The sequence below is a fragment of the Dermacentor albipictus genome, chromosome 1, assembly GCF_038994185.2.
Source record: "Dermacentor albipictus isolate Rhodes 1998 colony chromosome 1, USDA_Dalb.pri_finalv2, whole genome shotgun sequence".
In the NCBI taxonomy this organism is placed as follows: Eukaryota; Metazoa; Arthropoda; class Arachnida; order Ixodida; family Ixodidae; genus Dermacentor; species Dermacentor albipictus.
Genome location: NC_091821.1, coordinates 216,770,023 through 216,842,111, shown reverse-complemented (window position 1 = coordinate 216,842,111; position 72,089 = coordinate 216,770,023). Strand labels below are relative to the sequence as shown.

The following is a 72,089-nucleotide window of genomic DNA, read 5'->3' as shown; positions in this document are numbered from 1 at the left end:
CAGATAGAGGGAAAGCGAAAGAAAAAAGGAGGGAGGGAGGGCCGGAGAAGCAGAAAGTCCATAAAACGCGAGCGAGCAAGCATTGCACGCCTGCACGCAAAATCACAGGAAAAAAACATTAAGAAGAAAAAAAAAGGCTGATGCATTTTCCCCGCGGGTTTGGCTTTGAACAAAATCTTCCTGTTCATATTTGAACTAGCTTCGTTGGTGTTGTCATAGGCACCCTTCTTTAGTTTTATAACGCTGGAGTTTTGCACGGATGGCTTCGTCAGCGCAAGTAAATGGCGTGAACTATGGGACTTTATATGAGCCACAATCGTAGTATCTAAGGAAAAACTCGAAGACTTGTCATATGTTCGTTCGTTATTCGTTAGGTCTGAAAACACACACACACACACACAGCTCATAAATGGCACAGTTTGTGACCACTACCGAGGGATCATTTAACTTTCCTACGTCGCTCGCTTATAGAGAGAGAGAGAAAAGGATGCATAGAAAGGAAGGGAGGTTAACCAGATATATATATCAAAACGTTTATTTAAAAGAAAAAAAAATGCAGAAAGCGAGTGGATGGAGCCCCTAGTCCAGGGCCCCACTGGCTTGAGCGGTCCGCCGTGCTTGGTCGAGAAGCGCTAGTTGCATCTCCCGATCCTCGCTGGCGAGCCAAGTCTCCCACTGCTCCCTTGCGGAAAGTTTGCCGGCTATTTTTGGTGTATTAATTTTGGGTGGCCTGTTCTGGCAGTCCCACGTAATGTGGGCGAGAGTTGGCCGGCCTCCGCACCAAGGACAGCGAGCGCTGTACAGCGTTGGGTGAATGGCATTTTTCAAATAAAGGTTTGGAAATGTGTGCGTCTGTATTCGGCGCCAGTCATAAGAGTCCTGCCTGGATAGGTCAGGGTGTGGTGGACTGTACTTTCTTCGCTCGCGCCGCTGGTGCTCAAGGATTTCTCGTGGTAAAAAGGGGTTTTCGTCAGAGTGGTCGGCCGCTCGGTTGACAAAAGCACGAGCTGCGCCGTCCGCTCTCTCATTGCCCTCGAGTCCTGCGTGACCCGGGCACCAGACGATCATGTGTTTCTGCGTTAGGTTGGATCCTAATAGGTGAGTGGTGCTGTGTGGTAGCCTCCCGGTGAGGAATAGTCTACATGCGACTTGGGAATATGTAAGAGTTATCGACGATTGTCCCAGAGCGTCCTTAGTTTTAATAGCTAGCGCGATGGCTGAAGCTTCTGCGGTATTCGCAGATGCAACTCTAGCCGTGGCACAAGTCACAAGCCCTTGATTTGCAGCCGCTCCTACCACTGCGACGGCGTATTTGTCAGCACCACATCGAGCGACATCTGTGTAGATTGTATCCGGGTTTCCATCGAATTGCTGCATTAACTTTCGAGCTCGAGCATTTCTACGTCCCTGGTGGTATTTTGGACTCATGTTCTTAGAGATTGGGGCTACTACGATCCTTTCACGAAGGACTCTGGTCAGAGATTCGAGTTCTTCTCCCGCATACTGTGGATGAGTAGGGTAACCCACGCGGCAAAGTAATTTTCTGCCAGAGGTGGTTAAGCTAAGCCGCTCCCGTTGAGATATGAGCGTCGCTGCCCGTAGCTCCTCGTAGTTATTGTGAATCCCGAGGGCCAGCAGGCGTTCAGTAGAGGTTCCCTGTGGTAGGCCGAGAGCCGCTTTGTACGACGTTCTAATCAACGCATCTAGGGCCTTTAGTTCTGTTTTCGTGGGGTCCTGGAAAGGGAGGCTATATGTGAGACGACTTAGCACAAAAGCCTGAACGAGCCGGATCGTCTCTGTTTCCTTGAAACCTTTTCGGTGATAAGTTACTCTACGGATCATACGAGAGATCTGTTTCACCGTAGTCCTAAGGGTTTTAATGGTGTGGTCTACTCGTTTGTTGCTTTGCAGCCACAGTCCGAGGATTCGCATTTTCTGGACTTCCTTTATCTAGCTGTCTCCTAGAAAGAGGTTCACCGGCTCGTGAGTTTGACGGCCTCGCCCTCGTATCCTGATAAATTCTGATTTATCGGGAGCGCAGCTCATTCCACTGCTGCGAGCGAAGGTTTCAACAACGGTCGCTGCTTCTTGCAGGATTTCTTCTTTTTGTCCTAACGAGCCGCTGGTTGCCCATAGGGTAATATCGTCTGCATATATCGCGTACCCTAGCCCAGGTATGACGTCGAGCGTTTGCCCGCTCTGATATTTCAGCAATTCTGTGGCGCAGTTTGCGATTAAGTCGCTGTTAACCAGAGGCAGGGGCAGAGGCAGAGGCAGAGGTTAACCAGAGGCAGTTCCGGTTGGCTACCCTGCATGGGGGGAAGGGTGAAGGAGGGATAAAAAGAGAAAAAGAGCGGAAGGGGGAGATGGAAAGAAATAGAGACGAGCACGACTAAACCGCGTACACTACAGAACGGTAGGGGGCGGCGTTCTTACAGTCTATCGTGAAGCCCCGCAGACCGCAGGAACCTTAGCGCGAGTAAGGCCTTTAGCGTGGATGTTCTGTGGGAGTACTGACCTAAAACTTTCTGTTCTGATAATGGACGATTGTCCAACTGGTATAGTACTCTGCGCAGCATTTGTCTCTGATCACTATTTCGCGGGCAGACACAAATAATATGTGCGGGTGTCTCATAGATGTTGCATGTGGCGCATGTGGAGCTGTTGGCCGTTCCAATAAGGAAAGCATACGAGTTCGTAAAGACTACGTTCTACTATATGACTACGCTCGCTCGAGCTCCTCTTGATAATGTCTAGAGCTGAGTGCGAATCTCAGAAAAAAGTACTCAGTTGTGAGCCCGCTCATCCTTCACATGTTACAATGCACCGCGAATGGCTGCCAAATTAGTTGCTTCTCAACATCCCAGGAATCGGCAAAATGTCAACAGTGCTGGTTCCGGCCCTATTACTTTTTTTTTACGCTAGAGCACATAGTGATGCAATGAATTGATTGCCCGAAATTTACACTGATGACTCTGTGGACCACGAATCATCAGCCGATTCAGCATTTAGTGCCGTAAGAGCACTGAACCCTGGTGGCATCGTGGGGCGCAGACAAAGACGGGGAACACATGTTGGGAAACGCCAGGCTCGCCGTGGCTTCTGGGGCCGCGACCGCCCCACCAGACGTATGCGAGCATGCAGTATACTGGGTTAATTTCTTATGAAAAGTAACGTATTCCATATGTCGTCGTCTACTGCAACACTGTCTAGCCATTTGCTTGTCGCTTTTGACATTGCATCGTTTCCACTATGGTTCTTTCACGTGCACCTCAATCTAGGCATGCGAGCGCTTTTGGATTTCGCCCCCATCGAAACGAGGCCGCCGCGGCAGGCATCGAACCCACGCCCTCGAGCTCAGCAACTGCAACACCATAGACACTAAGCTACAGTGGCGGGTCACTACGATAACAAGGATGCACCCTAGACGGCCTTTATGTTGTCCGTCTTCTTCAGATATAACTGGAAACACTGGTTGCGCTTTCTAGACAATCACATGTAAGAAGACAGGACAGGCGCAACCTGTCCTGTCCTGTCTTCTTACTTGTGATTGTCTAGAAAGCGCAACCAATGTTTCCAATTACAATGAACCAACTTGCCCAGCAACGCATCCTGCTCTTCTTCAGATATGTGCTAAAGATTTTGTAATCATCTTTGATATCAGATGCGCGGCGCTCATCATTTATAAGAATTAACTTCGGTGTTGAATTTTGAGGTGCCGTTACATATAGACGAAAAATCCTTTGAGCTTGCCAGTTCGTGCTATCAGCGACATATTACAAACCTAATCTATTTTTGTGCTTAATATTCGTCGATGCTGAAAAGTAATGCCAATATTTTGGCGATAACCGACAATGGGGGTAAAAATACTTAGCGGGGTGCTTGCAGTCATTAAACAACAACAACAACAACAACAACAACAACAACAACAACAACAACAACAACAACAACAACAACAACAACAACAACAACAACAACAACGACAACAACAAGCAATTATTTTGCCCCTTTTTTAGCGTTCCGCTACATATGTACGTTATTACTGGTCAACGGCAGAATAATCGATGATTGTAAAATATTGCATGTTTCGACATAACCGGTTCAAGTCTTTTAAGCGAGGATATCATGGCATATTACTTTCTTCTTGAAGCGCCCGACGAAACTGCGTTAGTGCTAGGCTCATTCCTGTCTCCGCTGAAAATAGAATACGCGCTGTTCGGAACTTAATCGAGGCACAAACGCGAAGTCTGCGACGACTATTAACTAGCCGGCCTTATATGTGCCTGCCTTCTTTCTGTTAGCTTCATTGCTCCCTAGGCCCCAGCCCTAGCGGGGCCTTCAAGATCGGTTTCATTACGACCCGTTCGTGAGGTATCTGATGACTTTTCATTAGCGGCGGGTACTCAGAGTTTTTGTCGCCAAAGAGGAATGCAAAATTCCATCGACGTAGAGTGTAGGAACAATATACCATTCGCCAGCCTTGAGAAAATGAGAAAAAAACATGCATAGAGGTACGTGGAAGGAGCTGGAGACAAGAACGAAGGCGTGCGCGGTTTACGTTGAGTTTGTTTGTTTTCAGCCGGAAATAATGAAGAGCGCTGATATCTTTAGGAGTCGCGCACTCGTCGCGGTACGGAACCGAAGACGAGAGAGCGTATGTACATTTGTCCGAAATGAGCAGCGCCAAAATGAGCAGTCCGTGGGCCTGCTGCGAGCCGCACTTCTTTGGCCGGGGGGATCATTTTGGCGCTTTTGCTTCTTGTTAGTCCCCGCCGGAGACTGCCGGTGTGCGGCACTTCTTGCGCACCGCCTGCAGCAGAGCTCCTCGGCACACCCTGCCGGGTGCGCCGAGGGGCGCGTCTCGTTATTAGGCCGGCTCCTCGCTTGCCAGCGGCGGCCAGAAGCGGTCTCCGGTCACGGTAGCCAAATATTGACGCCCCTTTTCCCTCCCCTTCTTGGTCTTGCCGCTGTAATTCTTCTTTTCTTGTTTCTGTTCCTGAGCGCCACGGTGCTTGGACTTTTGCTCTTGAGTGGAAACCGGATTAGCTGGTCAAAGACACCCCTCGCGGCCAGCTCTTGCCAGCGGAACCCTTTCCGTTCTGTTTATTGACGTCCCCTCGTGTTCTTCGCCGCTTGTTCTTGAGCCCCTTGGCATGGGCGCTTTAAATCTCGCCTCCTCTCGCGCGGCGACTCGTATTTGTTTTACCGCGGCGCGAGCAAGCGAGCGAGCGCGTGTTCGTTCTCTGCTTTGTACGCCCGCGGCCGTTCCTTCCGTCGCCCAGCCTGGCCGATGCGCGCGCGACGATCTCTCGATCTGCGAGTCGGCGCGCGCGGCCTTTGCCGTCTCTGCTGAGCGCCCAGCTCGTGTCTCGAATCAAATTTCCGCCTTGTCTAAACAGAGACGTGCCTCGTCTATTCGTTTCTGTGCTCTTCGCGTACCCCGGCATTTCTTTTAAATTCCACGCTCGGGAACGAGTGCGCGAGCGCTCGAGGCATCTGCTTTTTTTTTTCATGATAATATATACATATATACTTGTCCTTAGCCCGCACCCCGCGCGAGAGCACGCGTTGATTCGACGAGGAATGCGCGGCGTGCGACGCACTTCGCGTGCCGGCTTGGTCGCGTGCCGCCGAGTGTGTTTTACTTGTGTCCCGAAGCGCGCGAGGGAGGGGTTTGAATGCAAATGTGATTAGCGTTCGAAGCACCTCGATGAGTCAGGTGTTGATTTTACTTCGTACCTCTGCTGTCTGAGCTTCAGCGCCGTTTTTCTGCGCTGTTGCTCGTATGAGGAGCGCATTGAAGGGAGACCATTAAGAGGAGAGCTTGAGAGGCGAAAAGAAACATCACAGCTATGGGACGAGGCAAAATAATAAAAAAATTGTCCTGCTTTACAGTACGGTCTTTTTTTAGGTAAGCTCACTTTTATTTGTTGCGTTGAAAAATAAGAAGGAAAATCAATTGCAATCGTCGCAGGCGTATAACGAAAATGTCTGCAATCAAGGTTTATTCCATATGAAGAGAGGCATCAACAGAACACGCTTCGTGCAAATGAAGCCTCTTAGAGAGCTGTTATAAAATGCACAAATTTCCTAACTGCACGTTTGATTCTTTCACAAATAACAGTGAGCATATAGTGTGGTTGGATTCATTATCGTGCGCATGTCATGCACTTTTGAGCAATATTTTTTTTCGCTTATCGCGAGGAATTTGCTCTGCGGGAATGGCCGGAAGGAAACGAAAGGAAAGGTGCGAGAGAAGGAGCCACGCAGAAGACTCTCAAAATAGCAGAAGCTATACATGATGTACTTGTTGCACTGTTATAGCGCACAGGGATTAGGCTCTAACTTATTTGGAAGAGTCATATTTAACTTCCAGATTGAATAGAAGCGTTCTACACTGCTCAATAAGCACAAATAATCGAACACTAGGACTTAGCACTGCACTCAACGACTCATATTACTGTCTTAGCGACTACATCCTCGCAAAGGCTAGAAACATGAACATAAGTGTATTGCGCATCAAAGTGATTCCAAGGTCACTCGTGCATGGTGTGCCTAAACTAAAATTCCACGTTTCATTTGTGCGAAGTACATAATGGTATTACATATTAGGCTCAATTCCTAGAGTCCGATGCCGCCTATGCAAGATGCCCCCTTACTTCTTCACAGTATCTTGCGAGTGGTTCTTTAAGGAACAGTTACAGGAAGTAATGATAGATATGATAACGAAATCGCGCATTATTATAGTTTCAAGTGCTTAAAGTTGACCACGTGAGGCGTTGACCACGGGATGCTGAGCTTGATGTAGAATTCCGACAATATTATGGGCGATGGTGGGGTGTTGTAGCTACAGGTGGGTTTAGCCTGGTGATCGAGGCCGGCAATTGGTCCGCCTGAGCTTCTCTTGCAGTCTCACTTGCGCATTTTCTACATGGAGAACGTATCGCTGTCCCTTAGAAATGTGAGAAAAAGGCGTAAATATTCCTTGTGGGCTATAGCGGATCCTGCTGGAATCACAAGGAGGAGGAGGAGGAGGAGGAGGACTATATTTTTATGAAGAGAAAGGAGGCGAGGTTGGCCTGGAGAGCGTGTCTCTAGCCTCCTACTCCTCCCTGGGTGTTGCAGGATCGTATGTGGATGGCCTTTGTTCTGTAGTTTCTCACGAAAAGTGCCCTTTTGTCTACGGTAGCTTGGGCACCACCACAGAAAGTGTTCGATGTCTCCTGTCTTACTGCACGAAGTACAGAGCGGAGAAAAACTATGCAGATATACATGAAGATCCTGTTTTTATTCGGTGCAAGAGATGTGCTTCCTTTCGTCGAAACCACATGCTTACGTAGGGTACATGTGGCGGAATACAAAGCGACGGAAAATGAACCCAGTTGCCTGATTTCGTGACCTAATTACATTATGGGACTTTGACTTTAGCGGAATGTGAGAGTGATACTTATTCAATAAAATGCACCAGCTTTATTTTCAACAATTTCACTGTGAGAGGAGGTCCTCCGAAACTTCAGTGCGAATTCCTTCGCTGTAGAGGTATTTCGCGAATGATAGTGACTGCGCGGGAACTTGCTGAATTGTGAACCCTGAAAAAGCTGTTGCCATGCAGACTTTGTTCTTGGGAACTCGACCACAAATTCTCTGAACTACTTCTAAGTGTACACAGATGGATCCGTCAAAGCGGACGAAGACCGCCGAACAGCTGCGTCCTATATGCTCTCTTTGAGAGCTACGTGGTCTGGCTGGTCTCGTTAGCGGTTGTCGAGCGTGTGGCATCTGCTGCCGTACAAATGCTAAAGCAAACGACAGTGCAAAATTAGCCTAACATGTTGCACGTCATGTTGGGATTAGGTGTTATGTTATCATACGTTATTGTTGCTACTCTCGTGATTTACAACTTTTGAGAGCAGCAAAGAAGAAAAACAGAAAGGCTTGGAACAAAAGAGTATTTGCAACAGCGTGTGCCCGTTCGTAGCGGGACACACTAGCTGGCAGCCCAAGATATGATTGTGGTTCAGTTTGTTCTATTTAAGTAAAAAAAAAGTGCACTAAAGTGAGTAGAAGCGGTAAAGATGACCACGTTGGTTCACTTGGTCTACAAAATTTAATGACTCAGAGTACCACGCCGATACAATAACCAGGATGCTTATTTTATCCCACATATCTATCAACCCAAGTCGCACGGACAGAGAATTTTCTCTAGTGAACATCTGCTGGGGAAGGCGGCCTTCTTGTTCCGTAAAATGGCCGAAACATTCCCAAGGGTGTCAGCCAAGGAACGCCATGCACCCGATCGCCGCGCCAGTCTGATCACTAGCCGCTATTCAACGACAAGTTGGCCCTTCATGGGAGCGCATCTCTCGGCGTAAAGAAATTGTGCCATTACGGCCGAAGGATATCGAACACGTCCCGCTCTTCAGCTCCACAACCAAGCGGCCCCGAGAGACAGCTTCCCGCTGACGCGCCTGCACTCCATCTGCCGATAATAAAGTCATGCCCGCGATGGCCCCGCACAAACCCGGGTGAAAGAAGAGAAGCAGGTAGAGAAAAAGGTCAGCAGAAAAAAAAGACAAGAAAAAGTGAGGCGATACCCTTTGTATCTGGCGTTCAGGCAGCCGTATATGGTGTAGTGCGTGTTTAGGAGCCAGAAAACGGGATAAATCGTTTCAGGTGGTCGCAGCTCGCTACGCTCGGTAACAAGAGCGCATCGTTCCTTAAAGCACGGGAATCGGTTGCACACGACATTCCACTAAGCAGTACCTAAGCCCGCATGATGTAATGTGTAGTATGTGCTTATGCTATGTTGGCCACAAACATAGGCACACACGCACACACGCGCACACATTGCCACTCTTAAAGTTCACAAATAACGGAACAGTAATATAGAAAGGCGATGGCGCAGTAAAAAATAAGTGCTATCTTATATAGACTTTCCGTCAGACGAACATGTACTAGCGCCTATTGAAATTTACGATAATCGGAATTAGTTGAGCAGCACCAATTAATCCGCGTTAGTGCAGGCAGGAGGTAAAAAATTGCATGGAACCGTTACATCATAAGGTATGCTTTTCCTGTAACTCACTGGGAGGCGAGGGGAAAGGGGGCTTGGGAGGGTAAGCGGAAGGTGGGGAGAAAGATGAAGAGGCTCTCGCCGTTGATTTCCTCTGCTGCCCACACAAAAACACAAGAGTCCACAACAAAAGCTTGTTGGAGTACGTCCAAGTCGCTTGCGACGCACAAATTTCTAAGCTCGATCCCCGACAACTTATGGGCTCTATAGTTGCCCCACTCGCGCGCTCCCTTAAGGTGCCAAATCAGTATTGCACTATGCTTGCGTCAGTGTGGCTCCCGCGCGGGGACTCTTTTTTTTTTTTTTACGGTGCACTTCTCTGTCTGCTGTCCTTGCTTTTCCTTGCCCCGGGTGCGCTAAGGAGGGAAATTCAATGAAGAGTGTTTAATTCATTAAGCTCCTACAAGCCCCGTGGCACGAAGAGAACCTGTCAAGGCTCCTTTGCGCGGTCGCCCCTCGCCTCGAACGGGCGACCGACGGGCAGATGCCAAATGGCCAGCGGCGTTGTATGGCGAGTGGCACGGCGTCTTGCACTGCGGCCATCGTGACTGAGCGCAGTGCAACAGGCACGAAGAATGGAGGACTGGCGTGACCGGAGCTGTGCTTCGAGGCGAGCCTTTGTCCGACGTTCGGCCCGCCTTTCGACGTCGAGGTAGAGGGCGTTGACACGGCCGCGAGCGTGCTTTTGGACGCGGCCCAACCGCTGCACGAATCGGCGGGCCGCACTCACGAACGCTGTTTTTTTTTCTTTTTGCTGATTTGCTTTTGTCGGCGCCGTTGTCGCGAACTTCGAGCGCAACGTCGAGCCGAGTGGAGCAGCGTGCCTGTCGGCGGCCGCGCGCTCCCGGAGCTGGTTCCCGGGAGCCGCCGCAGTTAATTTGCCTTTGTGCAAGACCATCGGCTGTACTCGACACCAGCGTGTGACGGCGCCCTCTGGCGAAAGCTGGTCCCCGCGCGGGCCCCGACAGAAAGAGTGTTGCCGCGGGGGACGCCGCCCCCGCTGACGCTGCGAACCTGTCCTGTCAGAATGACTGCCACCGCTGCCACCTCCTCTTCTCCAAAGGCGAAATAAGAGAGAAAAAGGGAGGGCGAAACAATACGAAGAAAGAGGAAGGTGGCCGGAAAATGTCGATGTCAGCCCTTTATGCACTTCCAGCTGTTGTGCTTTAATTTAAACAATGCGGAAGGTGTCGCGTTGTGTTCAAAGCAGGTCCCTAGAGGACAATTGTTGAGCCGAATAACAGCGGCTGCCTGCGCATAAGCGAAGTAATCGCAAGAATAAAGGAGGAAAAAGTGTTTTTTCTGTCTTTCTAAGCTGAGACGGTATTGAAAGGGCCAGGCAGTGAAAATGACCAGCAGCAGGAAGGAACAGGAAGGAATATATATATATATATATATATATATGTACGATTGACTAGCTGTGACCTCAGTAACAGGAGATGGGTGTACTTGCTTACTTCAGAGAGTAGACGGCACGGTTATCTTCAAAGACCTGAGTAGAGGCGTGTTACAAAAGCTGCTGGCAGCGAGTAGTCTAAATTGTGAAACTGCAGTTATAATCGTCTTGAATAGTAAAATCCTCGCGCGTTCCCTTTTTCGTACACGATCGCCTCTCCGGTGCAGGAACCCAAGTTGTTTCCCGCCGAATGTATCCAAGAATGAAGTTGTGGCATTTTGGCTTTTACACAAGGTATTCTCTTACATAGTCTTTTCAAGCTTCTTCGGCTGTCTGCTACTGAAAAGTCTTTGCCCTTTCAGGCATACTAAATAAAGGATCGTATATCTGTGCTTCTTCACCATAAAACAGCACTCACTTATTTCACAAATTCGTAAAACAAGACATTTTACTTAGACGTGTGCTTGCATGTATTATTTGAAACGCATATCCCTCGCCCCCCCCTCCTCCCATATATTATTACTCACAGTTCAATGATGATCTGCAAAACACAAAAATTTTCGGTTTATTTCGCCCATGCTCTCATGGCTGAAGCGTCACGCAGCAGAGCAGCACATCTGTTTTTCTTTGATGTGATGGTGTCTTAGCCGCCTGCCACTTTTTTGACGTTGGTGTCTTCTTTGGCTGTCACTTCTGTGTTTTAGCGCTGTCAATCAACCATTGCTTGTTCGGAACCACTGCGTGTGATCAAGCACTGTCTTTAAACACACAAGGAAACAGACATTTCTTCCTATTTAAGCACTACAGCAAAGGCCAATAATGCAAAAAAAAAACCGAAATGTTTCTTTTTCTTTCCGCAACACAGCTACCAAAGCCACAGTTTTATTTTTTATTTTTCGATACATCTATGCGGAAAGTGGCTGCTAATCACGCGCCTAATCTAGCCCAGTATTGGCGTTATTTCGCGCCCCTTCGTTCGAGCTACTTTTCCCCCTTTGTTCTTTTCTTTTCTAGACCGAAGTAGTGCGGCTGTGGTCGTAACGCTGCTCGCGTACCTTTTATTCAATGATGCCGCGGTGGGCGAAAGTAATGCGCCGAGCATGATCTCCTCATTTACACAGCGTTATGAGTGCTGCTCCGGCGGACGTAGCTGTTAGCGGGAAGCCCTGCCAAAACTGGTGGGAAAAGCGGCGGGGCGGGGAGCAGCCCCAGGAGCAGGCGAGAACAACTCACTGATTACCCGGCGGCGTTTGGTTCCTGCTCGCCGTGAAGCAGGCCCCGGCTTATAACGAGCTACAAGGCCGGCGCCTGCCCGGTGCTTCGCGCGAGGTGTTCCGTGGTTTAATTTGCCGAGGCCATTAAACCCATAATCACGAGAGCACTTTACCAGAGCTGATTAAAAATTTAAAGGTGGCACAGGTGATCAACATTCAAAAAGGGGCTTGTTTGGATGCTACCTTGCGCTCTTTCGGATATGCTTCAACAGAGGCCACACGCCCTAGAGAGGAAAATATCATGGTTTCATTTGCTTTACTTTTGAAAATAATTTCTTGTTCGTGACGAGTAATGGTTCCGTCTTGTTCTCCTGCACGAAGGCATGTGTGGGGGAACAAACCACATTGTGCTGCTTGGGTGCTTAATCCGAAAACATGTTCCACGCGCGTTATTTACAGGGTAATGATTAGAGATGCAGTGTTTTAAGCTCGTCTCTGCAGAGGCACAGTACGGCTGATGCTGCCATATTTTATGATAAAAAGTAGGGGTTTCACTTCAAGGGCTGACCTTTATTGGCCAGCCACGTTATCTGTGGGGTGCTGGGTCCAACAGAAAGCAGAAAGCCTGCCTTGTTTCATTTTAATAACTGACGCTCTGGCTAAGGTGTGGAATGTAATTAGAGAACCGGCGCACTTGCATAAATTGCAGTTGCCTGTAGAAGCAAAATTACCTCGCGAAACGAATGGTAAGAAAAACACACGTAACCAGGTTTGCTAGCAAGCTTTCCAGCAGTAATCGCTCCTGCGTGCTCTTACTTAAAAGGGGAAAAAAAAAGAAAGAAAAGAAAGAAAGTGCATTGTGTCTTCTGAAACAAATTTATTTTATGAGAAAAATTATTTAAACCGCAACGAGCTTACGAGTAATTGGGCACGGTAATTAAACAGGAGGAAGTTAAAGGCGAGAGTTTTGTATGAGATGGTGGTGGTGGTGGTGGTGATGATGTTGCAGAAGGCTGGGTTAGCCTTGCAACATAGCCGGTAATTGTTCCGCCTGAGCCTCCTATGAGTTGAGATCAGGGGTGTGTCGCCAGTTTTCGATTAGCCCCGTGCCTCGTAGGAAGTCAATCAGCAGTCGTTGCACTCTCTTGATTGCCGCGGGCCCACCGGGGAAGACGACGTCTTCAGAGGTCCTGTGCGTAAGACTACTCTTTTGCAGGCTGTGAATCATCGCTTTTATTTCTGTGTTTTCTGTGTCGAACTGCGGGCATAAGCCAAATGAAATATTCAACGTCACCGATATCACCAGAGAAGGCACAGAGCGTGGAAGCGCAACGTTCAATCTTGAATAACCCAGCCGGGCTGTGTACGCGGAGTCGGTTATGATGTGGTACAACAGCGTAGCTTCCTCGCGAGTAAGTCCGTGAATCCCACAGGCTTGGTGTATGAGAGTGTTCTGGAAGTAGACATCACACTGGGAGTACCACTAATAACTATTTATCGGCTTTAGGTACCAAAGCAACACCTGAGAGGCACCGTAGGGGAGGACTCCGGATTAGTTTGAACGTATTGCGCTGAGCGTGGTCGTGAGTGTGTGTGACAACATGAGAATGTTGCAGCCGAGAAATCCGAGGAATCTAAGAACATGGCCGTTGATTCCAGGCATCTGCAGGCTGTAAACGAGTGGCTGGTTAAAGTGGTGGGGCTAGGACAGTTCCCGGCCACATACAGTTTAACTGCTCAGTCGAGACGACCACCTGAACAATTCCGTAGCAGGATAGAAGCGATTAACGCTCGGTGTTCCTGGTTAGTCTCCCTTCCATGGACTGATCGAGTACTGTGTTGCTTACCTTCAGTGATGCGACGAGGACCGATGTTCATCAAGACGCGGTCGAAGGGCGCTAATGTTGAACCCGTCGATGTTTTGGTGCGAGCAACCTGACCTATTTTGTAGAATCATCCCTGTAAATGTGTGCACGATACTAGCTCGAACTGTTCGAGAAAAATAGAGACATTAAGTTCAGTGCTAGGGAAACTAAGTCAACTCTCTGCACAGTGTGAACAACAGCGGGACGCACGTAGGGTTGTCTAAACGAGACTGTGGGGTGCAGTGCGAAGTGGCACAGGGGACACAGGAGAAAACGAGGACGAAAAAGAGACCTGTAGCGCTTTGCGCTGCACCACATAGTCTCATGAAAAACCAAGCACTTCTAGGTTGTCTAAAATGTCATAAGCGTAACCCTGAAGCAGACAACGGACGCGAAACCGGCATGAAGCCGGGTGGGAGCGAGCCTGTGGGGCATGAGAAGTGGCCATGGCACTGGTAAAGATAGTCTGCTGCGTTCGAGGTGGCAGAGAAGCTAGATGGAAATTAGAGAGCCGAGTAGCGTACCGAATGTGCGCTATGAATGTATACGCAGCTATCTAGCCAGCGGCCGAGAACTTCTGAACGATGAAACGGTTGAAGCTGTTGAAGCTGTCGAAGCCCATCGAAAAAAGCCAGCAAATGTCAGCGAACTCGGGGCTTGTATATTAGATATTCCGCTGAGCATGGTCGTGAGTGTGTGTGACAACGTGAGAATGTTGCAGCGGAAAAATCCGAGAAAGAAGGTTCTGTATAATGGTTACATGGAATGTACTGGTCGCCTCCGTGATTTTCCAGTAGTGATCGATCATGAGCAGGTAGTCAATAAAAGTGAGCTGCTTCCAGAAGAATGAAATTTCAGGAGAATGATACCTTGTGGGCCATATTTTCTTATATAACTTCTCAGAAATGCATATGCTTACGGATATGCTTGCGCAAAAGACAAGATCGTAACGCTAGCAACCAATAAATGGTACGTGGGAAGCAGGCCAGGACATCAAAATATATTTTGCAATGTTCTAAGTACCACCCTGTAAGACCGAGGATCATTCGGTCTATTATTTCACAGGTGCAACTGGAAAGTACGGCGGATCGAGGCGATGTAACATACCCAGGGATTAGGGGACATCAGTTTAGTTCGCCTTCCACCGCCAAGTACCCCTCGAACATTTCCATCGTCTTAATGGTAGTCAGTGCATCATTTCAACGTCTCTTTCGCGAAGGCTGCTTTGTTCATTTCAATATTCCGCTGGAAACTCAACTCACATTTTTAGTTCACTACTGGCTCCCTTACGTTTCTGTCACTGCATTGTACACGTGCTTCACGCTTAGGTATAGTATAGGCTTGTGCTTTAGTCCCTGAGTTTCTAGGCGATTCTTGTTAATTGGCTTCAATAGTAACCTTTATTGGCTCAGTATTTTTTTTTTCATGTAGAGCATAAGGATATAACTCTTCGCGCAATATTTGTAGCGTTTGAATATAAACAGCTCGGTTATTTGCCTATTGATAATCCTAATGACAGTTGTAATTTTATCAGAAATTCAAGGTTTCTTCAGTAGTTTTGCATTTCATAAGAAACATCAACAACAACTCACCATTCAGCACGTACATTTTTTTCATTGTTTCTGAAGAGATTTTTAAGAGACACAAATTATGATCCTGTTGACTATAGTTCTCGAGCTCTGCGTCATTGCGTGCCTTCACTAGCGGCAGCGGAGGCTCCATATTTCCTTCTTTAGCTGAATAATCCCCTTTCAGCGTCCGTTGGGGGGGCGGTTGTTTTCAGGCCAAGGTTTCTTTAGCTCGTCGAAACAGTCTTATCCACGCTTCTACACGCAGCCAGAGGCGAAGTTTTCAAGAAAACAGTTTCTTTACAAACAAAGCATGCGATAGAGCCGCTTTGATGCCCAATTTCTTCAAAAGTTGTTTTCCCCGCAGTGCTTTGGGGTATAGACTGCTTGCCCCTTCTTACCTTCCAGAAAGAGCAGTTCATCTGTTCTTGGGTGACCGACGAATGCATAAAAGGCACATGCCTATGTAACAGTGTGTCGTATAGTGATTACGTTAGTAGAACGACTTGAGCGGATGGATTCGCGTTACACTTACCAACTTTTAAAAAAAATATCAATATACCATGCGTCCCAGCTAGCGTTAGCCAAGCTGTTTCAAGAAAAACAGTTATTTAAAGAACACCGTGGAAGATAGGACTATAACACCTACATTGCTCAGTTGTCCAAGGTGAGACGACCAAACACCGCAGTTCTTATGACTGTATCCTATCATCATCATCATCATCATTATGACTGTTCTTATCACCGTGCATGTTAAATTGTGTATTTCTTTTGGTAGCGTGGCTAACGTCAGCTGGAACACCCCATAGAAATTCATTGGGTACATAAAGGTGACCATATAAACCAGAAGAATTTTCGCAACAGAGGCAGATTTGTAGCTTGGTGAGGAAATGTACTAGTTACCTCACTGAGGCAATTTGAGTAACTTAATCGGCGCTTGCAGGCTATGCACATCAAAAAGAATGGCCGTAATGTCTGCACTGAATAATAATCGGAATGTCATCTCTTGACCTACAACACGTACTTGGCCCAAGAGCTAACTCTGCCTGTGCATTTCGCGCAACGAAGACACTTTTAACCTTCCTTAGAGACACTGGCCTCGATGAGATACTTCAGTTCTCTGAGTGTTGTGTTTTGTTCATGTGACGTGCACTGTGCATATCATTTCATTTTTTCATCATGACCATCAGGAGTAGCATGCTAAGCATGCCGCCAGAAAAACATCTCCAGGATTCATTAAAAAGCCTCCTTCTCTGTTCCTCCCTCTTTCTCTCTTGAGTTCATGAACAAGTATTGCGCAGTAGTCAATTTTTAAGAGGCGTCGGCCGCTGAGTGACACAACTGCTCCGCATCTACCACCGGCAGATGGAGTTTAGTGGTCGACGCTTTATGTTACGCTTTATGTTCTATGTTTTACGCTTTATGTTAAGGTCACACAAAGACGACTGGAGAACAGTTAATTAAGGTTTGATTCATCAAACATGCGTAACGGACAAATGGTGCAACAGAAGGTCCGTGGACTGATGTATGCGGACGTCATAGTACGACTAGCGGACAATAAAATAGATTTAAAGACACTTGCGAATATGTGTGTCAACACAGGGACAAATATAGGCCTTTAATTTAGCACAGACAAATCGGGAATTATGATCTTTAATGAAGAGACGATTAATTACGTGGTGTCAATTCAACAGCAAGTCATACCCATAATTAAGCAATATAAGTGCATCGGAGTACGAATAAAGGAAGGAAAGACTTACTCAAGCACCCACCAATACAACCTGAAAATAAAGGGGAACCGGAATGCAGCAATAATGAATCATGGATCCCTTCGGAGCAAAAATAATTATGAGTTGGTGCGTGGAATCTGGAAAGGAGTAATGGTGCCAGTACTAACGTCCGCAAACGATATTCTGCGCCTAAAATCGAATATCTTGTCGGGGTTGGAAGTTAACCAAAGATCGGTAGGCTGGTAGACTTTGGGAGCCCACGGCAATACCTAAAATGAGGCAGTGCAGGGTGACATGGGTCGGGCCTCGTTTGAAATCAGAGAAGCGCAGAGCACAAGTAATTTTGAAAAAAAAAGACCCAGGAACATGGATCAATATAAATGGGCGGATAAAGTGCACAAGCATCTGTACCTGAAAAGCATGGTCACAGAATGCAGGATGAGGTCAAGAAAGTTGGCAACCAAGTACAGGGTAATTTAAAGTGTAAATAGACAACCAAGAGTCGTCAGAAAGAAAGTGAAAGAAACAGAGGCAGCTAATTAGATGGAAAGAATGGAAACAAAAAAGACCGTGGAGATTCAGAAGAATGGGACGAACGAAATTAGAAGGGAGAATCTGTACAATGACACGAAGGGCAGTGCCTTGCTACTTGAGGCTCGAGCCGGTTGCCTAAGGACAAAAACTTACCGGAGAGAATGCTAGGAACTAGATGAGGCATGTGTATGCTGCAGCGAAAATCCGGAGACCACTCAGCAAATCCTAACGGAATGCGAAGGGCTTCATCCAGTGAGACCCGTAGGTAACGTACAGCTTCCAGAAGCGCTTTAACTTAAAGTGAACGGGAGGCATCAGCCGGTCAGCAGTCGAGATAAGCAAGAGCTATATGGAGTATTGGTAGAAAAAAAAAAAAGCAGGGAAGAGATTGAAACCGCCGGATCCCTTACAGGAACTGATACCGGTACGAGTTAGATAGAGAACTTTCGAGGAAGAGAAATAAAGATTAAACAGATGTATAGAAAAATACTAGAATGAAAAGCACGTAGAGCATCTCAAGCAGGCTAGTTGACCATTTCTTGTCCCCCCGTTTCAAAGGTGATGTCAGTAAGTCATCATCTTCATCATCATCACCACCATCATCATCATCATCAAGCTCCTGGACATCTGTCCGCCGCTAAGTTTCGGGTTTGAGTAGAGGCATCAAACGAGTAGGTTTACAAGTCAACGTGAGTATTTCCGACCTAGATAGCATAGAGCAGCGTACGTCACTCCATGAGGTGTTGATGAGTGCCACCGCCTGCACGTAGCCGGAGCACACAGAAGTTGAATAGGAAGCTACACTAACTTTCATATTCGGATTCGTATTTGGATTCGTGATACAGCTAGGCATGCCGTGTGGGGACAGGTCACCGAGTACAAAGGTAATAATGAATAAGTGCGCTTCTAACGAGATCAGCCACTATTTCGGAGAATTTGTGAAGCAATTAGATTTAGGAAAAAGTATTGGGCTGGGTCGCTACGTGGGGGCATCGATAAATATTGACGAGAGCAAGAGGTGGCTTCGGTAACTATGTATAAAGTGCGCATGCTTTAGTAATTTGCGGAATTTATTTTTGCCCGTCGTTGCAATAAGAATCTGCTGGAGTACTGATTCCTACTAGCTTATTTAAACGTTGCTTTCGAAATCACGAAGCATTTCCTACCGCATCTGATGGGCACAAATTCACAAATGTCAGGTCAAAAGCATTAAATCGTGCCCTGCTTGTTTATGGCTCGATCGAGCTACGCTTGTGGGTAAAGCAGTGATTAGACATCAGTTTTGTCGCTTATTCAGCTATCCTTTTTCGATGTGACAAAAAACGAATCTACTTTGTAGCGTTAAAACTGTTATTTAGCTTATTTGACTCCCCTGCAATAGGGATGAGGCTGATAGTTTCTATAGGTTTGGTAAAGCGGGGTTAGGAGGATTTCATTTAATGACCCCAAAATTGGCGCCCAGGATGAGATTATTCTACTGACTGCTTTAGCACACTCCAGCCAAAAATGAAGTGCTCAGGTAGAAAAACTGAAAAGCAGGAAAAAGAAAACGAGACCACTTCAGGTAACACCATCTGTTCACAGGTTATCGCATAATCTAAAGGAAGTGGCCATCAAGCAATCAAGCACCAAGTCAACCTTGTGTTTTCCGTCCCCTGCAGTGAGGACTGTGGTAACGAGGAGACTTTTCAACACCTTCTTTGTGACTGTCCTCGATATACTTTACAGAGACAATCACTTGCAACCGCGATAGCGCGCTTTGACCAAAGACCTCTCACAGAGGAACTCATCTTCAGATACCGCCATCATAAGCCATCGCAGCAGAGGGCGACGAGGGCACTGTTGCGGTTCTTGAGGGCGACAGAACTGGACAGGCGACTGTAGCCTGAGCAGATGTTGATAGTGCACCAAGTGTCAATGTGCTGTGCGATGACAGTGTTCGGTGACAGTGACCGATTGTGATTGTGTGTCTATGCGCCTTCCTTTCCTTTCCTGATCTCTACTTTGTTTCCACTTTACCTCCCCCTCCCCTCTCTCCCCAGCGTCTGGTTAACCTCCCTGCCTTTCCCCTTTCCTCTCTTTCTCTCCGTCCCCTGCAACTTTCGAAGCTGTGAAATGCAATAAACAGTCTTAAACACCAGCCATGCACGACGAATCACAAAACAAAATTCACCAAGTGCAGTTCTGGCATCGTTTGCGAGATATCGTTAAGATGCGCAAGAGTGTACATTGGACAAACCGGCCAATGTTTTAATGATAGAGCAAGGCAGCATAAAAACAATGTCGAAAACAGGTTCTCTAGCCATTTAGCTGCGCATTGCAACCAATGAGCATATACTCCAATGTTCAGTGACGCTAGGTTTCTGAAGCACGCAAAAAGAAAAAAAAATCTAGAATCTTACTGCATTGCTAAAGCGGAAGATAAATGTGTTAGAGCAGCGTCACTCATTCTAACAAAACTTGAGATAAACTTTCTAAATAAACACCTGTACTTGTAGGCAGTACGTATGTCCTTCAACCTTCTGGTTCTTGTTGGCGTTTTTTTTTTGGCATCTTATTAAGCTGGTTGTTCCTTCAATAATTTTTTTCAGTTCAGCGTTCGTCCTGTTGTGTTTGTTTTCGATTCAGCCTCGTATTCTTCGCGCTTCTTCAAGTTATACTCGTAGTTACTCTTACGTATCTCAGAAGTGGCAACTATGTAGTAATAAAACATGTATGATTGATTTGTAGTTGGTTTAATCAACTGGCATTTGCTTAATGCGCCTTTTGCTTCGCGCTCCATCTTTCTTGTCACAACAAATGCGTTTGATTGAGCGCTGCGCAACACAGCCGCGGTGCTTGGCCCGCCGTGTTATACGCGAAGCATTATCTTGGCAAAGCTCTCTTAGCTCGGCATTGCTCTTGGGAATAGGCCAGCATTAGATGTTTCGATAAAAAATTGTTCTTTGTAGTTCTATCTTGTATAGGCGAAGTGAAGCTAAAATGCGTGCGCCGACGAGATAATTTCTCGGTGCAGTAGGTATACTCTGCGTTTCTCAAGATTACCGAAAAAAATTGCTCCCTTATGATGTATTTTGTTTTGTTCTTGTTATGTTTTTATCTCTCTTACCTTTTTGTTGTAAACGAGAAGGGGGTTAGCAGAGGGGCCCGATTTTTATTAGTCATATCATAAGCCAACAAACACTGACGCCAAGGACAACATAGGGGAAATAACTCGTGCTTAATAAATGAAATAAGGAAACCATAAAAAATTGGAAATTAAAATGGATGAAAAACCAACTTGCCACCTGCGGCAAGTTGTTGGCATATATATATATATATATATATATATATATATGCCGATGGTTCCCCGGCAGTGCAGCCTCGTCATGTTATTGTAGTTCTTGGAACAGCATGCGACGTGCGCATTTGACGGCCGCATTTCGCTCGCTTCTTGCCTGTTTTTCCGCGAATGCATTCGCACACGGTTCCCGTACAGCTGAGATGGCCGAGGCATTTAGCTGCGCTGTTGCCTCGTGGAACACCGCAGTTGCTACTCGAGCACCGCTGGATTCCCGCGGCCCCGTTTGAACCTTGCTTCTTTCTGCAATTACATTAGTTTCGCGTGCTCATGGCTCAGCCCGTTACTCGGCGAGCTGTGCCGGCCTCACCGAATGCGCCGAGAAAGAAGTGTGGCCCGCTCAGTACTGCTGAGCGTCATGACGAATTCTTGGCAAAATCCTAAACCCCCGTGATTAATTACTAAATGTGCATTAAAGGTGGTAGCAGGAGCCTGCGGGCAATTTTCAAAAGAGGGCCAGATCCGGACGAGAAGACGCGGCGAGGTGGAACGGTGCTGAGCAGACCGTGCGTATTACTGGCGAAAGTCATAAAGATGGTGTGGTAGAGTCTTAAACGTGTAATTAATTACTAAATTTGCATTGAACTTTGATAGAAGAGCGACGCGGCAGACTTCGGAGAGCCTTCCCAAAACTTCCAGCAGTCTGCTTCGATAGCTTCTACATCAAGTATTTTTCTCTCGAAGAATGAAAGTAATAATATACCCAAAGTATCAGAAGTACAAGGTGTAGTTGATGGAAACCTAAAATTATATTTGATTTGGTCTCCTATAAAGATTCCACGAAATATATGCGCTTTTGATTGCTTCACTGCCAAGTCCTTTGATAGCGCCTAAGCCAAGCAAGATTGTACCTTTTGAGATAGCTATACAATCATAGACACTTTTATTAATATTTGGTGGTAAGTATTTACGTACAATTCTGCAGACTTGCGAACTCCGTGAAAAGTGCAGCATCTGCAAACAATTTAACTTAGAAATTCCGAGTTAGAGGTTTCTTCTCATCTGATGCTGTTCTTCATGTATGCTTGCTAAGAGTTTGCGTAGCTCCAGTGAAGCTTTCTTTTGTCTACTTTTTTTCGCTAGTGTGCCTGTCGGCGCACCCGTTCTGCGTTGCTGCGTATATGTATATATATATATATATATATATATATATATATATATATATATATATATATATATATATATATATATATATATATATATATATATCCAGCCAATCAGCGGTGGTCGAAATGAACAGTTTCGGTCCGAACCCCCTGGCATTTCGACCTGTTCATTTCGACCGCCACTGATTGGCTGGATCTGTACGAGTGAGCAGGAGGCTGGCTGTGGGACCATGCCTACTTCTCGCGTCTGCGACTGATCTGAACTCGCGTTAAACTGGTCTGAACTCGCATTATGTGACTGGTGGTGATTACTAAGGTTTCAGTTGTGCAATGTTACTGCGACGGTATAGCAGAAACGCGGTCGGCTGCTCCGCAAGCAGTGCGGCTCCCGTTGTCTCCCTCCAAGTGGCGATCACCACAACAGTTTGGAGCGGCTCTGCCTTCTATAGGATGGACGGTCTCAGTACATATATTTTGGGTTTTTTGCTCGCATAACTCACGTGGACATGAAGCGTGACAGCATTTGCTGATGATGGCGACGATGGCAATTGCGTGGATGTTCCTAACTACGCTTGCACAAAACTTACTCGTGTTCTGGATTCCTTACTGTAATTTGCTGTGTCGACCTTATGCGCCATATGTGGCGTCTACAATACTGAAGGCCATAATCACGGCTGTTTTTTTTTTTTGAGACCGCAATGTATGGAAAGGTTCTAGCACACAATGTAAGGACGTCACACCAACGATGTCTGCAGTGAAAAGAGGTCTCGTCTTTTACAAGTTATTCTGCTATTAGCCGTGCCTCGACATGTTCTAGAGCTACGGTTTCCGGTTCAGTACCTAGACACGCCTTGACGAAGCTTCTTGTCACTTAGTCTTCGAAACAACTTAAAAAAAGAAAATAATGATATTCCTCAGAAACGATGGTAGGCAGGCGACGTGATGAAGATGTATCACTGATTAGTATGTATGTATGTATGTATGTATGTATGTATGTATGTATGTATGTATGTATGTATGTATGTATGTATGTATGTATGTATGTATGTATGTATGTATGTATGTATGTATGTATGTATGTATGTATGTATGTATGTATGTATGTATGTATGTATGTATGTATGTATGTATGTATGTATGTATGTATGTATGTATGTATGTATGTATGTATGTATGTATGTATGTATGTATGTATGTATGTATGTATGTATGTATGTATGTATGTATGTATGTATGTATGTATGTATGTATGTATGTATGTATGTATGTATGTATGTATGTATGTATGTATGTATGTATGTATGTATGTATGTATGTATGTATGTATGTATGTATGTATGTATGTATGTATGTATGTATGTATGTATGTATGTGAAGTAAACCCCTCAGCTTCAAACCTCCCGTTTATATTATTCCATACAGAGTGTAATAAAAAAAAACTGCGTGAGCTCACGTTTCTAAACTTAATTGTCAGTTGCTCCACCTGCCGCTCGTTATACGAGACAAAAAAACAAACGAAAAGCAAAACAAGAAAACAAGGCTAGCCCCGCACGTTATCAATTTCAGGAGGACACGACTGGTACAGAAAGCACCGGCTCGGCACGAAGCGTTTGCAACGTTCCCTGTTACTGCGACAGCGTTGCTAGTGGACCGATAAGAGACCAGTTGCAGGGTGCGTCAGGCGAGCGCTGCGAGTGACTCCTCCCGGGTCGTCTCGCGTTCCGTTTCCCTACTCCCGTGGCGGCGTGGTGCGAAGCGCGCGGCGCGCTTAATAAGCGCAGCGGCGGCGGCGGCGGCGGCGACAGCCAGGGCTGCAAGGCGTCCCTCGCTGGCAGACAGCGGCGCTGGAGGGCAGCAGGGCCGGTCATTACAAAGCGGCCCGACCATCCATCATTCGCACCGCTGTGAGTGGCACAGCGACCGAAAAGGAGCAAGAGATTTGAGCCGGCCGCGATTTCCCTACAGCCCGAGCTCCATCTCTGGTCGCTCGAGGTCCCCGCGACACCGCGCGCGCGCGCGCGCTGACTAATAAATAGATAACATCGGGAGGCTCCTCTCTGGGCCGGCTTCTTGGGGCGCGCCAAAGAAGTATAAATGGTCAATCATTAAACACACCGGCAGCCGGGCACCCCCCGCGATGACCGCCTTCTCGTTGCTGGCGTGGCATCCATCAAGCGACATATGCTTTCGCGGCGCGCGCGCATGCCTCTTGGCGGCGGCACAGCGCGGGCCAACCATTTGTTGTGGCGGCCCTCCGAGCCCAGCCGCTCCCCGGCGCCTTATTTATGCCCCGCGCAGTCAGCCGCGCTTCTTGGTTTTCTTTCGCTGCCTCTGGCGTCATCGCAGGAACGGAGTGGATCAACGGCAAAATGCGAAATGCTCCTAAATTTCACAATTGCGCGGACTCGACCAGCAGTGATGATGCTGCCAGTTGCAGAGTGGCGAGAAACAATAGCAAGCAACCGGGGTCGCCTAAGAGCGCCGTTTTTGGTTTTGATTTTGCTTCGCTCTTTGGGAAGGCCCTTGTTGCACAACCGGTCCTGACGTTTGTACACAAGCAAGCGTTCGCAATGAATGAAAAATGACAGACGTGCTCTTTAACGAGTTCTGCTTCTTCATTATTTTTATTTGCAAGCTGAACTGCTGCAGGCATTCTTAAGGCAGGACGCAAAGCTAATGGCAACTTGCAATGTTTGTCATCGTTGTTTCAGAATTACGACTGCAGTCAACCTTTTTAACCGAGTTGCACTTAATGGGGCCTGCAGCTTCCATTTTTAGGTTGTAAACGGACCCTATGCATGTTTACAGAGGGCGGAACAGTATGCCAGACTTTTTGTGAACAGCGGACCTGTTATCTAGCCCGTTTCGCGAAAATTTGTTAATGCGTTATTCACACGTGGGCCAAGTTCAGAAATGATCTTGTTGCAATCGTAAATGGTACCTTGCCCTTTCGAGAGTTTCCTATATCTCTTTACGTATCTCAGGGTCAAACGCCGATCATGCTGCCAGATTTTTGCCGCTAACAGCGTCTGTTATAGTATGTAAATGCTGGGAAGAGTCACCTGTAGCTTGCCCAAGCAACAGGCACGCTATTTTACACCTTGTAATGATTATACAAATGAGTAGCAGTTGAGGCAGTATAATGACAAGGCTAACAAAAATTTACAAACCACAGCAGACAACTGTAATATTCTGCGCATGGAGTCACTATACCACTTCTTGTGACAGACATTAAGATAACAGGACGTTTGTAATATGTCCTTCATGTTTGCACCAAAACATTACCACCATTTGACGTTGTTTCTGCGTTAGCATTTCTAAGTAATTTAATGTATTTGCTCACCTGATATCAGTGAATCACGGATTGCAATGCTGTATAGCATTCAACTCAAGATCTAATTGAGCACAAGTATTCGGTGATATACTCCAGTTTTGCATTGGTTGTACTGTATACAGTTTGCGCTTGCATTTTCTTTTTAAGCACAGAAACAGAAGCACCTTTGGCCGAGCCTACCAAAGAACTTTCTCTCAAAACTGTTAACAGAACTCACGTCACCACTGGCAAGCATTTGCATCACTTTGCTCTTTCATGTCGACACTGATTACCTCCGAGTCTCGTGAAAGTTCATATAAGTGTGCTCGTATCGTCCTCTTCCTTATGTCCTGCGTCCTGGTTGCGCTGCCCCCCCCCCCCCCGGAACATGTTCATATAGCATACATCCTCTCTGCTCAACCCCCTAAATAAATCACGAAAATAAAGTCATGATCTTTCTATTCTTTATGAGCGACAGGTCATCATTGTTCGTGGTCGCTTCGGACGCTTGTCCCGGCACAAGTATAGCAGCCTTACGCGGCAGCTGCTTCTCAGTGCGATTACACGGGATCATGAGTGACACGGCTGCTTTGATAAATGGCTATCTCCTATTTATCCTAACATTTATCCTAACATTTATCCTAAATATTTATCCTAACAGTATTCATACATACATTCTAGTATTTGCGTAATGGAATACCTTATATACCGAAGAAGTAACTTTCTGTAAAGATGACTCCTTAGAGGGAAAAAGAAAAAAGAGAACTCAGTCATAGCCTTTATTGTTGTCAAAATAAAAACACCAGTAAGCAGTTATGTATTCGTCGTATATCTTTTCACATGTAACATGAGCTCACTAACAGGCAGAGTGTTTGCTCCCTTCTTACGTTCAAGCGATGGAGTTGCTGAGTGATCGATGCCGAACGCTTGCAGTTTCATAAGTTAAAATCGAAGTGATCAGTCGTGAAACTACAAACGCTTTTTCTTGTGTGTCACTCAGTGTGCATATTTTCAAAAAACACAGTACTCAAAATGCATGTTCGTAAAAAATAGGGACATTTATTGCTCAAGATGCAAACTCTAGCACAGGAGAAACTTCGAAACAGATGCATAGAAAGGGGAAAGTGACTATGTATAAGATCAAGTTGAACAGCATGTTTTATTTCCCCCAATTTAGAACAACAGCATTGTTCAAATCTTTATTTTTTGCATTAATAAGTGATTTTACTGCACAGAGCATCGAAAAAAAAAACGACCTGCTCGTTGCAAAATCCATACAGGTGAGTTTACTGAGCTTTCCACTCTACAGATAGTACAGGCAGCTTTCGCTACAAAGCTAGAGAAGCCAGCAGGTATACATTTGTAAATAGCAGAGACATTTGCGGTCACCATCGAAAATGAACAAAGAAAGTAGCGCGTAACAAACTGGAGTCATGTGACAGCCCAATTTCTTTTAGGCTCGAGCAGGTTCCCTGCACCACAATAGTTCTGGAAAACTTTCATCATAAGAAGCCTTTCCAGAAACCATTTGATTGACTAATGATGAGCTACAAGGGGAAAAATAGAGCTGCGTTTTTGCAACAACTTTATTCAATAGAGGCAAAGTTTGCCTCCACCATTTGACGCAGCTGTGTTGAAAACAGTACTGCAGCTACATTTTCTCGTACTTTACAAGGTAGTGCAGAACTGGCTCGTTTTCAGATTATGCGATGCACAGCGTTTTGAGCAATACACCTAAAAGCTTTTGCTTGAGAAGCCCGAAACATTGGCGCTTACAGCTCCGTGTTTAGAGGGTCTGCACTATTGCAGACGATGGTTAGGAAGAAAGTACCTCCGCTGCAACCTGCAATTCTGTCGATGTGTGACAGATTCAACGGGCAGTCGAAATTATTGCTCAGCCAGTTAATTTTACAACAGTTTCTTTCGAACCGTGGTGACACGCTATGATCTATTGACGACAGCGGTAGCTTGCTGCGCCTTAAAAGTGCGGCGTCGCATGCCACACAATTTACTTCTATCCAGCAATCACATGCCAAAAGATATGGTTGCAACACCAACGGTATGTATACATTTGGCTCGAGCCTGGACTCCTTGAAATGTAGAAATAGTACGCATTCATATATTTTTCAAACAAATGAGTACGAGCTCCACCTGCAATAAAATACACATAAATTACGTCTGACGAGCAGCAGCGTTGTGATAGGTGCTTCTATACTGACGCACTTCAAGCATACTGGTACCATAAAAGAGAAAGCACATTCTACGACTTCCATCGCGACATACTTATTGCTATATAACAGGCTTAAACTCCTTCAAACATGTCATGCATGATGTCGTGCATCAGGCAGTGTTCGAATGACGGACGTCGGGAAGGGCACAATGCATTTTTCGCGAGTGTTGACTGCGTCCAGAAGAGACGCTTCCATTCAAAGAAAGGGCTTGACAGCATGAAAAAGAGGACGTTGCTCGTAACGCGTTTCGGGGAAGAATTTTTCACGACCTTGATGTCCCTGTAGCCCCAACATGTCACCAAGGTAGTTGCAGCATACTTTGCTCGAATTTCAGTAAATTTTCACAAAAGCGAATGGTGTAGTCATCTAAATATGAAACGTGCAGAGAATGGTACATTTGGCTGCACCTAAAGCTACGTCATCGATTGAATACGCTAGAAAGTACATTTGTATATTCGGTCATAATTATAGCCAGTATGACACTCCACAGGTTTGAATCATGACCTAAGTGTTTTTTTTTTAGTAGTAGCCGACTCGTGCTGTGAAGTAGCACAACAGTAGCAAAGTTGCATACAGTATAATAGAACATAACTATTGCAGTTCACCAAAAGCAATTCTACCCGCACCATTCTTTTGTTTCCTTGACTACAGCTAGAAAATGTGGGCGGCCTTGGATCTGACACCTCTGTACGACAGCACCAATATTTTCGCATTTGTCAAGATTAATAGAGCACCTATACGCGGGAGAGAGAGCAAACATTGAAACATACGATGGGTTTTTATGTAATGACTTGGTACCCTATCACCACAGATGTTCAACTCAAGTTTTGTGGCAGCCTTTACCAAAATTCCACACTTCAAGAGATGCCAGAAACGTTACATAATACATATGAATATTATTCACTGCAGAAACACTTCATGCAATAATGAAACAATACCATCGTTTTCATTTCGCAGTTTCTGACATCACAACACAGGATATAGGAAGGAATTTCTTTTTGTAGTCGTTTTATGATGTTATTATCAGAAAAAGTGTGCAAGTAAGTTGTCCGTCTAGGGCATGATAACGTTTCTATTAATTATTTGTGGCGTCTTGCTAACGAAGTATCTTTGTTTCCGCCTTTATGTTTCAGATCCAGGCCTATGACAAGTGATGATAATATACAAGACCTCAAAGCTTATTTTGTTTTTAGTAGGCGCTGCCATAATCATTACTCTATGCAATGAAGTGAGATGACGTCCGTATTGCGAACACATTCAAGCATCAGTTTCCAATAATTAAACAGCCACGATGCATAGTAAATCGTTTTTCGTTGTATAAGGTCCAAAGAAGAGCCACGCAGTGTATGCAGTCAACCTGCTGCTGGCAAGATAAATCTAAACGCGCACAGTCTGCTATGTTTTCAAACCTGACTGATGTCATTGACTGAAGAACGCAGTAGTGACGTTGACCTACTGCTTCAAAAATATTTTTTTCACATAGCCTTTACTTTTGCGTTCTAGGCATGCCACCTTTCTTGCGGATATGACTTTCCCAAGAATGTGCTCTGTATTGTTATTTAGTGTGAAAACGAACCTGTGCTGCTATGAACGTATCTTTTGATTGGCTAGTGCTGTTTTTGACCTACTATATATTCTAAACCAAATCAAAATTTATTAGATGAGTATCTGCGACAGGGAAACAAGCAGACGCCATCACGAGAGTTACAGCACACAATACGGGGTGATAATTTTAAGTTCTATTGAATTAAAAGAATACGTCTGTTGCAGATAGTATAATTCTTGTCGTTGAGCTGGATTATTCGCAGCGGCTGGAATTACTAGCATGAGAAATTTAAAGAAATATTCAGCTCCTTAACAAAAATTCACTTATTAACTTTTAATGAATTAATTACATATTGCAATCTTCGAATTGTAGCCGGCGAGTTTGCAATACGTATCCACTTCCAATAAAGTTCCAGGATGACAGCAGTTTCGAGAAATAATTTGCCAAAGTGTGGGAAGAAATGCATGGGCGTTCCAGTTTCTTCTGTGCTTCAATACATAACAGAACGCTTTATTAAAAATCAAGTGGAACAATAGTAGATCTTTACAGCGAGTTTGATGGCACATGTCTCCAAACTGGTGTCATTATGTAACTACATTGCAAGTGGATATGCCTCGCAAGCTCGCCGGCTACAATTCGTAGATTACATGTGCCGTAAAGTAATTAATGAAGTGATTTAGTGACTTTTTGCTAATTATACGAATATGTGTTTGACTTTCTCGAGCAAGTGATGTCCACCTCTGAATAATGCAGCTAAACGACTATAATTATGTTATCTGCATCCGGCGGTCTTTAAGTATTCCAGAAAACTTAAAAAATGAACACCCCGTATATTGAATGACCTCGATCCTGCTCAAAAGTGCGTCATCTTTAGCAAGTAGAATAAGGAAAAAAAAGAGCGAATAGTAAATTACAAAGGGGCTTATGATAAGTAGAATGACAGTGACAATGGGATACTTTCCCTACTGGCACTCAAAAGACAGGGCAGGTTAACCACGAAGCACAGTTTCAGCACAAGGCATAAGAAAGAGACATGTTTGTAGTCATTGACATTGATGCGTTTCTTCTTAAAAGATTCCAACATCAGGGCGTAGACGTAAGCCAAGCATTATCTTGGTGCTGAACGCAACTGTGTTGACCGATAAAATATCCAGCTAGAACCTCGGGGAACGGCCAGCTGGTGCAGCGATCAACATATTCACGCAGAGTCTTTGTTTGGCACTTTCAACGTTAGCGTATCCCGTACGGAAACAAAACTGGACGAAGTTTGGGAAAAATTCAATGGGGAGTCGCAGTGCCATGCGTTCTTTCGCCACTACTGCTAGCTCTGCCAGCTGATTTGTCCTTGCTAAATAATACACGAGGTGCCTTAAATCCGGCTGCGAAACAAGCTTTTAGCCTGATTGTGCTGGCCAAATGGGTTGCACCTATTTATCCTTTTTTTTTCTTCACGCGAATAGAGCACCATAGAGTATTTCATTTTTTTGTGCTGTAAGTATTGCTTTAAGGATTATTTCTTCGCACGTGATGACGTATCACCACAACAGGGAAGATTGTCATTTCCTATACACGGAAGGAGTTATTGCTTATAGGATTGACGCGAACGCGACGTCCTGTAATTCTCAATGGATTGTTCACGCTTGCATTCGTAAGCAACTGCCTGCTTAAAAGGAGTCACACGTACTGGTGCGGACATGCAGGTCGCCGATCTGTGTTTTATGAGCCCAGAACACTCAAAATGATTCTTATTACGTCGCGAAGTATCTGTACATTTGCTCCTCAGCGTCTTTGTGAAGTTACTGTTTCTGTGCAGCTTGTGGCTGCGCGGGTCCAACCTTGGGGTGCCTGGTATTCTCACGCAATAGTATTACCTCAATAAAGATATCGTTCTCAGAAATGTTTGCAACAAGGACACATTAGTTGTCTGGAACTTTCACGTCATCACCTGTTCTTGTTAACTCTTAAGCCGTTACGCATTTAGAATTTGTGGGCGTGTGGGTACGGTTTTTTAATTTATAAGCTACCGTTGCATAACGGCTAGATTAGCGTTTTGTATATCGACCAATAAGCTAAACGGTACGGCCGCGGTTGACGCTTTCTGTGAACAAAATTGCTAAGACGTCCTTTTGCAACTCGACGTGGGAACGTGAATGCTCCTTCGTCCAACTCGTGCAAAGCCGTTTACTGACCTGCGCACTTTGTAGTCATAACAGTAACGTACTTAACTGCTAAGAAGCCGAAAGTCTAATATATGACGCTCACGTATTGAAAGCGTACGCGATCGACGATGAGGAAAAGAGCCTCGCGTGAAAGTTTGACTGACATCTAGCAACATGGACTATCACAAAACTGCTAAGTCGATGGTCATAGATTTAGGAGGAGGGAAAGAAATGTTAAGCTGTGAGTGAAACGAACACACGCGCGCAAGTAGCAGTTGGGATACATGCCCATGGAAGCTTTTCTCCGCGCTCATGAGACTCGTAGCTGACGGGAGCTTTCTTGTAGTCGTGTGTGTTTGTGTGTGTGTGTGTGTGTGTGGGTCTCTCCCTCTCTGTGTGTGTGTGTGCGTGTGCGTGCGCGCGTGCGCATCTGTGTGTCCGATGCCAGTTGCTTCGGCCACGAGCAGCGTACCAGGTTGTTCCGTCATTGTCTTCAGAAGCCCGTCCCTCACGTACGACGCCGGCCTTTGATCACGCGTACGTTTTCGTGGTCTAAATATACTTTGAGACCTTGCAATAATATACTCTACGTGTCTAGTGAGTAGTCTTCGTACTTGCGCTAAATCTGACTAGCACAGATCTATGTCATTGTTGCAAATAAATGAGTATATACAGTGAAACGTGCAATATTAAGTCAGCGTGTATATAAACAAACACCTATTTGGCTAAATAAATACAATGAGCTCAATAAATATCACCTCTATGTGCACCATTCTTCTACAGCTATCGCAGTTTTTGCACAAGCGCGCGCAAGCCTTTATCGATTCTTGCTTCGACGCGACAGGTTCTCTGCCAGGCTCGCGATCCTTCGCGGATTCTGACTAGACGCGTCAAATCGTTTGTCCTCGGATTCAGGCGCTGTAGTTCGCCGACATTATTCGTATTGCTTTTGGTCCGGGTGCTCAGGGTAGCATGCGTGCCCACGCTTATTGCTGGAGCGATCTTCAAAATGAGCGTTCTTTCAAATGCTACCATGTGGCTTGCATTTATCCTGGCAAAATAAAACAAACATGTAATTACCATTGCATAGACGCTTACGGTGGTTGAGGTTATTGCTTCGTCTGACTGCGTCGTGCAACATACTATAGCTGAAATTCTTCGTTTTTTTTTTCGGCACAGCCGTCGCTTGGTGCCGGTGGCTATGGAGGGCATCGACGACAGCACAACGCGTGAATAAGTGCCCGGTGGCGCCACTTTTGATGGCATGTACATTAAAGCAAACAGCTTGGCGATCGATACAAAGCAAGCTGCAGGTGTTTTTGTTTTCGCCGCTACGCCGCAGTGATAAGTGCACGCCATTCCGCAATGGGCGAAACTAAGCGCCCTCTTTGCCTTCTGCACGTCGTCTCCAAGCCGTGGCACTTTGAACTTGCGTTTTGACTACAGGGTCCCGGATAGCTACGTGAACGCTAGTGCAGGCAGACAATTATGAATCGAAGATGGCTGTTACTCGAGACTCGCAACAACAAGCAAAACAAAAAACCAGGGACCTTTCAAACTGTAACAAAGACAAACATTTCTCGTTTCGTGGCTGCCGCCCAACAACAGAGAGGAATGGGGTGAAGAACCCAGCGGTGGTACTTTGACATTGAAATGTTTTGTTATGAATGATGAAATGTTTGCCTTGTTGTACAATGTACTGAAATGATTATATTTTGGAGGCCACACTCGAAATGTTTCTTGCGGCAATGGCACGTACGTACACCTATACAGCGGTTCGGGTCGAAACCCACATTGCAAACTTTGACACCAGCGTGCCTAGCGTTTTCATGCTTTGCGTGAGCTGCGGCCGAGTATCAGACAAAAGAATTAACAACAGCGACGAGGTCTGCGCCCCATCGTGCAGATTCGTTGATTGGCAGACCGCTGTTTAGCCTGCCAGTACACAAGAACGGCGCGACCGAATCGCTATGCCCCTCGTGGGCCCACTCAACGCGCCGGGTCTCTTCCCATGGGAAGGCCGCAGCTTACAGCGGTTGCAGGCCATCCAGCGAGTCGTCCACGGACCAGGAGACGCAGCCGTCGTCTTTGAAGCAGGCCGACTCGAGGTGCTTGTTGAGGTAGGACTTGAGCGCGAACGACTTGTGGCAGCGCGCGCAGCGGAAGTGCTTGAGGCCCGAGTGGGTCTGCATGTGGGCGCGCAGGTTGGAGCGGTCGGCGAACGCCTTGCCGCAGTGGGCGCAGCCGAACGGCTTCTCGCCGGTGTGCGAGCGCATGTGGCCCTGCAGGAGCCAGGGCCGCGAGAACGCCTTGCCGCACACGGGGCACTTGTGGCTCAGGTTGTGCGTCAGCACGTGCATGGCCAGCGCCGGCATGGACACGTACACCTTGGCGCACGTCGGGCACTTCTTGGCCAGCTGCGAGTCCGGGCTGCGGTGCGTCTGCTTGTGGCGCGACAGGTTCGACGAGGTCGCGTAGTGCTTGCCGCACTCGCCGCACGTGTAGCGCGGCCGGTCGGGGCTGCGCTTGGCGCGGGGCGAGCTGTCGCGGCCCTTGCGCCGGCTGCGGCCGTCGGCCAGGGGAGGCTTGTTTTCGCTCTGGCTCGGCGGGGGGCTCGGCTCGGACACCACGTCGACATTGCTCGCCACGTCCTCGTTGGCGTCGAAGTGGAAGGCCGGCGACAACTCGTGGTACTCCTTCGCCTCGGCGCCGGCCGGGCTCGGGTCGCCGCCCGGTAGCACCGTCACGGGTGCCAAGCCGGTACTCACGCTTTCGTACGCCGGGCTCGAGTAGTCTGCGTGTAAGAGACAGGACATAAGTTTATTTCAGCTGTGCACTGCACGCACGCACAAAGAGATACTCGCTCGTCGGCTTCACCGGCTTTCTGCCACCAACCCTTCAGAGAGTTTCAGCTCCAGTCAACTGTTCCACTCGGCGACGTGCAAGGGTCGTCATTATCATCATCATCAGCCTGGTTACGCCCACTGCAGGGCAAGGCCTCTCCCATACTTCTCCAACAACCCCGGTCATGTACTAATTGTGGCCACGTCGTCCCTACAAGCTTCTTAATCTCATCCGCCCACCTAACTTTCTGCCGTCCCCTGCTACGCTTCCCTTCCCTAGGAATACAGTCCGTAACCCTTAATGACCATCGGTTATCATCCCTCCTCATTGCATGTCCTGCCCATTTCTTTTTCTTGATTTCAACTAAGATTTCATTAACTCGCGTTTGTTCCCTCACCCAATCTGATCTTTTCTTATCCCTTAACGTTACACCCATTATTCTTCGTCCAAGAGGCGCACGACGTTTAAGCACCGTAGGAACCAAATCCCCGAGGTCAATTTATTTTTGCTCCTTCGGCTAACTTATTCAAGAAAATTTTATGCAATTAAATGTTGAAAAAAGTTGCACCCGACGTAGCCGAATAAGATATCACAACGGCATTACTGCTACAGCTCATGGAGTAAACAACACGTAAGTTAGACCACTGGGGCGATGTGATTTCTACAGGAATAGGAATCGCCGCGTCGAGCCTGCAGTCGAGAGGCACGGCGCGCAGAAAGCTCCGTTCCGTTGCGTTTTTTTTTTCTTTTAAGGATCACAGTCTGGTGGTCCATACGATGTGCCACCACGACTATTACGAAACGAAGCAACAATCGCATTTTTTTCTTTCTTTCAACAGTTCTGCCAATTGCCTCACACTACTCAGTGCACGCTGTCCACAACGCGTGGACGCTGCCACGACATGGAACCGTCGTTGGACAGGAAGACAGTTGACAGTTTAGTACTGTGTAAAGTGCTTGCGCATGCTAGTGCGCGACGCAACACTAGTGACACTAGCGCTATATCGTACGCAGGATTGCATGGAGCAAACTAACCTTATAGAATAACGGAACCAAGCCTAACACTAACGCTAACGCGAACGACTGTGACTCCATCTATAGAAAAGTTCACATAATATCAGTAAAGCAAGTGCAGTCGAACTGATCCGACGCTGTAAGCTTATTGTTCGCATAGTGCTGATTATGGTGGCACCGGTGATACTTTCCTGTTTCGCAAATGATAATGATAATCGCAAAATTTAGTTTGTGCTGCCATTTATACAAAATACTAATTACAAGAAAAGATTTGAAGCCTATGGCTTCTGAGCTTGGGGAACGTGCGTGACTTGTGGCGCGCGCAGAGAAATCTTCGAGGTCACGTGTACAGCTAATACAGCGTCTCTCACTAAGTAATAAAGCGCCGAAAAATCGAGAACAGGCCTCGAAAGCAGCACCTAGTTGTCACTAATGCTAACGTCACTAACCATGACACAAATATAAAGCAAACATAAGCATCAGTTAGGAAACAATGAGCTACACAGCGCAGGACGATGACTTGATAGATTCGAAACGGACGGCAGCCACTTCGACGAGCACCGCCGTGTTCACGTACGCAAGGCTTTCTCTTACGTGTGCTAGTGCTGAACTCTAGTTGAATGCTAAATCTCGAAAACACTTGCGCTTGCAAAATCCCCGGCCTCACCCACTCATTGGGCATGTGCAGTGGGTATCATAGCACGCTAACACCAAGTAGTTGCGTTTGCTGCTATAAGCTATGCTTAAACTCTGTAGTACGTACTATATGCTCACAGCGTTTCCGGCGCTTTGAGTTCTAGCATGACTGTTTTCACCGAAGGTGTTATCGCTTCAATGGACATTGTGTTCCTCACGTCATGTTCGAACACGAATCTAATTGCCGCAGTCAGGGCTACAATTCCATATAAAAGGAAGCGGTCGCGCGCGAGCATGGCTTTTGTTTGTCTTTGTTCGCTATCTTCATTCAAAACAGACTTGTGCAACAGTGCTATCAAGCCGCAGATGTGTGAGCTACACAAAGAAAAAAAAAGAAAGGTGAACCCATACTGCCTGGTATTTTCAATCCTACCCAGTAATATCGCGTTCAGTCCCAGCCCTTCATCCTTTTCAACCCACGATGCATTGCTGCTCACTTCCCAGGGACAAAGCTTGTCCCCTTAGCCTTTCTTTCTTTGTGGCATGCGCCATTTTTTTTCCTTGAGAACATATCTTTCTACGTTAGTGGCCTGGGAACAGCCTCGAGTGTTTCTACTGTGGTTTTAACGTAGTATATTTGTGACTCAGTATATAGTTTTGTAGGAAAAGCCTTTTCATTTGGCACAAGTCGTTTGCAATGACGAGTTTTCGAACTGGCAATTTCGGGCCCCGATTTTTGTGCTTCCACATTATCCGTGAAGCGTACGGGTAGCGGAAGATGACAACTGAAAGGGAAAAAAAAGAATTAAATCAAATCGTTGTCCAGGAAGAGCCGCCGCCCAATTCGCGGCACTCGGGTGTCTAGGTACTGAAGGAGGGAAGGGTTGGGACAAACGCACTCTTCCAACAAGGCGCGCCGCCGAAGAAAAAAAATCGTTGAACACGAGAAAAGCCCCACAAACGATCTTATAGACCTCTAATGATTTCAGCGAGCGAAAACAACTAAATAAGAACTACAGTAACATAAAGATCTTGGGGCTATAGTGCCGCTTCTTTGGACAAGAGATGACGAAGAACGGTGAGAGCTTGTAACCGAAGTACGTATATGCTAACACGAGACGTACTAGCTTCTTCAGATGGTGCTCACGGGTAAATTGGTTTTCAGTATACGAAAAAAGAAAGCAGCTATGACACTTGACGGTGAAAACACAATGGCATTAACTATACGCGGCGATCATATTTAAGTTTTCCAGATTTTTTTTCTTTAGATCACCTGTTCCAGATAACATAGTTCGAATCTTTGAGCTGGATTATTGAGGGCGAACAATCCTCGCACGCCAAATATAAACACATATTCAACGAATTCAAACAAATCACTAACCAATTTCTTAGTTAATCACTTTGCAGCACATATTGAAATTTACGAATCGTGGCCGGTGAGGTTGCAAGACGTATCCACTGGGAAGGAATTTCCAGAATGACACCAATTTGGAGATATGCGCCATTAAGCTCCCCGTAAAAATGCACTGTTGTTCCACCAACGTTTTCAACAAAACAATCTTTTATGAACTGTTAAAGGGAAGCTGAAACGGTTTTCAATTTCCATGAATTGCAGGGATTGGGAAGAACAGACCTAATAATTTACGGTTCCGAATTTTTTTTCTTCGTTTTGTTAATATAAGGGGCGGAAATCGCTTTCTAAATCACCCCCGCGGACCCGCCCCCGTCGCTTCCCGGAGCGCCGGGTGAGGTGGTTGTCAGAGGAGAGAACCGGCGAGAGTGACGTCACTGGCGGGGACCGAGCTGCCCGACCGGCGTGCTGGCATGCGCTGGCATGCCTCTTTCCGTCCTGCGCTTTACTGAACGACGCTACGAGAGATTTGCCGTCGCCGCCGCTCACGTTTGTTTTGCGATTTTCGTAAACTGTTCTTTCCTTCTGTGCTGCGTGAGTGCCTACAGCCAAGGGCGCTCAACCTGCCCTCGTTCTGTGCAGCATTCGGCTGCGCGAACACACGTAGGCGAGACAATGTGGTGTTTCACAGGTTCCCGAAGGACAAGAAGCTTGCAGCGCATTGCGGTGAGGAGAGATAAGTTCGTGCCGACGAAATCAACTGTGCTGTGCTCGGACCATTTCCGCGATAGCCGGATAGCCTTACGACAAATGCGGAAACGCGTTGTTGTTAGCGTTGCTATACTCCGTTTCATACATCAGGTGCAACGCTGTGGAGGCTTGAGATACTTCTAGGCAGTGGCTGCGTTCGCACTTAGAAAAAGTTCAGTGTTTCTTGACCCGATTTTTGAGAAAACTTTTCATATATAAGCTCAGTTCTGAATGAAAAAAAAAAGAATTTACCCATAGAAACAACCCGTGCACTTATACGGCTGCTAACACGTACTTTTAAATCAATTTTCTTTTCGGCATTCTTGCAGCCCGTCGCGGCAGCTTCACGTGCATGCTTGCGCGAGCAAATGCCGCTGGCACGCTGCGAACCATAGACCTGAGGTATGAGGTATGAAATGGAGTATGAAATGGAGCACTTCATACCTGAGGTATTGCACATATAATCCCCCTGACCATCTCGATCTGGATGTGTATGATAAGCAACTTCCATGACTGTACCTCGCAGCACTGCATGTGCGCGCTTTGAAACGCGGCACTTATGTTCGTGATCGTGTATCAACGCTCAGAAAACCACGGGACTTTAGACAAGCAGCGGCGAGGTGCTTGACATCGCGGAATTGTACCCGTGTTTACAATCTAATGAGAAGTTAGTGCTTCGGCATTCTTCCAGCAGCAAGTTCCCAGTGACACTTTAGCGTCTCCCGTCATTGGAACGTGCAGCTACATGAAAAAAAAGCATAGGTAACAGCTAAGATTTCCAACGCGCGAGAAGGTGCACACATCGCTCTCGCTTTTGGCACACTCAACATCGTCGTTGCCGCCGTTGCCGCCATCATTTTCCGTATCGGCTGTCGGTTCGAACATGTACGGCGAAAATACAAGCTGTCCAAGACAGCGAGAACGTTCCATAATGCTTACAACTCAGCTATGAAGCCAGAACAGAACAGCGTGCTACGCTCTGAAACGGCGGCGCCGACCGGCGACTGCCGCCATTGACGTCACAGCGGCTCCGACCAATCACGGGCAACAGCGGCGTTCGCGCGATACCCTGAGGCGCTGGTGCGCCTTTTCATGAAAAAACAGCCGCTTGCGCTTGCTTCCGCCCTTTTTGAACGAGATATTCGTGTTCAGGGGACTCAAAACTGTAGAATGCCGCGGAGAACTCATTTTTTTCGAAAAGTGTTTCAGCTTCCCTTTAAGGTAACTGGAACTCCTGTCTATTTCGTCGCATACTTTGGGAAACAATATCTCGAAACTGGTGTCATACTGGAGGTTCATTTCAGGCGGATACGTCTTGCAAACTCACCGGTTACAATTCGAAAATTGCAATATGTGCCGTACAGTAATTACCGAAGTTAATTAGTGAACTTTTGTCTACTAGTTGAATATGTGTTTCGATTTCTCGTGCGTGCAATGTCCGCCTCTTCGAGTAACACAGCTTAAGGACAAGAATTGCGCTAAATGTCACGAGCGAAATTCAAAAATTCTGGAAAACTTAAAAATGATCACCCCTTATATGAGTGGGGACAACGATAGAACAAGGCACGAGCGGCCATTGTAAATCAAATATTCATATACGAATTTATATATAAAAAGAAAACAACCTTTAACGTGTCCGAAAGCACGCACAAATAATAATTGATAGAAAAAGACTCGGTATGGCGACTACAACATACAAACTGACTAAATTACGATAGGAGGAGTGCAAGCGGGCAGACGCGACCTTTATATAGCCTGCTTGAACAAAGGCGCGGCTGTCCAGATTCTGTTCAGGTATCACTGCCAGGTGGTCCGCATGATTACAGAGACTCGCTGAATGCAAGCTCAGGCATTTGTTCGCCCGCACAGGCCTGGAATGGGCCGCCCTGCACCCAGTCGGTGTCGTTGTTTGTAACATCGACTCATCTTTTGCTGAATGCAGAGCGGCTGGCGTCGGCAGCTCTTAGTTGCAGTTGAGCTAGCGGCGTAGGTTCCCTTTAAGGAGTTTTACCGCGGCGCCAACTCCAATTTTTCCCGTTCAATTACACGGAAACCACGGGAATGCTGTCATGAGGCAACCACTAGACCGATTTGAATGAAACTTGTTGCATTTGCGAGATGAAGTTAAAGTTGAGCAAATGTACCGTCGCGGACAGAATATTACGGACCATGAAATCTAAGAAAAAGCCTAATATCTCCGCAACCTCACAACGCAATCTGGTATTTGCATTTTGGACCTCGACTAGAATATGCTAACAACGTTGTCGTGGGCAGTTTTACTGGTTACTGCTACAGGCTGCTCGGGAATTGAACGTTTTCGGAGATCCCGTGGTCCATTTTATTCTGTCCGCGACTGTACATCGCCTGTTTTAAAATTTAGGGCTTCATGCATATTGCAAAAATTGCCGCAAATCGGTAAGTTTCAGAAAGATTGAAGCACGAAGTTTACAAATTAGGAACTCTGCACCAAGAACAGATATGGCAGTTCGGTAAACGACATTTGTTAGAGCATCTAAAGGGGACAATTTTGATAAATGACTTCACAGCTTACGTGAAACTGTTATATTGTTTACGAGGGTTTCGTAAACTTTCTGCTAACAAACTATTGCTGTACTTTAGAGCGGTGTATATTACAGCAATTTCATCCGCTTTCTTTGCAATGATAGGCGCAGTTCACAGAATCATGATATCTTTATTTCTTACGGTGTTACAGAGTTGAAAACTTGGCGCACCGGACTTTTCTTTTAATTTTACAATTTTCAATTTCTGTAAAATAATTGGCGTTATGAATAAAAGCTGGTGCCTGCAGTCACGAGATTTTAACATTTTCTTTTAAATGCAGCAAAGAACCTCATGAAATTTGGTGTCGTGGATGCCCCGCAATACTATTTGTCCCTTCTCATATATTTAGACTAGAGGGGCTGCTGATAAGCATAGTGCTCCTTACCCATAAAAAAATGACCTAGGTAGCTGTAATTTGCTGCATATATTGGCTAATTTGTCTATATTGAATGACGCAAAAAATGATCCAAATATGTTTCCATTCTATTTTTCTTATTTAGGTTCAAATTCAACATTGCAGCACCTCCAGAAAAGTTCATTGTGGCCGAGCTTAGGACCATAATCAACTTCCTGTTTCTCCAAGGCAAATGTGCAAAGCATATACATGATGAAATGTCACAAGCTTTGGTTGATAGTAGCTCTTCATGTGGTACTGTTACTAGTTGTTTTACCAATTTATAAAGCTTGCCAATATGAGCCAAAAGTGTTGATACATAACTTGAAATATCACGACTTCGTGTCATTATCCGCGTCGACTGAGGAAGGTTGCAGGGATGTGGTTCTGAAAATTTTTCACAGTTGAACAAGAAAGAAAACGTGTCAGAATATTGGAGGCTGTTTCGGAACATTTTACAAAAAAATAAATCAGATTTACTGAACAAACTGGCAACTCGTGACGAGGCATAGATCTACTGCTTTGAACCCAGAGCAAAGGAACAGTCTAAGGAAAACATGCACAGTGAATCCCCCAGACCAAAGGGTTCAGTGAGCAAAGTTCGCTGCAGAACTAAAGGGCAACAGCCTGCCATGTACTAGCCTCCCGGTTCGCTCAGATGGTATTAAGCGACCACCCTGGATAGGCGTCGGTTCTGGCTTTAATCCCTGAACCAGAATTAGTTGTTCGACTGCGCTGCCCTCTTTCTGAGAAACACATATACTTAGTAAATTTGTGCTACTCTCGGATGGATGAGAATATGTCCTTTCATTAAAGGTGTTTTACGGTGGCATGTTGCAGCGTTGGTTGGTTCGACTTCTTGAGACTGCCTACATTTACATGAAATTGCGCAAGATTGACCGAGCTAAGAAGTGCTGGCGGACGTGCCAGTCACTTGTGAAAGGTAGTGCAAAGTTTCAGCATAACGCTTATACGTATAACTGCGGTGGAATCACGTTTCATTATGTTAGAAAGGCATACTCGAGGTCCTGCACTACGCTGGCATCCCCACACAACATTTACATACATAGATACGGTGCGATACACGTCTCGAAGCGGCTGTCTGCCTTTGCGAGACCCTTCATTTGGATGAACAGGGGTAAAACAATGCACCCCCTTGTTCGACCAATGTTGATGATGTTCAGTCTCCACAATCTCCTGTATACCCCTGTTTAGTTTGCACTTCAAATCAGTTTATCAAATCAGTTTATTCAAATATCCTAAGATGCTTAGGGGCGTGGTCAAAAAGCCCTGAAAAGCCTTGACGCGGGTCCGTGCATTCTACAACGCATACTGTGGGAAGCGCGGCATGTTAAAATGCACCCAATTAATTTGCAGGACGCAGCTGCTCACGGGCAGAAATGGGCACAAAAAAATAAAACAAAATTGTGATATAAATAACGAAGGCAAAAAATATCAGGCTCGGAAACATGAATGATCTGGTTCAACTTTTCCTTCATGTTTTTTTTTTTCGAAATATCAGAATTCAATCCTGTCACTTGGGAGCTAGCTAGAGACTTCCAACAAGAGGTGTAGCTCAACAATAAATCCTTCTTGACAAATGAACAAGGGGGTCAGAGATGCCAACAGAAAAGCAAGCGTTGTAATTGGTACTACTTGCCTCGGTTTACAGTAGCCAAACTTCCCAATTTTCCGCAGTCAATAACCAACTGCAGCATTCGTAAAAAGCCCTTCGTATGATGAGCGCGTGAGTACTCACGTATACTGCACTGAGCGCGTCTACGATAACTGTATTGGTACAGTTAACACGGCAGAACCGCTATTTACATTGTACGCCTATATACCTTATACAGTGTGTGTATCTCTTTAGACTATACAGATTTATAAAAAAAGGCTGTGAGCGCAGCGAACGTGGAGTTATTGCATATGAGTCATAAGTCAAACCGAAGTTGATGAGTGAGGGGCGAAGTTTAGCATTAAATCAAAGTGCTTGGTTCTGGTGGTCGGGCTACTTAGTGGGTCGGGTATGGACATGATGGGCTGGTGGCCTTGTTTATCTTATGGTAGTATTAAGTGACACGCAATAAACTGCTGCATCTCGTATAGTTATGGCACGTTTTCATCTCCGACAAATGAAAGGACAGCTCGGGTGGAGCGATCGTCGCTATGATTATGCAAGGCCTGCGACCATCTGTGCGTTACTTCCTCCTAGTTTTTGTAGTAGCAGCAGTCTCTGATGTCGCAATGACACATAGCTACTCTCGAGGGATTGACCTCTGTAGTTCATCGAGGACTTGCTTAACTCTTTTTTTTTCATTTTTCAGACGCTCACGACCTAACACACGTATTTCTACATATAAGTTTTTCAACATTGTGATGAGGGCAACTGGCGTCCGCATTAAGCTTAGAAAAACGTCGCAAGTCTTGCCGCCATCATTCTGCGAATAATACTGGCACGACCGGCATACCAAGGCGCGCATTGTTACTGCTGAGTGTCTTATTGTTCTTTACATGAAATACGACTTCGACGACGCAAACAGAATCCCACAGCTCCTCGATCACTCCACGAGGGAGGCTGCGTGTTTCAGCCCTGTCAAAAAGTTATTTTTATGACTGCGGCTTCGCTGTCGCCACCCGTTTCTGGATTGGTGTGCGAAATGGCGAGGAAATTCTCTTCCCACGTGCGCTTCCGACCGTTTCCAATGACATCCGACTGACGTTTAGGGCTTTAATTTACGACCGTCAGGGTCTATTGACCAGACACTCTAGATGACATCAGCTCAGATCAAGATCGATTCCGGGAACGCCTTTTACGACCGCATTATAATCTCAACGCAGCCGGAAAACCCGTCGCTTCTCCTTCCTTTTCTTTTTGATCTCGTCCCACATGATTTGTTTACTTCAGCACGGTCCGAGCGAAAGCGTAGTCTTTCCATAGGCTGCCCGTAAAGCTGGCGAGCGAGCGCCGGCGTTTTGACTCCGGTCGTCTCGCAGGCTCAGCGAAACCAACAAACATCCAGTAATGCGTTCGCAAACACTGGCCCCTCTTTTCTCCTCTTCGGCACACTGCACAGTTCTGTTTGTTTCGTCTGTCGCGCCGTGTATAAACGTTCCAAAGGTGTCCCAGCTCCGCTCGCCTGTAGCAGCGCTCTTTCGCCATCGCTTGGTTTTGCCTACGCGTTCTTTTAGTTCGCTCTTTTTTCCCCCAGCCGCCATCGGCGTATTTTTCCTCTATTTGTATCTCGGGCTTACACCTCCCGACGATGTACTCCCTCCGCTTTCGCCGCAGCCTTTCGCGTGTTCCGCGATAAGCGACACGGGCATTAGAGAGATGAAGCTTTTAGCCTCGCGCTCGCCCTCGGCGGCCGCTTCCTCATTGGCCTCCCTCCTTATCTGCCGCTCTTCCCGGCGTCCCGCGAGGCGCGCGGGCACGCGACGCCGCCGAGCAGCGCGGCCCGCAATCGATGGAGCTGCTCTGCCGCCACGGTGCGCGCCGCGGCCAGGATTTATTCCAGCCCCCCCCCCCCCCCCCCCCTCCCGTTCTTTCCCGCTCGTACGAGTCCGATCAACAAGTGACCTTTTGTTTGTTCGCCTGGCCCCTTTACGGCGCAGCGTCGAATATGGCTCAGGGCGGACAGAAGCCGGCCGGGGGCGCAACAAGCGCTCAGTATTGCAGCTTTGCTGAAGGCACTGCCACGCGAGAGACGAACGAGGAACGTGCAAAGCGTAGACGCAGCCTGCTCAACAACGAACAGGTTGAGACTGGGCATCCGTGGTCCAGTTTGCGTGGATCTTCTGTTTTCAAGCGCTGATGAATTTCGCTATCTCCGGGACCTCATGCTGTTAGATCTTTCCGCCGGCGAGAAAAAAGAAATGCTGCGCTTGAAAATAGAGGAGCCACGCGTGGTGGACCATGGGCGTCTAGTCGCATGTCGCGACTGGCTGTGTCGACGCTCTGCACGCTCTGCAATGCCGCTACAGGCGCCATAAGTGAATTGGCCTCTCGGCGAGCCTCAGTTTGGAAGCGATTGTAGGTCTTCTACTTGATTATTGTCCACCAAGAGCCTTATTTACTAGGTTCCATTTGTTTCAGACAAAGCATTAAAGAAGAAGAAAAAACACGCACTTGGACGTGAAGTTGGTTTCCTAATAAAACAGAATGACCAGTTGGATAAGAGCACTGAGCAAGCCATTTAAATGAATTCGCTGCGTTGAACCGGTCATGTACACCTGTGACCAAAAGTATACGAACCACAAGCTCGCCGAAAGATCTGACTTTACTCTGAATTCAAACGCACACGCTAATTGGAAACTGGAAAGTCAGAAATGCCAAGTTTGTATAGCACTTTTCGATCTTAATTTACATTCACAGGTGCAGAAGAATATCGCGGAATCCCTGGTACACGTACTTTTGCTCAGAGGAGTACTTTCTTTTTATACTGAATTAATTGGCATACGCGAAGATACCGCACCAGATTTGCCGTCAATCTCCGATACCTAAATAAACGCTTTCCTACTCAATATGTTCTTTGATATCAATTTCTAGTGCGCTGCACTTTTTCATCTGTTGCGCCAGCCTAGCAGACACATTCAGTGAGGGCCAGGGAGGCTGGTTGGATGAACAAGAAAACGTAATGGCTGGTGCTTTTTGTTTTTCGCACGATGATGTCATGGCTACCTAAACAAAACCAGTTAATCTTTAACTGCGCATAGCGTAGCCCGGACGTGTTATGAATTGGTTCAATGCAGCCCGTAGAAAAACTACTACTTCCGACTTTCTGTAAGTTTTTTTCAGCACAGCCTCATGTTACTATTTCACAGGAGAGGAGCGTAACAGACTGTGACAGAAAATGAAAAGAAAGAAGTGCTCAGGTTCTTGGGGTACAGATTGACACTTCTCGCGTGTGATGACACACGCTCTTCCTTCGCGTTTCTTTACCACTGGCGGAATCGAGGCTTGATGGAGTGTGTGCCGCGCCTGTCTCTTCTTTCTGCGCGAGAAGACACAAAAGTGAGGAGGGAAAAAAAAGACGCGGCGCGGTAAAAGGGAAGTTTAGCGGGCAGTCCGGTGTTCGGGGGAGGCCGGCGATCGGGTCCTGCGAACATCTCCATCTGGCGAGCCTCCGCCGCGCGGCCAACATCAACAAGTAGTGGCCGCTATACTACCGCTTTTCTGTTCGTCTGTCGCTGCTCGGGGCGGCGCCGCACATACAAAGCAGTCCGCTGCCAGCGGACTGACCCAACTTTTCCGTCGAGCTCTTTGAGATGCTTCCGGCGCCGCGCTCGTCCCTTCGGCACAATGGACTCGGCGGCGGACGTGTTTCGCCCAGCGCGCGGCGCCATCTCCTCTGCGATGCTGTTGCTTCCGCGGATTCCCCGCTCTTTCCGTTGTTCGCCGTGCATTTCGGACTGGCTTCTCTTTTTCCTGCTGGCTCTCGTTGACGTAGTCTTGCGCCCTACGACTTCGGGCGCACTGGTGATTGTAATGTAGGCGCTCTCCCGGTGACAATGCACGTGGCCGTGTCCTCGCGGTCGATGCGTCGAAGAAGCATTCAGCGCGCCTGCTTCAAGACATCCGTTAGGAGGCGAGGACTACGGGAAGCCTCGAGGCAGGCGGTAACGAAGCGCTGCTAACTGATGCTGCGCGGCTAGACAAAGCAGCGAAAGAAAGCGCCGCCCATGTCATCAAACACATGGCCCCGACAACGTCCAAATGCGTTTGCCATCGAAGTATAGGTCTGAAATCAGGATTACTGCAGCTGGTCTTCCTCTATCGGCTTATACTCGTGGTCTCCCAGCTGCATTACGGTTGTGCGAAAAAAAAAATAGAGTTTAATTTTCTTTTGTTCTTACATTTATCATTAGATTTTTTCTTCTCGTTACTTTTCCCAATGCTGATTACGATATTCAGAAACCTCCAGAGCAGACTACTTGGTGATGTGTGTCGGCAGCTAGGTGCGGCCTTGTACTATGCTTTCTGTGTGCAAATTTCCTTTGTGGAATGCGAGATGCAGAGTTTTTTTTTATTATTATTGAGACAGAGGTGGAGAATTAGGGAAAGAAAGCTGGTTGTCCGGGCCAATGCCGTGTGCAGGCGCAAGGCGTATAGGGAAAAAATGGAAAACGAGGTGGGGAAGATGGTAAAATCGGAGAGCTGTGCTAGCTGTGTAGTGTATAGACATCAGTATTGGGGAATGGAAAGTATTGAGATGACCTACAGTCAAGTAGATTCGCGCACAAACATCTAAGGAGCGGTCTTGTTGCGCAGTGCGCAACAAGTTCCATTTATATAACCGTGATCAGAGGAGCTTGCACGAATAAAGAAAAAGAAAAGATTGATTATATTACAAACTATCCAGTCGACTACCTGCGAAATAAAAATTAAAAAAAGAAAAACAGGGTACACGTAACAACCTGCACTCATCTGACGCTCTTTTCATCTTGGACTGTTCCGGCAGTAAAACCACGCCCATCAAGTTTGCACAGGTGATAAATATGTTGTTTCCATGAGAAGAAGCTTCAAGGCCTCTGAGAACTAACGCGACGTACGAATACATAAACACTAAGAAAAATAATTCACGTATCAAACAAGCCACTAGGAATAACAAAAAGCATATACAGACGCAATGACGGCAAGAATTTATTTCGTACTTAGGCTAAGCCGACAACTGAGCACTGGGAGTCGTGACTGCGTGCACACAACCGAGGAGCTCGAGCTTTATTAACAACCGCACGAAGCCAATGGAAGTCTTGGCTTCGTAAGATAGGCAGCAGGAGCATCGCTCAGATAAAACCGGCGTTCGAAGGAGCACCACATCGAGCACACTCACGTACTGCCCAGTCGCAGGGAAGGAACACTGCGCGCTGTTGTTTCGGCTCCAGACAGATCAGAATAAAACATGCAGTTGCCAGAGGATTTACTCGCCGCGCACCTCGTTTTTGCTAGCTGGAACACGGCTGGCTCCGCTATTGTTTCAGCTCTCGTTCTTTGTTTTATTTCTATCCCGCGAGCAGTGCCGAAGAGGAGGAGAGCTCGCGGCGGCGAGCCAGCTGTTCTTGGGCGGGTGAAAGCGGGAAGGGCGCGGGGCGCTAAGAGGATTCCGCGCTCGGGATACACCGCTGAAAGCCGCGGCACGCGCCGGGAGGGAGGGTGGCACGCGCGCGCGAGAGGAGCGTTTCGTAATGCACCGTGGTTATCCTGCCGCCTGCGACGTGTTAAGGGGGAAGGCAGCTGACGCGCTCGGCGCCGCGCCGTGTACGGAGGGGAGCGGCTCCCAGGTGGGCGGCGACTTTCATTGAGATACGTGGCTCCCCTGCGGCTGACCAGGTGTTCGCTCCCCAGGCCCCCCGGATGCGCGCCCGCCACTCGTCCTGTCGTGCCCACCGCTGAGGACGTCGAGAGAAGATGGCGGAGCAAATTGTCGACCTCGCTCCGAGCATGCGACCGTAGAAAGAGTAAAGAGAAATCCCGCTCGTCGTGAACCGGCGCTACGTTGATTTTCTCTCGTGGGCGTTCTCGACTTCCGCGCCCAGGTCGCCTCACGACTGTTCCTCCAGACGCACCAACACATTATTGCTGCATTGTTGATCGTTCATGAGTGCCACTTGTCGGTCCCCTTGATGGTCACCACGCTAAGGTGCAGCCTTATTAGCCCACCGCTTATGGGGCGGGCCCTATCCTTTAAAGGGCAACGGATGCATCCCACAGTCTCGTGCAGCATACACAGGCCGCACCGTTTGACTGGACCAATCACAAATGACCTCGACTCCTTTAGCGAACCGAGCTAGGCGCACCGCAACAGGTGGTTCGGACAAAATATGGCAGTTGTTGGGGATAGCGGGAGCTTTCACAAATGCAACGTACGCGTGGTTTAATACGTCGAACATTTCTACGGAAGTGTACTCAAACCACGCCTTGAGCTCAATTCAGGAGGAGGAGGAGGAATAAACTTTATTAGTAGGAATCAGTCGACGATAAAATCGTCCGAGGTGGGCGGCGTCCCTAGTCCAGGATGCCGTGGGCCTGAGCTGATACCTTGGCCCTGCTCACCAGGCGATGCTGGTCTTCAGGGCTCGAGCTTGTCTCAGAAGCTGGGCCTCCCATTTCTCGACGGTTGGTCCGGTGATGGGCGGTGTCGATGGGTTTTGTTGACATTCCCATACCATGTGGTAAGGGGTTTTGGGCGAAACGAACAAATTTGAAACTGTGCTGGACACCAACCAAAACAAACCACCTCAATCAATCTCATTGTCAGATTAAAACGGACATACCCTCGCAGAAACCACTAATATTTAAAGCTAGTCGAATCCATGAGGTTGATAACTCATATAGTATGTTTATTCCAGCCAAGATAAAAACTTCGGTACCGATACCTAGTAAATGCTAATTCGATATCAGGAAGTACCGACAATGCCTTCCCAATGTCCACCACTCAGCACGAGAGCCATAAGTAAAACGCCTTGAGTAATGGAGACAGAGAGGCAAATACTGGTAGCCGCTCGGCGAAATGGTACCACAGATACCGCTAAGCGGGGCAATGTATGCCGTGTTCCCCAGGTAACGTTAACGAAGCTGTTCAACGAAAAAAAATTTAAAGCGGTGCAAGCTCATTTATAAGACTTACGGCGTTCGGTGGTCAGAGGTCTGACAACTGAACACTGTGGGCATTAAAATCGTGTTTAGCTCGGCGTTCTTTAAATCTTTATTTTTTTTTTCTTTCGAGAACTTGACGAACGTTAGCTGGGGCACACGTGATATGCGCTGAAGGGTGAGGTCATAAAGAACCATGTCCTGAAACATCTACTTTGTTTAGAGTTGTTTGACCGAATGGTGGTGATCGCTCATTGCAACGCGCTATAACTTCTACTGAATTAATAGCTTCGTAACGGCTAACCGAACAAACGTCACTTTCAGTAACAGAACAGAAACTTCTGCTTCACGAACAAACTTCTGTTTTTAAATCTGGTAAGCTTAAAATCGAGAATAGTTTGAATTGTTATAAAGATGTTTTCACAACCATTTATCATCAACACTAAAAAAAGTAAATAAAGAAGAGTTCAACAAAAATGCAAAACCTCAGTCGCGGAACACAAACACATTAAAAAAATTCAGCGACGATTACGATACTCCGTAATGCGAAATTTGAGCCCAGCTCTATACCCGTTTTTATTTTGCGATATATTGAGGCAACGAATTTCAGAGAGACATGTAGCAGGGTCGATAATCGTCGAAAATCTGATCTGCGGGTCAAGCGCGTCGGCTTTTATACATGACTCGTCGAAGGTTCTCGTGTAATCGCTGGTGCCGCGTGGCTTCCAGGAAGTACTACGCAATTCACGTTGCGCATACAATCAGATTACAAAACAATCGCAAACCATGACAATCAAAACAAGCGTGAACGAGACCAAATCATGCAAACTCAACAAGCGAGAGCTGACGCGAGCAGACGGCAGTACGAAACGAGCGGTCCGGCTGAGACCAGATACGAGTGCGCATCGAGCGGTCGGGCGGGTCCGCATGGCACCAGTTTTCCGCGCGCACGTCACCGAAGGGGCTGCTCTCATTGGTCATTCGCGGCTCGCGTCTTTTTTCATCTCCCGCTTGGCGTTCGCTCTTTCATCTTTCGCTGTGCTCGTTCACTCGGTTACGCCACCGACGCCACCGACGCTCGCTGCTTGAAAGCTGCACTCTAGCATATTCATAAGAACGCGCAGATTGTAGTGTCGAATAAAATAAATAAATTGTGGGGTTTTACGCGCCAAAACCACAATTTGATTATGAGGCACGCCGTAGTAGGGGACTCCAAATTAATTTTGACCACCTGGGGTTCTTTAACGTGCCCGCAATGCATGGAACACGGGCGTTTTTGCATTTCGTCCCTATCGAGATGTGGCCGCCGCGGCCGGGATTAGATTCCGTGACCTCGTGCTTAGCAGCGCAACACCATAGCCGGTAAGCCACAGCGGCGGGTTGTAGTGTCGAAAAAAAAATCTGTTTATATAGGACTCACGCTAAACGAATTCTGCGCATTAAGATGCTAAGGTTGCGTGATCCAAGTCATGGTATAGAAAAAAAAAGTACTAAGGTTGGGCTCTTGCATGACACAAGGTTACGTAGAATTTTAGACAGAAACACATAGTCTAGATACTTGCCGACGTTGCGAATGTGGCATTTTGAGAATTTGTAATACGTGTTCATAATTATAATAGCACATAAAACCGCCTCGTCCACCCTCCCCCCCCCCCCCCCTAAAAAACACACAAGAAAATCACTTTGGATCATAGCAAGTCTTCTTGCAAATGTTCGTTTTATACTGTTTGAGACAACAGAACAGCATTATCGATTGAACATGAGGCAAAAACAGCGAGATATCTTATTTATGGTTCATAAATTCCTCCTGTCAGTGACACCCAATAATCTACTGGATGTGCTCACAAAGTAGGACAAGCGTTTATTAAAAGCCAATCGAGAGTATATGAGGACATCAAGGTCACGAGTAGATCACTCAGGCAATGGCTTTGCTCGCATGCTGCCGGATAGCATGGGTTTATTTGCGTATAGTAAAACTTCTTGCGTGACCGTGCAACGTTTTCGAGCACTTTCGGTACGTTGACGACCTCGTTCTGCCAACTCTTCTTTGCTAAGGATCCGTTTTAGCGTCATTCTTAAGCTTCCGTTGCATGCCGCCGTGATTGTCGACGAGCCACCGCAAGCTAAGTAAGAGAAAGCGGACCAGTCGCAGACGCCGGCGCCACCATTTTCATCCGGTTATCGATTTTCAGTGCAGTGGCTCGGCCCCATCGAATCCCTCTCCACTTGAGCGTGCTCCTCGCCTCTTGTGAGCCCATTAGATAAGACAAGCCGCTCAGTTTAGGCAATGCTATTCGTTTTTCAAGTAAACAAAAGTGACCTTCTATGAACGAGGAGAGCGTTTGATTGAACTGTTGAGCCAACCCTGCGGGTGACCGCCCGATGCTTGCGTCGACGGTTACGCAAATTTGGCGTGAGGAGATAGGAATAAAAACATATTGGAACAGTTTTACGTTAGAGGGCCCAAGCAGTGTCAATTTCGTTACAGTTAGCAAGAACTATACCAACAACGGGCATAAAAAACACGCGGTTAGATTCAACAGACGTGCTGGCAGCAAATCCGTGTTGGAGATTACTTATTCCGTGTTCAGAAGAAATGAAACATAACTATCTTAAGAATTTTAGGAAATGGTTACGTACAAGAGCCAGACGGAGCGATGGTGTTTAGCATCATTTGTGGTACCGTATTTGTGCAAGGGAAGTACGGAAAGTTTGACGGAAACAGAATTGGGGCCAGTAAAGTTTTTGATGTGTGCTTGAGACGTCGGACGAAAAAAAAAAAAAAGAAACAACCCTTGACAGTGAAGCTCGGTACCTCACTTTTAGCACATAAAAGTTTCGGCTTTAGGTTTTTATTGGAGAGCTTCAAATTCAGTGGAATTGTAAAATAATTACGTAGAAATAAGGCGCAGTGACCAGAAGCATGCATGCGCTTTATTTGTTAGCCCGGAAACTGTTTAGCAAACAACTTTTGCCGTCTCTTGAGAGCTCGTCACTAGACCGATACATGGGCTACATAGATCGTATATACCAGTTAAGTATCTCTTGCACAGCCCCAGAGCTGCTTGATTTGAAGCCCTGGGGTTCAGAAGCAGGCAATCAGACATTTTTAAACGCTCCCCAATAAAGCTAAAGTAGGCATCTCTATGGCTATGCACTATGCATTTTACCTCACTGCGCAGGTCACTGAACTCTGCGTACCACAAGCTGGAGTTTATGTCATCGTGTTTGCTATGATAACTTTGCTTTTAAGTTATCCAAGCAGTTCTTTACAAAAACGAGACGGTATAGTATCTCGGGTAACGAGCAATGAAACCTTCCATAACGCCTTTGGTATATAAGCTCAGCGAGCACCGCAACGGCTCGTTTGAATCATTTGGCGCAGAGGAAATTAAACTTTCTTATAATGGAGGCTGAACACTGTTCATTAAGTCCAACTGAACTATGTCATCGGCTATGATATCTACCTTGCTATTGCCAGTAAAAGCAGAATAGTCACACTGTATGGACACCAACTCAGTTCTTTAAGTCACAGGGTTAAACGTGCAGAAACGGCACAGTGGGTTATGAAGGATGCCTTTGTTGAAGGCTCAGGATTAATTTTAACCACCTGAGGCTCTAAAGTGTACGTAGAACACGCGACTGTATTCTTCAACACACAGAAATGGTAAGGGAATGTGCGATTGTTCAGTACGCATCAGACGTTTGTTCGTAACCCAAAGAGGACCAATGGGAAGATTAGCAAGAATAAGATGCAACCCTCATTTTATGCTGCCATTAGGTGCATAGTTATGCCGCATTATCCCAAGAAACTCCGCAAGCGGGCATGATAAACTTAGTAAGTATTCAGCTATGGTCGTGTTCGTACGACTTAGAAACTGGTCTTATAGGCGCAAGAACCTTTAGACAGGACAATGACATGAAAAAGACCGACACATATGTGGTATGTGTGTCCGTTATTTTTCTATATCCTTGTCTCAATGTTTTTGCACTAAACAGCAGTTTGTCGGCATTAGTAGACAGGATACAAGAGAAACACCCACACACCCACAAGGCCTGCGTTTCCACAAGGCCTGCGTTCATGATAGTTCTACACTGTGCTTCGGTCTGGAAGCGGGTAAGCAGTTCGCCACACGGCACCAGCACCGGTCGGCCAGAAGGCGCTTGCGCCCTCTTCTGACGCCGGCTCAACTCGCGAGATCATCGCAGCGTTGTGCACGGCGTGAATCAAGCCCCTGTGTGTGCGTCTGACAGTTTGGCTGATCCAAGGTTGGCGCAAATGCGTATGAGAACCCACTCGGCCGGTCACGGGCTCGTGATTAGTCTGTGCCCCGTGACCAGCCGGCTGGCGCGCCATGGTGGCAGCAGGATCCGGCGGATTTGGACGGCCCCCGCTAGGATTGCATCGAGGCTGGCGTGCTACGGCAGAAGCTGGGGCCGTATTGACTTTCGGATCGAACACAGGGTTATCTGTGAGTACTCGGGCCGTGCGATCGTTTTCCGGAAGCATTTGCCACCGAGAGCGGCGGAAAGGAGGGAGAACAAAGCGGCAGCCGCTGCCGCCGCGGCTCGTCCAGCAGGCACACGAGAGCGTGGCTTCCCGGATGCCTAAGCAGGGTTCGGTCGCAGCTTCTTTGACGCTTTCGAATCAATGCGTGTGCCCGCGCCACGCGAGCCGATAGCCGCAGCCGGCTGCGCGTCGTCCTGCACGTGCCCGCCGCACCAAGGCGCAACATTCCGCTGCAGCCGGGAAAGCTGCGCACTTTCCGATGCGCTTCCTGCTGGTACGCAGCGCCACGATACCAGCGACCGTCAGAAGAAACGAGAGTTTCGCAGCAGGACTGCACCACCATATATGGCAACCGGTGCTGATTAACTTTTTTTCCTGATGGGAACTGCGCTAGGTCGATGTCTTTCCCGTAAATGCAGTCGTGTGAAATGACACAGAAGAATTTCGTTTATGGAAGGAATCTTGTGGTTTGCGGTATCGGAGTTGGACCATTTGTTGATCCGGCCACCTATTCCAAAAATAGCCAGCAAAGTGAACCAACAGTTCAGACCTTTAGTCCCAGAGTTTCATACAATAATTATTGCAGGAAACTCTGGGCTTTTAGCACCACAATATATAGATATGAAAGTGCAAAGACTACTGCTTTTGCAACAAAGCTGTCTTTCTTCCCTGGTATTCGGTTCATACTATACTTATGCAATGGACATAGAGTGTGATAGTGACGCAAGAGCCGCACTCCCGGAAGCACCCATGGTCTGCAGCTAACCTAAAACTTATGTGTTGTACATATTTATTGTATTTGAGAGCTTCGCAGCAAGGAAAGAGTGATCGGGAAAAAAAATTGAAAAAGGTATAATAACGCGCGGTCCCAAATAATTCCCAGAAGCAAACAATGGTATTTACGAATACTCCTCCTTGTTTACCATTGGCTTCTAGATGTGTCTAGGTGCTGATCTTTTTTATGAATAATGCTTCGCGTATATATACGTTAAACTGTTGTTGACGCTTTTAGTTTGCAGTGTACATACCTCAGAGTAAGTTAGATAGAGTTAAATAGCAGTGACGACTCGTCTGATAAGACAGTCCTGACGAGTTAGTGCCAGTTAATAGCTTTGTGGAGCAATGCGTAGGTGGCATTGAAATTGTGCGCTCACGTCTACATAGAAGTCGTTGGGCGCGGTTCCTGTACATACGCCGGCAAATCACGTGAGCTCTACACAACGTGCCGATCACGCCTTATTCCACTGCTGGCAACGAGCCAAAAACACACGTAAAATGCACGCGTTCCGCGAGAAGGTCCCCACATTTCGCGTTCCTTCTACGGCACCCTCCGTTTTCGTTTCCTGCATTTTCCCCCAACATTTAGAGCTAACTACAGGGTGTCTCGATTCCCTGGTATTAAGGCAGCAGGCTTAGTGCTACCATTTTGCAGTTTCTTTTCCTGTAGCGCAAATAGCACAAGGACGTAGAGTAGAAAGCAGACACACACAGGCACTATGTGTGTGTCTGTTTTCTCTTTTACGTCCTTGTGCTATTTGCGCTACAGAAAAAAAAAACTGCAAAATGTTGCACCAACAAGCCGAAATATCTACACTGTTAGTGCTAACAGCTAGCGAAGAAAGCAGAGGGAACATGCCGTAGAGGGGAGACTGTGGAACGCTATGCGGAACCAGCGCTGGCATGGAGTATGCTACGGCGGTTTGAGTGTGCAGCCAAAATAAGCTGAGAGCTTCCGGTATGGAGGCCCTGGGGAGGCAACGAAAATGGCACGACATATTGAACGACAACAGATGCGCGCCTATATAAACGTTTGCTTTTTCCCGATGCGTCCAGCCAAGCTTGGTCCATGCCCATGCGCGCTGCTAAGAGCGCATGCTGAGGCAAAATTGCGGCATGTGCTACTGACAACTGTTTCCTCCACTCACTATAGTGTGTGCGTTATGGCGCTGCTGTGGGCAACCCAAATTTCTGCCTGGTTGCTTATATACGCGCCACCTTGCCGATATAATAGTTGGACGTGCCAAGTGAATGGGCATTCAGCTGCCTCTCTTCTTCCAAAGTACAGACACGCAGCAAAACGATAAGGGTAGCCCTCGCTATTCTAAAATAATAACTTAAAAAATGTGCAGATAAAAAATCTCCGTAGCCCTTATGCCGTAAACTTTTCGCATTACTCGTACGGAAAGCCAACGGGGAGTTGATGAAACGGTACGTATGCTTTACAAAAAAAAAAAAAACACGGCAAACATACGGAATTTTTCGAATGTATGTCGCACCTTTCTAGTTCGGTAACGCAACATGTCCGAAACGCATATTAAGCGTTTAGTGAAACGCCAATGATGTCCCCATTACTTGGTTAAACTATAGGCCAAACTGTTTCTATAGGACCGAATGCACGCATCAGTGCCGATTGAGGACAGAATTAGCTGCCATGTGACACCTAATTCACGAGAGATGCCAATGCATGGCATAAAGAAACGGGGAACGGACGTCACTGAATGAACTTCTGCTTAATAAAACTACAAATTAATTAATTAATTTGTGTAATAAGGTTACGAAAATTTCAAAAGTTTGCATTGACATCTCGGCACAGGGGTGTTGCGTTTCACATATACGGATATGCTCCTCAAACATCAGACACACAATGTGGTGCCCAGCGTCCCACCGTCATAACTGTTGATCAAATGCGACGGATGCACACCGGTGTTAACTGCGGCCAAAACTAATGCGGATCAGTTACGTGGAGGCTATGCAAGCAAAAGACCGAAGTTAAATTTCCGTCCTCGAACATGGAAACACCCAGAATTGCGTTACAAAATAACGCGATTGTAGTCCATTGAACAACCTATACCGGCAGCTATATTATTTCTTTCTTCCGCTTATTTTTCCCCACCACACCCTTCACCCATAGAGCATACATGGAATAAACACCTTGGTGGGTTCAATCGATATGTTTCCGCGACATTTTTTGTGCACTTTGCTGGCTGCAGTAAAATAAACTGATGCTTTTGTCGGGTTATAAAATTTAGAGAGCGTTTGTGACAAGGATTACAGATCAATATATAATTTTATATTTAGTGCGTACTGCTTCTATTAGGACACAAAGGAAACCTACACAGTAAATGAAGTAGTATCTGAAAAGCTAGTTCGTCTTGATTCGTGAAGTTCGTTCGAATCATGCGTCACCGCGCATCTTGCGTATTTGGAAAAAATGGAGCGGATCAAAGGAGTAAAGCTTGAGCGCCGAAGTGAGTTCATCGCGATTTGGTTTTGTCAGTACTTGCATTGGTCGCTCCTCGTAATCGTGAAAGTGCATTGACATTTACCATCTTAAGCGGGAACATTTCCGTACCAACAAACAAGACCAGCAGATGTGCGCTGCCCCGACTCAGCTGCCTATGCGCCACGCAGCGATGCAAAGTATACTCCCAGCTTACACTGCCTCTCACGCGGTCCGACCAATGTCTCCATTCGTCAGGCAAAAAAAAAGCGGACCGGCGGTTCCGAGTGGCGAACGCTTTAAAGCCTGGCAGATCACGCGTCTCTCCTTCCCGGCGGACTCGACCATTGCACCTGTGACCTAACGGCTGCGCAGTGAGCAACACGCTCGCGTGCGCGACGAGCGTGCGTAATCCCTTTAATCCGGAGCGTCGGGCCCGGCTGGTTCGCCTTCGAGAATGCGCGCGCGCGGCCCGGGCGACAGATGGCCTGTCGCCGAGGGCTCGCTGATGGCTTCGCAGATGAGCAGCTCGCGCGCGGTGGGCGCACTTATCGAAGCCGCGATCTGGAGCAACACGGCGCGTTGAAACCGAGTCCTTCGCGAAGGCTAATGATCGCGTGGCCGCTTCTCGGCGTTCCTTCGATCACTCTGCAAATGAGACTGCTCCGCGGCGGGATCCTATCGTGGCCAGCGCGAGCGCGAACAAATGCGGGCGCTTAGTGGCTGGCGTGCGAGGCGCACTATCTCGGGCCCAGGTACCAACCCTCCTGTCTCTCCTCCTATTCAGGGGGCGGGAAGGGGGGGGGCGGTGATGGTACCTTCCTCGCCGCGGCACCGTTTTCAAGCGTGGCCCTCGTCTGCGGGTGAAACGACGCTGCAGCAGAGCCTCGCGAAGCGTTGCTGCGCTACGGTGCAGGCGTGGCTCTTTGTCACCTTGGCGTGACTCGGGGAAACATCTCGGGAAATATTTATAGGCACAAGTCACGCTAGCTGTTGTTAAAGGATTACGTGGGGGGCCTCAGTGCGGGCGAGCGCCGAACGCAGCGCACCGCACGGGCCCGCGCGGAGTCGTCTCCGCAGGTGCCGCGTCCAACAAGTCGGCTTCTCTTCGCGGCCACATAGCCATAGCCACGCACGCAGAGGACCCACGCTCTGCTGGCAACGGTAAACAAAGGTGCACTGATGATCACGAGCGCGGCGTAGCGACGCTTGGCTTCCTTTTTCTGTTCTCTGGTGAAAGGCACGCCTCGCATCTGCCCGTTATTAAAGCGAGAGAGGAGCGGCCACGACACGATCATCCCCTTGCACGCGAATCGACCGAGTTGCAATGTGGGCGTTGGGCGAATGACATTACTGGTTGAAGCTAGTAGAAGCGACACGTAGGGCATCGAAAATTGCAGCCGGGAGAGTTTCTGACAAATATTTCTGAAACAGCCACTCACTGATGACATTAGCCTAGGTTCGTAGGTACCTATACTTAGGAGGCTTATTAACTTTCGAATCGTCTTTTACAAGCCGTGATCATTTGAAACAACATAAAGAAACAAATTTTGCATATGTACGTCTGATGCAGTGCGAGCATATAGCCTTCGTAGAGATATCGGAAAGCATCTTATAGGAATAATTCAAGCAACGGCCCTGAACACATGACACCTCCTATACTGCATGCATGAGAGTTGGTTTATAATTACGTAAAAGGGGGGAGATGGGGGGGGGGGGGAATTGAAAAGGCAGCGAAGGAAAGACAATGGCATAGAAGCGCAGTTATTGGCTCGCACTGGGCTCTTTCCTTTGACAACATACCTGGAAATATCCTTGTAGTCCGCGGTAATGCGTGTTTTACTGTGCCTTTTTGTCCCTGTCTTTCTTATTATATATATATATATATATATATATATATATATATATATATATAATAAGAAAGACAGGGACAAAAAGGCACAGTAAAACACGCATTACCGCGGACTACGAGGATATTTCCAGGTATATATATATATATATATATATATATATATATATATATATATATATATATATATATATATATATAGGTATATATATATATATATATATATATATATATATATATATATATATATATATATAATTGTAGTAATGAAATTCCTATCCCGAGCAATGTTCAGCAAACGAATTTGCAAAAAGTGTCGTTGACAGAAATCCCCAACACAGTTTCTCATGATATTACCGTAACTACGCTAGACTCATGTCGAGGCCGGCGGCACACGGAGAGCAAGAGCGATGAGCTGCCACGGTATTCCCCCCACCCGGCCAAATACGTAGCCGTGTGCGGGTACGGGCAGTGACTACCTAAGCAGCGCCATTGCCAGTGCAGACCACGCTGTGCAGAAAATTAGAGGCAGGGCTTCTCATTAGTGGCCTCCCGCGGCCGTAAACAAGAGCGCCGCCGCCGTTCACGCCGTGCGGCGCAGCCCCTCCATATCACCGACACAGAGGGAAGCGCCGTTGACAGAAGGGGAATCGCCGTTTGCGAGGCGACTGCGGCTTTCTTTTCGCGTCCATCCCTGCGTAAGCGGCCGCACGCCCAGTGTGGCCGCACGGTGTGATCGATCCCGGAGCGGTTATTTTGGCGTCCGCGAGACTCGGCAACTGCGGCACACGCTGTAGCGAGGGGGGGGCCCGCTTCGTACGTGAGAAGGACGACGCGGATTTGATTGACGCTATCCGGCTTACTGTGCTGTACGCAGGGCGCCGCCGACGATATGACAAACGACGCTGTGTGTGTGGCATGCCTGCAGCGTCGCCGTCGTAATGAGCGTGACACGCGCCGAGGCCGCTGCGAGAGTGGTGACAAAAGAGGGACCACCGTTAATTGCCCGCATCACAATATTACGATGTGCAGGCGAGCTTTGAAGGAAAGTCTTTTGGAAACTTCACGCTCTTTTGCAGTACGTCGGAACATAGGTTATCTATCTGGCCTTGTGGTAAAAATTAAAAAAAAATGGCCCTTTCGAGCCTCCAGAGCATCTTAGCGAATCAAAAGAAGGTATCAAAATGTAGGTTTCAACAAGGCAAGAAGCGAGAATTAGTGGCAAAGTAGGCAAAATTAACGGCATATAGGCTTAATGAGCGTCATTATAGTCGAAAATTAACCACATTGCACCACAGACTGCTCTATCTCCGCAACCGGCCCACCTGGCCTGTAAAAAGAAGAGTATCACTCAAAGTCGACGCGAAACACGACAAGGTCGACGTACACGCGTTAAAAAAAGCGAAAGAAATACTTCGACATGGAATGAAAGAAATAGAGGGTTTGGAAAAAAAAAAGTAAGGTCTGACAACGGAACGAAGAACATAGTGCAAATAATGCAAAAATACAAGGTAATTCTGAAACATTACATCGTCATTAATGCAGTTATTTCAGTACATATAAATACATATACCATGTACGTCGGCCTTGTCTCTCGCGTCGACTTGGCCCTCCTCGTGTGTGACAGGAGTTAGGAGTCAGCACCAGATTGTTGCGTCATGTATACAAAATTAATCAGTGCTCAAGCACCGATGGATTGAATGATCGCAGCGATTATTGTTTGTGCCTGCGTATAAGACGGTACAGAAGGATACATAAGTACGAAAGAGACTGAGCGGTGATCAAGCTAATGTACAACACGCACACACGCACACATTGAGCGCGTTAGGTTAGCACGATACACACACACACACACACACATATATATATATATATATATATATATATATATATATATATATATATATATAGTCAATATAGGGAAAATTTAGCCCCAGGTTACCTTTAGGATAAATCATGAACGCGTAATGAGCCTGCGTCTATCTACAGCTTGGACAGCCAAAATCATCCTAAAAGATACAATTCTAATCTTTTGCACCAGCGAGAGCCTTTTGTATATACATGTATGCACATTTTAAATCACCCAACAATGAGTTTGACTACGCACTCATCTTCTGTAATGGGTAGGATATCTTCGATATAAAACGCTGCTGCATTCCCTCAATATTGTGCCCGCTAGGTTCACTCACTCATTAGTATCACGATACCAGTGTGACTACATTTAAGACGGAGCCATACTTGCTACAACTTTCTTATTTCTTTATCGACAGCCTATCCTTATTTCACGAAAATCGCGGGTTAAAGAGCAATAAGGCTCATTTTCGTTTTTGTCGAAGTAGAAGCACTACACTGAACTAAAAACAACGCACATCCTTGTTCTCCTGGCTTGCTTAAATCGCTGCTGAAGCTAGCCCTTTCAACGTCCACGAGTGAGAAATGTGTTCGCTGATATTCGTTCACAATATAAGCAACCATTATCGCTTCACCCATCATGTGCACGCCATAGTTTGTGTATTACGTTGAATTTACAAGCTTCACTTTCTTGGCGCAGGGTCGGAAATAAGGGACCTATGCTAGTGCTCACTCATTATGGCGTGTTCGTCAACCATGGATGTATCGGGATTGTCGCGAGAAAGGCGTTAGTGGGCATTCTGAAGGCAAGACAAGTCGCAGCAAAAGAATTCCACGAACGCGTGATATGTGTAATTACACTAATGTAATCGGCAGATAGATTGATCTAATGGGAGAACCAAGGGTCATTTTCTGTTGTCGCATTCAGTATCGCATGCGAGTATCACATGATCTGGGCACGTGCACGGGACTTCAATTTTTGTTTTCCCCGCCACAGCTTCGGGTTGGAGCCTGCTCTCGGCAATCGTGGGAAAAGCAACCAGCTGCTGTACGTCAATATAACGTGAATGCTACACTCGACTGCTTGCAAGACTAGTGGCCTTATGTATAATAACCTCCAAAGTCTTTGCGGAAACAAAGTGACAGTGGAAACAGGGCCGACTGCTATAAGATACTCAAAAGCCATGCTGCGGTCTTACACGTCCCTTTTCCTACAAAACTGTCGCGCGACGTCATTGAGCGCCGCAGGACGACTTCTGTACGTTCTTCACTAATGCAGTTGTCGAGTATGGCTTTCCGTCAACATCATTCATGGGCGTTCGCGCAACTTGCAGTGCAAATACGCCTGCCCACAGGTGCGCCGAAATAAGCGTAACCGAGGTGGGGACGCCCGTGTCAACAAGAGCGCACGCAATCTAGCCTTTTCGTACGACGCCGATGAAGCATTCCCCTCAGCAGAACGGAATGAGGCGGAACGGAAGCGTTGCAACGTACACACAGGGGGGAAGAAAAGCAGAGAGAGACCACGCGCAAGTTATGTTAAACACGAGAAGGCGTTCGCGTGCTGTCTTTCAAGCGATTGTGAACATTGCAACAAACAAGGTAGGCTTTCTCTCCTCACCTGCCGTTTGTGATGGATGATCGCCTGTAGTGCTCTTTGTTTCATCGCTTTCCTTAGAAAAGCGGGGAAAACAAAAAGCGCGTCATTGCCTGAGCTTATGCTATCGTCCTATCCCTTTATTCTCTTTCTAGACCTAAAATAGTTCGCGACCAGGGAAAAAAGTAACGTCGATATTTCTCTTTCTTCTTTTTTTTTTTTACGTCGACAGGCTCTTTCTCGTTCCTCGCTTATCGATGACTCCACATTCAATCATGCCTGCGCCACACAACAGACAAAAATAGTCGAGTAGTGTTCGCGGCATTTACCATATTACGCACAAGCTAGAGCTCAGTGGCTAATTTCTTGCGAACAGGTTTTTGAATCGTTCGGGCTGCCTTCTCTTCTTCAGTTTAATACTTTCACTGCTTGCGTGCGGAAGCGTTGGTATTGAGCTTTTCATTAGCGTCGATAATTTAGAATAAAAGAATAAACTTGCCGTGACAACAAACAGGCGGGCGTGGGAGACAGGAAGACACGTAAAAGTTCCTGCTAAATTGTTGTGATGTTTCTTTTTATTTTTTCGTGCCTGCAGAGATCATAAGACACGTCTGCATATTTTTTTTTTCTTTTTCTGCATCACGCGATGGAAGTTGGTTTGCTTATTATGGCTTTTTCTTAAGAGAAATCTTTATTTCATCAGCTGTTTTCTAAACACATGGGAACGGATAAATTATATTTTTTTACTTACATTCAACAATTTTGGCGAAGCTCGCTGTATTGAAAAAAAAAGAAAGAAAAATCTAATCTCCCACTGTCAGGAGCATAATGTTTTACTTTACACCAACATGTCTTGAGAAAAATTTCCAAAATCACACACACGCACAAAAAGCGAAGTTCACGGCTCTGTAATAGAGCAATACAAACATATGTATATCACAGTTCTCTAAACTGCATCTATTGGGTCATCTAACGTAGAAAAATAAGATCTATCATATACGGCTCTGAAACACCGCTGACTTGTAAGTAGGAATTTTGCAGAACTTTCATATATTTAAGCACATTAGTACCGTATATTTTACGCATCATATATATTGCATCATTCTTATCCGTTTTAGACGGGTAGCAACACGACCGAGCTGTCCGCAGAACCACTCTTCCGGGATCCAACATCAGCAACCTCGGGGATGGCTAGCGTCGCGGTTACAGTATCCGTAACTGTGTCCCTTAACTGCCCCCCCCCCCCTTTTGTACATATTTCACTAGCACTTCGCACTGGAAGGCGGGACCCTGTATATATATATATATATATATATATATATATATATATATATATATATATATATATATTAGAATTTCGACTTCAAGCAGTCAAATAATCGAGCTGTTTCTTAAATGAACATATTTGTTACGCAGTTGCTCAGTCACCTTAGTTTAGTGTTTCTCAGGCCTTCAACGGGGCGATTACAGTCGGTCTGGAGCTTAAGCTTGATATCGGAGTGATTCACTGGTTGAGGCAGACGGTGTCCGGTTAATCAACTGGTTACGCCTGGTCCTTCGCAGTGGGTAAGCAGCTACCTACAAGCTTGGCCGAGTAACTGGTGCTGCTATTTCTGGTGCAGCTCGCAATGCATGTATATGTTTCCAAAATTTGTAGTTAGCTTGTCTCCGGAAGTTCGGATCGCTTTGGTGCCTGCCTCTCGTGTCCTAATGCCTAACTTCAACCCTACGCGATCGCTCTTTCATTCAGCACAAACAATGCCCCCCCAGTGGGAACACGCGGTAAAACACAGCGTCCCTGGCGGACATCGTTGTTTGCCGTGTCGACGTCCCCCGCGAGTGTGCATAACGCGGCAACGCAAGCTCACGAGTTGCGCGCGCGCTCAGCTGTTGTCGAGCGGGTTAGTGTCGACTGTTGTTCCAGCGGGGAGGACAAAAAGAAACACGGGGCGTAAAAGGGGTGCGGGCAGCAGCGTATACATATATAGTGCGGTGACGCTTCATGACACAGGAGCAGGGTCCGCGGGCATGAACCAACGGTGGCACTAATTCGGAAAGCCGTTCTAGTGTATACGCAATTAGCGTTTCCGGCCTAACAGACGGGCCACGAGCACCGTCAGTCTGGCGCCGTAATGAAGCGGCCGCGTACGCTGGCCGCGGTGCCCAGCGGCCAGCGGCCGTGGGCAGCCAGCAAAAGAAAGCGTACGGCGGGGAAAAAAAAAGAAAGAAAGAAAACGCGGTGGGAGAGAGAGGGCCGAGGCGAGGCAAAATGGCTCGTATATATATTGAAGTCTTCTAATTGCGCGCGCTCGTGGCTGAACAGATAATTATTGCGAGAACTACGTGACGCCCCCGCTCACGTGATCGGCCGCGGCCAATGACGACGGGCACAACAGATGTCCTCCTCCCCCTTTTCGTGGTTCTTTGCGCGTACAGAGATCGCGACCCTCCCGCCTTTTTTTTCCTTTTTGCTCCCCTTCGTGTTTTTTCCCTCTTTTTTCTTTTTTTTTTCTGCGTGCGCCTGCGCTGCCATTTCTCTGTGTTTTCTGCCAAGCCAGCGAGAGCCGGCGACTTTTGGACCAAGCTGTTCGATAGGCTGTGTCACGTACGGCGCTTCATTTCCTAATGGCCGAGCGCCCGGGCCCCGCTGCCATGGTCGGCCGCCTCGAGGCTTCCGGCCACGCTTCCCGCGACGCTCCTATGGCCCGCGCGCGCGACAAGCGCCGCTGCCGCCGCCGGGCTGCTTCGTGCGTTACACGAAGCGTCGGGCGAACACACTCGTACAAAGCGGTTGGCGAAGAGGACAGCCTTCGCTTTGCGCGCGTTGCCGCGCACGTAGAGTGACAACGGCTTATGCGCCAGGTTGCACGGCGCTGCCTTCAGCGCACGGAGCAAAAGGCGCTTAGGCGTGAATCAGCATTGGAACGCTCGTGCTCTCGTGTGTTGCTGCGTAGCGAGCTCGAACTGGAAAAATAGGGCTCGTATGTCGCCTGTCTGCTATCACGATATTTCTGCTACATCCGGAACGTTACTGCGCCCCCGGTATTGCCGTTCCCGCTGTGTTCTTAGTCCCACCGTCTGCGCGAAAAGCGAGAGGAGCTATGTGCAACTTGTTGATTGCTGAGATATTAATTGACTGCTGGAGAATACTATAAAATTCTTCTGCGTTTCCGAATGTATTAATACTATAAAAAAAATCAAGAAGAAGTGAAGCAGGAAGACATAGACTACAACTGTATTGATACATCACCATTTACCAGGACTTGATCAACAAAACACGTTGGCCTGTAGACAGTACTGCAAGCGCGAGCAGGCTTAGTTGGGTGGTGCGTCGCCAAGCAACATCTGTGATGGATGCCGTAGAGGAGAGATGTGCGCATGAAGGTGCGCAGCGATCTTTGACCTATGCCGCAGTCAGTAAACGGCTTTTCCGTCATTCAACCGCACTAGAGTTCCAAGTAGCTTCTTCCTTGGTCTGGGCTTGAGATATTTATGCTAATCATAGAGTTGAATTCGATATAAATGGTGGTACATACTTTAAAATGACCGGTACATAAGTGCAAGGAATGTTGAAAGCTTAAATTGTGGATCATGAGTTGTTTCACGCCGAAAACAGCCTTTGAGAAAATTTGGAAGCTTTGTTTCCTATAGGTATAACACTTTATGCTCTTTTAAGCGCTAAGTAACTACATTAGAAAGATGTTCGGACAGCCTGCATTTCTTAGCTGCGGTTAATGTTCGTGCAGCTCTGTAAAGCATTCGCAACCTGTAGAAGAGGCACAGTCTGGTGCAGATGTTTTCCGCCCTCGTAATAAATAAGCAGGACGTGTATCACATACGTTTAGATGATCTCTGCAGTTAAGGTATCAACCTATTTCGTAGTTCTCCATTATGCCATATGGGGCAGACTTTGCCATATGGGCAGATATGGGGCATGTATTTCGCCCTTAAGAAAGTTTCGCACTGTTTTATGAATGAAGACTCGTTACACAGCACGTGCTTTGCATGGACGGCACGTCTACTCTTCTTCTAATTTCTTGAACTGTTAGTCATTCGTAAATTCTGGGCGTAGGTCGTCTCGTATAGCTGAATGCTTCGCAATTACTCGCACTCCGAGTTCGAGAATTCAAAATTTTAGATGCTGTTATTGCTTCCATAGACTTCCGAGTCTCCGCTATAAATTATGTACTGCTGTAACAGTAATAATAGTGCTGTTACAATGCGTTCAATACATGACCAGTCTTGCATTAGTGTACCGGGAACATTTCCAGTCCTGGCCAGTTTAGGGCAAGTGAATCGAATGTCGGGCTTGTTGGTCCGCCGTCATAAGACTGTAGTGGTCAAAGAATGAGTAGACACATGCACACGCCCAGCTCTGACTGTGTGCGTGTGTCTTACTTCGTCCTGTCTTTGAGCACTGTGGCAATTTAGGGCGACTAATATGAATGTCAGTACGCTAATGGAATGTTTTTTTTTCGATCATGACCTAAATATATTGCAAGGTTTATGTTACGGCATAGCGTGACAGTCCACGTTTCACGTTTCATTAGCTGAGGACTGCAAGCGTCGTTGTGCATAGATGCCCTCTAATACGTCGTCGAACGCGATAGGAGAAGACATTCCTTTGGCGGTCAAGTCAAAGCTGTGAATGCGATGGTGTTATTATGTCCTTTGCCTGAGTATGCGTATTTGTGCAAGAACGTGCAATGTAAGCGATAGCTGGTGCTTTGAAAGGTTAACAGTAAGTGCGTAAAAAAAAAACTGTTTGCAAGTAAGTATTCCCGCCCAACGAAGTATCTTTCAACATGATGGTGATGCATGTTCAATGAAGAGCAGGCGTGCTATCACGTGGCAGCTGCATGTGAGGGTGCCGTATGCAACATCTTTTCTCTAAGTAACACCATCACTGTATCTTCTTCGCGTCTCAAGGTCCGGCGTCACATTCTCAATTCTGAAAACAAAAGTTGGCACCGAGCCCAGTAGTTCTCTTGGCAGCCATCTTTGTCGACATTCAGACCGAAGAAATGTTTATGGTAAAGTCAGCTCATTCACCGGTGTATTCAGGCAAGATCGAAATGCTCTGGAAGAAAGCCGAGTGTGATTACATTCTGCGGCCACATTGGCTATTTCTCGCACGTGCGTTATCAAAAGGAGCACCGCCCAGTGAAGCCGCCTCCGCCATACACCCCACACATACGAGGCGAGATTCTGGGCCGAGTGTGTGGAGGTCGACTCCTATCACTGTGAAGGACGCGCAACAACAGTACTTTAATCAAAATCCGTGTGTACGCTTAGTATGCAGGTTTGAGCTATGCTGCCCATCACTTCATTGAATGTTTCTCTGGGAAACTTCGACGTTATATAAAACTGCGCTGCATATTTTTCACTTTTATTGACGATTTAGGACTGCTGTTTTGAAAATGCTTCGAGGCGCTTTTTGGCCATCCCCGGCATTCGTTCCATAGAACTCCCTATATCATCAAATTGTTTCGAAAGAAAATAAGCCTGTTGAAAACCGAGGAAGAAACAAAGGAAAACGCACAGAGTAGAATATATTTCAGGGTTCTATTCGTTTAGAAGCCTTGAGCTCCCACTATTTTTTATCGGTGACTCCTACGAACTGTGAAACAACGTACAAGAGACCATCACGTACTTAGGCTGACTTTCTCTGTCAGATGAATTCAGAATTATTTTCTGTGAACATTTTAGCAATACAGGGTGTTATGAGAGCCCCCCCCCCCCCCCCCCCCCGAAAAGGAGAAACGACTGTGCCCTAAGGAGAACCGGCTCTTCCATCTTGCGTTAACAGTATCTGCATTAAGCCGTTATTTGCGACGGGTTTCGAGAGGTTCCAGAGTATAAGATAATATGTTAACACCCCTCCCCCCTCACCCCTTCGAGAAACTTAAGCAGCACTCTTGCTCGTGCAAGTCGTTTTCGACCAGAAAGCAATCTTTCTCGTCGCAAACGGCTAACGCGCAAAGAGGCATATATGTGTACACAACCGACGCTATGGACGCCATACATAGAAAACACAATCGGTAACACATAAGGTCACAGACTCTTACCTCGCGGCTGCATGACGCTGGAATCGTTCCTGGTGCAGAGCAACACACAGAAAAAAGGGTTTGGAAAAGAAGCAAGATGGTAGGAGATACATCGTGAAGCTACACTCCTCACTGAAAAAGTGGGGCTGCTGCATATTTAAGCTCCTAACGATGATTACGCATTAAATTCGTTAATAAGGCTGCCTCAGCGTCCCGACGCACGGAGGAGTCTCACATAACGGCGGCTTTGGATACGTTGTGTACGTCGTAGCTAATTTTCTGTAAGTCTTGAAACTGTCTTGCTGACCGGGTGCCAGCGAATGGCTACGGTAACAGCATAACCGAAAAATAGTACATGCCCCACGCCATTGTGCGTTGGAAGCTGTCGAGAAGGCGTGTAGTCAGTTTTGTTTCCCACTTCTAGTGCTGCAAAGCTCTGTAGAAAGGGTCAAGGACTGGTCTTCGCACTGTCTACATCTTTGGAGTACCAAGGTTATACGCAGACCCCGCGAGGTGGCGATAGCTTCGGTCCCACACGAAGTTATTGTTACCGCTGCACAGTACAGATGACAAGAGGCAGCTAGCTGTTCTTCAAATGGGGCAGTGACCGAAAACCGTTCGGCGGCCCAGCGCTTGGCCAGAGCGCGTGGTGCGGCAGTGTACGCGCGAGACCATATCAGCTGATCGCGGCTGCCAGTGTCGCGAGGAACCGTGGACCTGTTGCGCCTATTCCTGCGGCGCGTCTACGTGCAGCGGGGGCGCCTATCGAGCGAGCGGGGCATAATTCGGCCCGGACACGCGACCCAGGGCGGGCCCGTGCACTTGTGGCGCCGTGGCTTTAGCGCCGCGGCGCGCACACGAGCGGCACGACTCACCGTAGGCCGGCAAGGCGACGGCGCCGCCGCGGCTGGGCGAACTGGGCTGCGGGCTCGGCACCGGCGCCGCCTCCGTTGGGCTGGACGGCTGCCGGTACCAACGGGGCCCGCTGGCATGGTGGTTGGACACCGGGTACTTGACTTTCTTGACCAGAAAGGAGCGTGGCATCTTGGTCGTTCCTTATCCAGCCAGAGCGCGATCGGTCGCTTCGTTTTCTTCCTCGTTGGGAGCCGCGCTCGCCGACTACCAACTTTCGCTCTTCATTTTCCCCCGGCCAGCCGACGGGTCGCGAGCGCAACAACTACCCCATGGTTGCCAGCAAGAGGGAGCGCGATCCCGCCGCCGGTGCTGCCACCGCGGCCCTGCGGGCGAGGGGGCGGCGCTCTGCGCGTGCGCAGTGGGGAGAATCTGCACGCGTCACGGATGATCGCTTTGCGTCTTTTTGCATCGTCGGGGGCTCTCTCCCTATCCGCGCCGGCGCCCTCGCCGCTTCCCCTTTTCCCTATTCAACATGTGATGTTCTCCGGCGCACGCCGGCTACGAGGGACGTTACGGGAGTCTCGCGCCGTGTCCCGAACGGGGACCAACTTTGTTTGCAGAACAAGCGCCGATCCGCTCCGATGCCGCCGGCATTTCTCCCCCCTGGGCGACGTTTCTATGGCGTGGCGCTGTGGCCGGCCGCCTTTGTTCCCGTCAGCCCCTCCATTGAGCGCTGGGGACGATTCCCGCTGCTGCCAGGCCGCTGGGTTCGGTGTCCTGGTTTCTCTAGCGCCTAGGTTTGTGTTTGCTTGGCCTACGATTTGTCGTTAACTTCGCAGTATTAGAAGGAAATCGTAAGCTACCCATCTTGCCCATTATCATCACCGGCCCCGTCAGAACAAAATGTGATCGAATTGGAGAGCGCTTCTCACAAGTGTGGGTAAAGGCTCCACTGCAATGTTTTTTCCCTCATTATGGTCGATAACTGAGTTAGTATAGCCGTACGATTCCGAAAACAAAATAACACTCCACTAAAAAAAAAATGTGACAATTTTCCCCTCGCAATACACTTTTCTAAGTATGCTTCTAGTCGAACATTCACTTTATTTTCAGTAAGATGTACACGGCCGATACCATCATATTCGAAACCGTCCGATTCTTGGCGTATCTGCCGTAGTGGGCACCTGTTATAGTTGACGATCATCATCATCTCGTAATCATCATTTCAGTCTTATGGTTGTTTCGTAGGATATGGGACGTCCGCCGAAAGGCGTGTGAGTTGCTCTTATTTGCTACTTCAGTGAATCTAGTCGGTTAGGAAATTTGCGACATTTTCCTTCGGGACTCACGTCAAAATTCCTGCTTATTCGTTAATATCTTTATGTACTCTATCGTATTTAAAATATTACGGATGTTTATGGGCAATACTTTGCCATGGGTCGGTGTCACATCTTTAGAAGGTCAAGAAGAATAAGAATAAGAAGAAATCTGTGCATCTAGCCCATAGTGTTTCTTACAACGTCTAAGAAATTATCCCTACCCCAAAGCTGAGTGGATGGTCAGAACTTTGATTCAGGACAACCTCTCAGGTTTTCTATCGTAATAGAAGTATCTCTCTCTCTCTCCATATATATATATATATATATATATATATATATATATATATATATATATATATATATATATATATATATATATATAACCAACTATGATGTTGCCCTTCAGCTATGATTTGCAATAACGACGACGATGACGGTGGGAATACTGTACGGCAGGCCCACACGAACGCACACTGGGCGTCCTGCACAAGGCACGTTGGTACCTGTTGCTCTCCCACTTTACTCTGCTGCCTTCCATTGTGCGATATTATTTGTGTAATAATCTGAAAGTCTACCTTGGTCTACAAGGGGATCGCTTCTTATGCTGCGGCAGAGCATCACTATTATTTTTACTGTCGAAGCTGTTCGCCAGGGGACTAAGGTCCATTTGCGACAGCGCATGAATAGGGATACGGAATACGGTTGGTATGACAAAAGTGGACATTTAGATGATGATGATCGGCATTCATTAAACGGTGCTGACCCATTGGTATGAGCGCAGAAAGCAGTAAAAATTCACGTTGAACCTTGAATCTTGTATGAAGAAAAATAACTGCCACACGGTGATGTGGGATGTTGTGCAACAGAGGTCACGGATAATAAAAACAGCGGTAACCCTTCAACCAGCACTTTGGCGGGAAACGAATACAGTATGAAACTAAACAGTGAAGATGTTCACGCGTTCTCTATGGCACCCATTTCTAGCTGAGCTGTTGGCAACAGAACTTGATAACAGACATGAGCCCTGATTGAGCTTGTAGAACTGTGACTGAAAGAACGTTGAGACGCAGTGGTACATATAGCTTTCGGCGTGCTAACTAATACGATATCAAAATAACGTGAAAGGCGGTGCAAGCATCCTGCGCCAGTTTTATTACCAGCACGCTTGCAGGTGGTTGCGCGCTTGTGGTCTGTAAAGCCATGCCACATCGTGACTAAAGCCGTGTCACACCACCAAAGCACGCTGAAAGCTGAGCGGCAGGGCACGCGTACCAGTTGTTTCGTACAACTTGAACAATTCAAACAATAGTATTTGGGCACAGGTGCTTAGCTTTGCGTGAGACAAACGGTGTATGTCGGCCACGAAGAACTGAGAACATTTTTGAAGGAAGCTTAGGTCTTTAGCAACGCATGTGCAGATATTTACGCATTCATGTAAGGACTAAGCTGTTATCTAAAATTTTGTCTAGCATGGAAAAAAAGAGCAGTTATTCGAATGGCATCTTCAACAAACAAACAAACAAACAAACAAACAAACAAACAAACAAACAAACAAACAAACAAACAAACAAACAAACAAACAAACAAACAAACAAACAAAAAACTAACTAACAAACAAAACACAA

At 47.0% G+C, this 72,089-nt stretch overlaps 1 protein-coding gene across 2 annotated transcripts; it reads right to left on the bottom strand.

Annotated features, from left to right (window-relative positions):
* Window positions 1-32,622: 32,622 nt before the first annotated feature.
* Window positions 32,623-69,435, bottom strand: LOC139056381 (transcriptional repressor scratch 2-like). Of its 2 annotated transcripts, XM_070534586.1 has the most exons (3): window positions 62,268-62,313; window positions 59,659-59,761; window positions 32,623-33,869 (listed from the first exon to the last, which is right to left on the bottom strand). In XM_070534586.1, the coding sequence occupies exons 1-3, from the start codon at window positions 62,310-62,312 to the stop codon at window positions 33,103-33,105; spliced, it is 915 nt and encodes a 304-aa protein (XP_070390687.1). In that variant the 5' UTR covers window position 62,313; the 3' UTR covers window positions 32,623-33,102. The 2 variants fall into 2 exon arrangements, with proteins under 2 accessions (XP_070390687.1, XP_070390684.1); XM_070534583.1 differs by lacking the exons at window positions 59,659-59,761; window positions 62,268-62,313 and adding an exon at window positions 69,166-69,435.
* Window positions 69,436-72,089: the final 2,654 nt, after the last annotated feature.

Bases quoted from the DNA above. Each gene is read 5' to 3' on its own strand.
- LOC139056381 (XM_070534583.1), bottom strand. From the start codon at position 69,334: ATGCCACGCTCCTTTCTGGTCAAGAAAGTCAAGTACCCGGTGTCCAAC. The intron at 33,870-69,165 runs GTGAGTCGTGCC...TCTTACACGCAG, and splicing joins CGTCGCCTTGCCGGCCTACG to ACTACTCGAGCCCGGCGTAC.